At 30.3% G+C, this 72,089-nt stretch overlaps 3 protein-coding genes and 1 non-coding gene across 5 annotated transcripts; 3 read left to right on the forward strand and 1 right to left on the reverse strand.

Annotated features, from left to right (window-relative positions):
- Positions 1–604: 604 nt before the first annotated feature.
- Positions 605–4,520, forward strand: LOC108454100 (guanylate kinase 2-like). The gene is made up of 11 exons (XM_017752424.2): positions 605–942; positions 1,430–1,463; positions 1,648–1,743; positions 1,876–1,952; positions 2,043–2,172; positions 2,348–2,710; positions 3,185–3,306; positions 3,385–3,520; positions 3,608–3,653; positions 3,731–3,836; positions 3,913–4,520. Exons 2-11 carry the CDS (start codon positions 1,461–1,463, stop codon positions 4,022–4,024), a joined length of 1,191 nt encoding a protein of 396 aa, XP_017607913.1. The 5' UTR covers positions 605–942; positions 1,430–1,460; the 3' UTR covers positions 4,025–4,520.
- A 13,893-nt stretch (positions 4,521–18,413) lies between these two features.
- On the reverse strand, positions 18,414–20,753 carry LOC108457328 (galactan beta-1,4-galactosyltransferase GALS1). 2 transcript variants are annotated; one of them, XR_001867081.2, is made up of 3 exons: positions 19,435–20,753; positions 18,735–19,307; positions 18,414–18,539 (listed from the first exon to the last, which is right to left on the reverse strand). XR_001867081.2 is itself a non-coding variant. In XM_017756332.2 (2 exons), the coding sequence occupies exons 1-2, from the start codon at positions 20,592–20,594 to the stop codon at positions 18,959–18,961; spliced, it is 1,509 nt and encodes a 502-aa protein (XP_017611821.1). In that variant the 5' UTR covers positions 20,595–20,753; the 3' UTR covers positions 18,605–18,958. The 2 variants fall into 2 exon arrangements, 1 of the variants encoding a protein (XP_017611821.1); XM_017756332.2 differs by lacking the exon at positions 18,414–18,539 and having other exon boundaries at positions 18,605–19,307.
- A 22,930-nt stretch (positions 20,754–43,683) lies between these two features.
- On the forward strand, positions 43,684–43,790 carry LOC128281130 (small nucleolar RNA R71). The gene has a single exon (XR_008271344.1). It is a non-coding gene; the product is annotated as a small nucleolar RNA R71 (small nucleolar RNA).
- A 13,436-nt stretch (positions 43,791–57,226) lies between these two features.
- Positions 57,227–59,078, forward strand: LOC108457093 (zinc finger CCCH domain-containing protein 30-like). Its single transcript, XM_053019532.1, has one exon. The coding sequence runs from the start codon at positions 57,267–57,269 to the stop codon at positions 58,653–58,655; it is 1,389 nt and encodes a 462-aa protein (XP_052875492.1). The 5' UTR covers positions 57,227–57,266; the 3' UTR covers positions 58,656–59,078.
- Positions 59,079–72,089: the final 13,011 nt, after the last annotated feature.

Here is a 72,089-nt window from a genome sequence, read left to right on the forward strand (position 1 = left end):
TTTATAAAATATTTTTCAAAATTTTATAAATATATATAAATTCAAAAATTAAAAATTATATAACAATTATTAATTTTTTAAAAAATATATAAAATGCCAAATTATATTTTTAAAAATATCAAAATGACAAGTTTGAGAACTTAAACAATTAAATTATCATACTATCTTTTTTTCTCTTATTTTGATTTCAACTCAAAATTAGTTATATTGTCAACAAGATTTCAATATGATCAATTTAAGTTATTTAATTTAATTTGAATAAATTTATTCAACTCACTGAATTTTATTTTACTCGGCTTGATTTTTTAAAACCGAATTAGGATAATGGATTGTATTTGATATAATAAAATGTGATTTTGGTAAACTGAATATAAATATTATTTTAGATGAAATATATTTAACACCAACCGATCTCAAATGTGTTATCATTAAAAAGAGAAAAAATAATGAATGTATTTGTTTTCCGTCACATTAATATGTTATTCAGTCTAAATTTTGTGGGATTTGAAGAAAAGAGATCTAAATTATATTTATTTTATTATAAAATTAAACTTATAAAAGTCCAAAAAAGCAAAAATACTAATTTTTTCTTAAAAAGGTGAAACTTCACAAGAAAATTAGAGCCAGGCAGTCCCCAGTCGGGTCTTCTTGTTTTCGTGAACTGGAATGCGACCAAAAAAGAAGGGCCAACTCTTTCTCTTTACAAATATAAAAAGAGAGACAATGCAACTCTCTCTTCACCCCAATCTCTTTCTGTAATCTTCTTTTTCAAGCCTAAGCTTGTTCTGATTTGACTCCCTCCTAACGCTGCCTTCTACAGATCACAGTACCTGAAGAAAACCCCTTTTTCCCCTCCTATTCTCTTCTACTATTTAACCCTCTTACAATTTCCATCTGCCTACCCAAGTTTCTTTAATTATTTCTTTTTTGCTCTTATCAAAGGTATGATCTTGTTGTCTATCCAATATGTTTCTTTCTCTCTCTCTCTCTTTTGTTTCCGAAAATTTTTAAAGCTTTTCATCACCAAGCTTTGATTTCTAACGTGTTTTCGTGGAAGTTTATTCTATTTGTTTTCATTTTATTTGGTTTTGGAGACATGGGTTGTTTCAAATTTGACATAAAAACCAACTGACACTTGATTTTGTAGCTTGTTTCTTTTTCCTGCCTTCTATGTTTTGCCATTGTAATGTTAGATTGAAATCTGGGTTTTGATTTTGGGCTTCTTATATTGTTGTTATGCATCTCAAAATTTGATTCTTTTGTTTCCTCCTCTTTTACTTCGTTCTTGTTTGACATGTAATTATATTACTTATATGTGATCCATGATATTTTTCTTTTAAATGCGTTTGGTTTACATTTGTGTCCTAGATCTGAGAAATATGTTTTCTTTTGATTTGATCATTTTTATCTTTCCATGTGTATTGATCAGGAGAATCTTGTATTGGGGGCATTGGTTCTCCATGGTGAGCCATTAATCATCAATTTGTTTCCATAATATAAATTCATTTATATGAAATTTGTTCTTCTCTTATCTGTTAAAAGAAGAATGGACTTTTGCTAACAATCTAATTGAGTTTTAGTTCAGCTGTAGCTAAAAAAGGTGTAGCTTTATTGTGATTTGATTTGGTTTTGGTTTATAATCATCAGGGTGAAGCCCCGGCATTCTGTTTTGACAATCTACAAAATGGATTTGGTTTAAAACCCAAAGGCTTGGAGACCTCTGCCGACGTTGGTGACAAAACGGTATGATAATTTAATGGCTAAATTTGGTGTTCTTCATAAAGTGTTTCACTTTTTTTCACTGTCTGTTATCTCTTAGCTAGCATGTTCAATCATCTTTTTTGATTGAGGATTGGCGTTTATTTCTCTTGGCAGTTTGTAATTGGTGGGGCAGACAATGATTCCACATCATATATTGGGGTTAAGATTTATGACAAATCTACAGGCAAATGGTTAGTTTTGGCTAGAAGAAACCACTTAGTTTGTTCTTCCAGGTTCCAGTTTAGAGTGGGAAGTTAAATTGTTTCTGGTATTATTTTCAGGGTGATCCCTACAGTTCTGGGAACAAAACCAAAGGCATCTAAAGGCCATTCGGCCATTCTTTTGAATGAAGATCGAATAATGATAATTATTAGGGGTTCCACCCCAGATGACTGCATTTGGTTTCTTGAGGTTGGTATTTTGAAAACTTAAGGATCTTTTGAGGGTTAATATAGGATGAACTTCACATACTCTGCAGTTAGAATAGTTAATTTCTTGCGGAATTAACTCGGTGATTCTGAATTGCATAAAAGGTATTTGTATATTTTGTTGCCTAAAAGTGTTCAATCTGTTCCAATATTTGTAGGTGGACACCAAGTATGTTAAGGAACAGAGAAAAATTTTGGGGACTGAAGTTGTTGCCTGGAGTAGGGGTGTGAGGGGTGATGCTGAGAAGCCGGTTGTTATCAGTGGTCCTTCTGGAGTTGGTAAGGGGACACTAATAAACATGTTGATGAAGGAGTTCCCATCTATGTTTGGGTTCTCTGTCAGCCACACAACCCGTGCACCAAGGGGCAACGAGAAGAATGGAGTTCATTATCATTTTGCTGACCGGAGTGTAATGGAGAAAGATATAAAAGATGGGAAATTTCTTGAGTTTGCTTCTGTTCATGGGAATCTCTATGGAACTAGTATTGAAGCTGTTGAGGCAGTAGCAGACTCTGGGAAGGTAAAACAGTCTTTCTTACTGTTCTATTAATAATAGTTGAATTCCTAATGTTGATTTGAAAGTTGCACTTGGGGAACCAAACTGTGAAATGGAACGCTTAAGCATGCAATATCATCAGTTCAGGATGTTAGGTTATTTTCTTACGGTAACAAAGCACTTAAGCATGTCAGATCTCATGAAATTATAGTTATACTTATGTCAACCCTTCCTTTAACAATTTATGAATTATGTATAATCTCCTTGCATATTGTTACGAGGGGAGTACCAATGGTATATAATGTCTCTTGTATATACGTTAGTTAACTTGATAGCCTTTAGATAATATCATGTTCGTATTGGACAAGATGGTGCGACATTGAATTTTGGATTTCTGGTTGTTGTATTTCAGAAAGTGTATCAAGGGTTCTTGTTGGTATAGCATTCTTTACTTGAAAATTACCTTTCTGCTCAAATTAATTTTTCCCCCCTATATAGAGGTGCATTCTTGACATTGATGTTCAAGGAGCGAGGTCAGTGAGGGCAAGTTCTCTTGATGCCATTTTCATTTTTATCTGTCCGCCCACAATGAGAGAGCTTGAAGAGCGGCTCCGTGCAAGGTGAATCAGTACTGTCCATTTGATATTTATCACTATACCATAATCCTAGTCTTGTAATAACTAGAATGCTGTAAATAGGGGGACTGAGACAGAGGAGCAAATCCTAAAACGACTACGGAATGCGGAAGCAGAAATTGAGCAAGGGAAATCTTCTGGCATCTTTGATCATATATTATACAACGATAATCTCGAGGAGTGCTATGAGAATCTTAAGGTGACTTCTTTTTCCCTTGAACTGTATCATATGCATCTTAACTTCTTTTGATAAATATCCTTATCCAATGAATTCAATATGATATAGGAGCTCCTAGGGCTGAATGGAAGTGCACCAACTAATCATAAGCCATGTAAGAAGATTATTTTCTCCATTGCTTTATTTATTTTTATTGTAAACAGAAAGTAATTGAGTTGAAATGTCATCCAGCACCCAAAGGGATTGATCTGCCTTTGAACCATTCTGTGTCAAAAATTGATAACAAGATCCTCATAAATTGTGAGACTCTGGAACTCGAGAAAGCGTCAAAGAACTTGTAAGTTTATACTTGCTCTTTCCCTTTTTCTTAAAGCAGGAGAATGAGTTGAAGAAAGCATTTGTGGTTTATTCAGGATTGCATTGGATGTGTCGTCGCTAAAAGGTGGGGCACCCGGTCGGACAAGAGGACTAAATGTCTATGCCCTTGATTCATTTTCAGATGGCTTAAATGAGAAACTGAGCTAACGACTGCAACGAACCCTTAACATGGTTTTGTTGTATTTGACAAAAGGGGAACTATGATAAGAAAGCTTTATTCTTTGCTTGTTTAAGAACCAGGATGTAGTATTTGAACAATTAGCAATTCCTACATGGGGCAATGAGAGAGAATTCATGATTTGTGCGGCAATGGATAGTGCTGAGCCAAGTAGTAAGTGAATATATATTTGATTGGAAGACATGGGTTTGTCTGTCTGTGTCAATCCAAGAAAAAGAAGCATCACAAGTTGACTGTTGAATGGATCAAAGGTTAGAATAGAATGAAACAGATGATAACGAAATTTGATCAATAAATTTGTTTTATCCAAATAATGAATAGATTCCGATTGAAGGGAAAAATAGCTGACAGATGTGTTCGTGGTACACAAAGAATTTGATCAGATTAGGAGTCTTGAATGAGAATTTGTAAAAACTAAAGTAGATATTTGATTTTATCTTAATTTGGTTGCTACTTCAACTTAAACCTTCTTTTTTCCCTGCCTTTTGAACTATGAAGCTCGTCGAGTTGAAATTAGAATAAAATGTGTCTGTGACAACTGACAAAGGATCACATGGATCTCTGTGTGTCAGTCATACCACCACCCTACCATTTAATATTTCTTTTTTCCAGAATCATAGATGCAGTAATAGAAATATTCTTACCTTTTTTCTTTTTTTATTTAATTATAAGCATCTCATTCGTAACCACAGATGTTATAAATATAAAAATTTATTTTCATTTATATTTGAAATATTTTAATTTAATAATTTATAGCATAAAAATATCTAAGACTTTAAAATTTAAATAACTTAATTTAATTACCTGTAAATTATAAACATTGATATTATTTATATGTTAATAAAATCAAATCAGGAGAAAATAAATAATTTTTATATATGTATATAAAATACACAAATATATATATATATATATCTTGAAGTAATTATATATTATTTTCTAAAATATTTATTTTATCAAAAAAATTTAATAGGAAGATTTGCTTAAAAACTAATTTTATTTGTAAAGTTTCAAATATAAAGTAAATAATGAAAATGTAACTAAAACCAAAATCTCCATAAAAATCTGCATCGTGTCACGTTTATGGCTTCAAAAACATCATTTGTCATGTACTGGATTTGATGTTAACATTTTAAAATATTTTTATGATAAATTATGTGTTTTTTTTAATTTTAAACGAGTTGCCATATATATATTAATCAGGAAAATTTATTTTGCGTACTTTTCTGACTATATTATTTATGATTTTTTAATTATTTAATAAAATGTTAATAATTTTTATTATATTGATATATAATTAAGGTAATTTTTATTTTTATTTTTAACCTTAAATTCTAACTTTAAACAGTTTAAGTTCGAAATTGAATTCATAATTTAGATTAAAAATAAAAATTATTAAAATTATGTGTTAATAATATAAAATAATTATTAAAATATCATCAAATAATTAAAAAAAAGTCCATAATATTCCATAACATAATTTCTAATTAAACAAGTTGAATTAGATGGGGCTGAAGTAAGATATCAAAGTTTTGTGATATTATCCAAATTCAGTTTAATTTTCGATCAACCCAAACCAAAATAGAGATAAGATGTTGGGGACCCACCCATATATATATATATACACTAAAAGCCAAATTTCTTTGTGGCCTATTTTATTTTCTAGTGTAGTAGTTGAGAATGAGATCCTTGCTTTATTTACTACTTGTATTTTTGCTCCCTTAAAATCACTGTATGAGTCGAGCAAGGCTCATCAAATTTCTTCACCTGGTTTCAACACACTCTCACTGGGTATTTTAAGAGGCTTTTTCTTCTTCTTCAAGACGATTTGAGAGAAAACCAAAAGCCTTTTTCATCGCTTCGACACTATGCCAATCATATTTGCTGTAAAAGAAAACCCAAGGAAATTTGGATTAAAATATTTATTATATATACATAATTTAATAAAGGGATAATATAATTTTTTGCCCCTAAACTTAACAACTAGGTTCACTTTGGTATTTATATTTTTTTGTCCATTTTAACTCCTAAACTTGAAAAATATAAAAATTTAATGTTATGGTACATTGAGATTTTGTCACTTCATTACTTGAATATATATATATATATATATATATATAAATTTTAGGAGATAATGTGATACAATCTTATAGTGTCACATTCAGTGTTTTAATAATTGGATCGATGGTTGAATAAATCAAACCATCGATTCTCTATTCAATTAGTTTGATAAATTCGACCACTGGACCATTAATGATTAAATAAATAATTAAAATTCATAAATATATTTAAAAAAATTATTAAATCAGTTCAACCTGTTTAACTGTCATTTTTTGTCCTAATTTTCAATTTTTACCAATTTCAAGCAATTTCAGAGTCGATCAATCCAACTTATTGTTTAGACCGTTATATCGATCAATTCTTGGTCCATTCGATCTCATTCTGTTCTAGTAATGTTGATCGCATCATCAAATCTTGATAGAATTCAAATACAGAGACAAATGAATCTAGTTGCCTAGTTCAAGGACCAAAGTCGATCGAAAAAAATACAGGCACCAAAGTGCATCTAGTTGCTAAGTTCAATGCTCGATCCAGCTTTTAAACCCTTTTTTTTTATTTAAACTTATATTTTAGGCCTCATATTTATGTTCAAATCCTACCAAATTTCAAATAAACTTTCGAGTTTGGACAAATAATCGATTCTTAAACAAATCTAATATATATGTATTACTATAAATATTTTTTCTCAAATGTAAATCTCTTTTCTTCTTTCTTAAAATATTTACTAGAGTGAATCCAATAATTAATCTTGCATTCGTATCAATATCAAGTGTAAATCTTTTAAGTAATAGACTGGAATTAATTGTACATAGCTTACAAACTAAAATCAAAATCGTTTCTTAATGCCATGTCGAAATATTGAATTTATTTCAGCACTTTGTTTAAACTAATTGCTTATTAGTTATTGAATTCATTTTAGGTCATTCTACAATTTTTTAGATTTTTTTTGAGAATATTGTATTTTTTTTATGAAAGATGTGGATTTGAATTGATAGAGAAAGATTTCGGCTCCCATTTGAGTTTAGATCGTTTTGTGATACATTGAACTCAGCACCAATAAGCACAGAAGTCGTACTATCTTAAAATGTCTGAATCATTCCTCTCTCCTATAAGTTCTCTAAGTTGCAAAGATAATATATCTTTTTAAAACTCTCTCAAACATTTATAATCCCTAAATCATTTCAAATACTTCCAATGTAACAACCTCTAACCCTTATCCGTCGTCGGAACAGAGTTATGGAGCATTACCTGACTTTTCAGAACGATTTCAATATTAAACAATTCAATAAAGATACACATCATAAATTAATCATACTGTCCCTTTTATAGGCCTTCGGGACCCTAAATACGAATTAAAAACAAGTCGGGACTAATTCGGGTTCTTTGAGATTTTTTCGCGAAATATCAAAATTTTTCCTAAGTGCAGGGCACACACGCCCGTGTGGCCAAGGGACACGCCCGTGTGACCCTATGACATGCCCATGCTTTAGGCTGTGTCCTAACCCGTGTAACTCTCTGACTACATCACACGGCCAAGACATACGCCCGTGTGCTAAGCCGTGTTCCTTACATAGTTGAGACACATGCCCAAGTCTCTGCCCTTATTGTAGTACCTGAGTATTCTGTTTTGAAATTTTAAATTGCAGGGACACACGGCCAAACCACATGCCTAAGTGATAGTTGTGTGTCTCACACAGTCTGGTCACATGCCCGTGTGTCAGGCCAGATGGACTCAAAATGAGCCTTGCACATCAAGTTTACCAACCCTGCAAACTTAAACAACAAACCATTCAAAAATCAATTATTCAACCAATCCAAAACACATTCAAATATGCCTAAAACATGTCAAAACTATCAATCTAAGGACCTAACTAATATACTCTCATAAGTGTTTACAAATATTGTCCAAATAATTCATTTAACTTCATTCAAATCAAATCTAATTTCATACCAAAATATACTATTTTGTAACCTTAACATATCATATAAACTTATATATATGTAACCAATAGTGTCCTGTAACATATTTTACATTCACCATTTCAAAATAACCTGTAATAGCTCAAATTTCAGCAATGTCAGAAATAGTGGTTCAAGACCACCAAATCCGAAAAAATGAAATCGTAGATTATATTATTTAATATTTATGAGCCAAATGTAGCTTTTAAAAGATTTTTGGAATAGCAAATTGTGTTTTATAAAGATTTATTTGGTCAAGAAATTAAGAAAAAGAAGTATCAAGATCCCGGTGTTATAAATCGAGCAATAAATATTTTTATAAATATTTACAGGGTGTCAATAAGGTAGTATTAAAATTTCGTTAGAAAATTTTGAACGTTTGGGTGATTAATTAAATAAAAAGAACTAAATTGAAAATTGTGTAAAAGTTGCTAGAAGGATTAACTAGCTCAATTGTCAAATGAGAAAGGACCTAAAGTGTAAATAAGCCAAAAGGAGATACTTTGGCAGCAAAAGCACAGAAAGATCAGAAAAATTGAGGAAATAAGGACAAAATGGGAAAATAACAAAATTTACTAAATAAAAAGGGGACTAGAATGGAATATCTAGAATTCTTTTCATTTTCATTAGCTGGAAAACAGCCATGTAAGAGGGTTCAAGCTGGTTTTCATACTCTAGATTCATGTAAGTTTAATTCTTGCTTTCTCCTTGAAATTTCTAAGATTTTGAACTTTTACAATTGGGTCCAACTTACTATGTCATTAGTTTTTTATTCTATGGCTAATTTTTAAAGTTTTTATGGATGAGTGTTGGAATCATATGATGAATAAATATAGAATTGAAGCTTTAATTTTGATGTATGATGATTTTATCAAGTAAAATTGATGGAAATTGATTTTAGGACCTAATTATGAAAGAGTTCAGAATTAAGGTCTAGTGTTAAAGTTCTGATTTTCAGAGGTTATGAAGTAGTTTAAAATGATAGACTAAAGTATTAATTGAGAAAAATTAGCTCAATTGAGGGGTTAATTGAGCAAGGACTGAATTGTATGAACTGTGAAATTTGGGGTAAAATGAAAATCAACATTTTGCATTAAAACTGTTTTGGACAGAAGCAGTAGTCTAACTTTGAAAAATCACCAAAAATTTTAGAAATCGAATTAGAGGATGAAAAAAATATGAAATTAAAGCTTATTGAGTCTAGTTTCTTATAGAAGAAATGATGTAAGTAATGGAATTGTAAATCATGAGATATAATACATTTTATGAGAGAATGTCAGAATGATTTTGGGTTCCCATGTTCTGAATTTGGAAAATCATCAAAAATTGAAGAAAAATAATTAGGGGCTCAAATTTATATTTTTAAAATCATGAATGAGTCTATTTTCAATATAAATAAACGAGAATACTATTCGAATTCCATACAAGGAGATAATTAATTTTTAGTGAAGAAGGGTCGGAACTGTCAGACAGCAGAACAGTGGTGACTTTAAAGAATAAACTGTACTTATTAGTTAAACCAAAAATTCTGAAAATTTTATGGTAAGAAGATACGTAAGTATATTTCAGGGAAAATTAGCGGATCTTAATTCAGAGTTTTGTAGCTCAAGATAAATATAATTTAGTGATTATGACACAGATGGACAGCTTGAATATTCATATAAGTAAATAGTAAAAATTATAGATAATGTTACTTACAAGCGTATTATATACATTAAGGATGTGGAATGAAGAGGAGGAGGAAAATATGTGAGTGACTTATGCATAAATTGATCATATGCTCGATTATATTTGGTAAATGTTAAACTTTGTTAAAATGAAAAATGTTATAAAATCTTGTTTGAATTAAATGTTATATATGTTAAAGAATAATTTCAATATTTGATATTACCTAATAAATGAATATATGATATTGCTTAGTAAATGTCTAGCCAAATATAAAAATATATATATATATATATATATATATGTTATAAGTGGAATATGTGTGAAAGAATGTGGTAAGTATTTTCATGGTTATTATTGAGCTCATTCACATGAACCTGTCATTTGAAATTGTGATAGACAGGAAGAAATAGTGAATGGCATGCTTATGTATGGTTATACGTATTTATCTGAAACACAAGAAAATGATGGTTATATATTTGATATATGGAGACATGAGACTATGATATATGAACATAAAATATATTTTATAATTGCATTCGTTCATAATTATAGAATTGTGCAACTCAAGTGTACTATTTGTATAAAGATGGTATTTCAAATGATTTAATGAGTAAAGCTCCACTGTGAGATGGTCTGAAATCAAGATAAATTGTTATGAAAGCGTATTTAAAATACATAGATATGATTGTTATAAGTTATGTGAATAAATGATGTGTAAAAGTATATGCATATGAGAAATTTAATGAAAGTTGAGCCCATACATGTTTCTTGATATTTATATGAATTATATGACTAACAATGTGATAAAAATAGGTATTAGGGCTCATGATCAATTCGAATAATTATGCTTTGCATAATTATGTTGACTATAGAGAAGCGGTAAGTTAATTACCAAGTTATACGAAGTTATTAAATATTACATGTTTACTTTGTTTTACTTTTTCCCCTAATTAATAATGATTCGATAAGCTTCGGTAATGCCTCGTACCCTGTTCTGATGACAGATACGGGTAGGGGGTGTTACATAACCAATATAAAACGTCCTAGGTACATGCCATTACCAAAAAGAAATTTACTTCACCACTTTGAGTTCAGGATCGGCTTTTAATGCTAATTTGAGAAAATTCGACTTTAACCTAACCTGCACACAGAAACAAACCGTACACTGAGTATAAAACTCAGTGGTATTTCTATAATCCGAAACTTCAAAGAAAATAATATTATAAAGCATCCACTTTTAACCATATGTAAACATTAATCAATCAATAATTCAATTCATCCATTTAACCTTCATTTCTCATCAATAGCTAATTCAAATAGATTTTCTCACTTTGATTCACTTAACATTTAGCAATAGCAATACTCTTTACATGAACCCTTGGTTCATGCATTTCATTTGCATAATTTAATTCAATGTCAAATTTCTAATTCACATTCAATATCAATCTTACTGCCAATTCATTTATTTACCCCTGTTAACACAACTCAGACTCGGACAAATATACGGATCCAATCAAAACACACCAGTATGGCTCCCAATGCCTCATCGAATAATTCGAAGTAATAGATTGACACCCAATGTCTCATCAGCTGCGCCTAAATAAATTAGTACCCATTACCTTATCGAATTTATCCGAAGTAATAATATGACACCCAGTGTCTCATCAACTCGTGGTTGAAGTATTCCTGAACACTTCCAATCCTATGGCATGCCAACTATGTCCGACTCAGCCCGATACAGTTAAGAGGGTTTTCAAATCACTTTTCAATTTCCAATGAATACACATTTCAAATAATCACACATATATTCATAATTCAATTCAATTTGTAATACCCTGAAAATTTTTAGAGTAAGATATTATCCTTGATATAGTAATAAGGAAATAAAGTGACAAAAAGGAAAATTTTGAGTTATGTCAAAATTGAGAAGTGTATTATGATATATTAATTCAAGAAATGACTAAATTGTAAAAGTGAGAAAATCTTTGTTGCACAAGAGTAAATACTCAAAATTTAAGGGGTTAAAGTGTAAATATGAAAAATTTGAAGGACCAATAGTGTAAATATTTTAAGAGTGAAATGATCTAGAAACTAAAGAAAATGGATGAATTAGAACCTAATTGAATAGGTGAAGAACTATGAGGGACTAAATTGTAATTTTACCAAATTAAATGATGACTCAAGGATGGAATTTTAAAAGATAATGAAGGGCAAAATGGTCAATTGGAATAGAGAGAAATCTAGAAAACAATGATGATGTTGGAGATATTTTAGATTAAATAAATAAATAAATATTAATATTTTAATTTAATTTTTAAATGATATTTTATTATTATTTTATTTAGTATATATAAGGAAAAAAAGATGAAGAATCATCATCTTTTTTCCATGCACCCAACATATGGAGAGAAAAGGAAGAAAGAAACTTTTTTTTCTTTACAATTTGGTCCTTCTACCAAAAATTCACCATTTTCACCCAAAAATCAAAAGAATTTCCATAGCTACCAAGAGAGAAAAATGTTAAGGAGGCTATGGGAGGTTAAAATATCAAGTTGGATTCAAGAAATGAAAGCTGAAGGAGAGAGAAAATCAAGATGAAGGCTGAAATCAATAGAACAAGGTAAGAACATCATGATTTCAATATATTTTTAAGTTTGATATTATTGAAAAAGCATGGGATTGATGTTAATGTAGAGTTTCCTTACATATGATCCTATGTTCTTGATATGTTAGTGAAGAGAAAATAAGAGAAAGTGATGAAAAATAGTGTAGAGAAAGAAAATAAGGGTGTTATAAATATGGTAATTAATATCTTGCACTAAAACAGTTTTGGACAACAGCAGTGGTCTAACTTTGAAAAATCATAAAAAATTTTGGAAATTGAATTAGAAGTTTAATAAAATATGAAATTAAATTTTATTGAGTCTAGTTTTTCATAGAAGAAATGGTGTAAGTAATGAAATTGTAAATTGTGAGATATAACAAATTTAGTTAGATAAGGTCAGAATGATTTTGGGTTCCTCTGTTTTGACTTTTGAAAATCATAAAAAATTGAAGAAAAATAATTAGGCTCTTAAAGTTTATGTTTAAAATTATGAATGATTCCATTTTCAATAGAACAAACGATAATATCATACTAATCCTGTATAATGAGATAATTAATTTTTAGTAAAGAAGAGTCGGAACTGTCAGATAGCAGAATAAGGGTGACTTTAAAGAATAAAATGTACTTATTGGCTAAACAAAAAATTCTGAAAATTTTATAAAAAGAATATATATGAGTCTAGTTTCAGTTAAAATTAGCGGATCTTAATTTGGAGTTCTATAGCTCTAGATATAAATAATTTAGTGATTATGACGCAGATAGACAGCTTGAATATTCATAAAAGTAAATAATAAAAATTATAGATAATGTTACTTACAAGTGTGTATATACATTAAGGATGTGGAATGGAGAGGAGGAGAAGGAAAAATATGTATGAATATTCATCTAGCATGGCTAATTTGCATATTTTAGGCTCAGGGACTAAATTGAATAAAAGTAAAACTTTATGGGCAATTTTGTAAAAATGTCAGAAATGACCAAATTGCATTAAATGGATTATTTTATTAGTTAAATTGTAAAATTGAATGAAATTATTAATTTAGTTCAAGATCGGGGGAAAACATGTTTTAGGGATTAAATTGAAAAGAGTTGAAATTATGAAAAATTCTGATATTTTATAGAATTCATGGACTGTTATCAATATGTATGAGAATAATAGCTGGAAATAAGGATTAAATTGCAAGAATTTTATTTTCCTGACCCTAAGGATGAAATCGTGATTAATTAAAAGTTTAGGGGCAAAATGGTAATTTTGCCTAGAGCATTAATTCAATGCATTAGAATATGAAATGAATGAAAATGATGATCAAATTTATTTATAAAGATCCGAACGACTCAAATACGAGACTTGATCGTGGAAAAGAAAAGATATCGGATTAATGAAATTGTAAACACAAACAAGCAATGAGGTAAGTTTGTATAACTTGAATTGTATTTTTAAATACTTGAAATATGTGGTTATGTGATGAAAATATGATTTGAATGTTCAATTCATGATAATTGATGAAATATTGATAATACTCGATATAAATTGAAAATAAATCCCAGTTGAATGGAATGGAATTCGATGGATCATTGGAAAAGGAATTGACGGTAAAAATGATCTAGCCCGGACGGGTGATCTTATTCTGATATAGCCCTCCCGAAGAATACGTGTAAAATGGATTTAGCCTGGACAGGTAATCCGAATTAGGGTTTGAATTTAGCCTGGACTGGTAATTCAGATCCAAGCTCATTAGTGTAATTGTCGTTGCAGGGGATTTAGCCTGGACTAGTAATCCCGACAATACTCTATGAGTTTATATTACAGGGGATTTAGCCTGGACTGGTAATCCTGCTGTAAGGATGAGGTTCGCGGGAGTGTGCTTTCTGAAATGAAATGTGTAAGACCATGGTTGAAAGATACCATGGCAACGTGACATGAAATGAACAAGACCATGGTTGAAAGATACCATGGCAACATGATATGAAATGTGTAAGACCATGTTTGAAAGATACCATGGCAACATGATATGAAATGTGTAAGACCATGGTTGAAAGACACCATGGCAACATGATATGAAATGTGTAAGACCATGATTGAAAGATACCCTGGCAACAGGATATAAAATGTGTAAGACCATGGTTGAAAGACACCATGGCAACATGATATGAAATGTGTAAGACCATGGTTGAAAGATACCATGGCAACATGATATAAAATGTGTAAGACCATGGTTGAAAGATACCATGGCAACATGACGGGAATGAGTAAGACCATGGTTGAAAGATACCATGGCAATGTAACATGAAATGAACAAGACCATGGTTGAAAGATACCATGGCAACCTGATAGAAAATGAGTAAGACCATAGTTGAAAGACACTAGGGCATCATGCCGAAGATAAATAAGACCGTGGATGGGAGATGCTATGACATCAGTTGAACAATTGATATTCAGGTAATATGTATCAGATGATGAATGGTTATATGAAATGGTTTTGTGAAATGTTTATAAGAATTGGTCATATGGAAATATATGTACAAAATAGTTGAATGAAATAATTAAGAAGATAGATAAATGAAATAAGTATAGGTACATGTAATTTAATTTATGTTAATTTTAATATGAGCTATTACCGAAATAAATATACATAACATATATGGAAATCATGGCGCGTGAAATAATGATATAACGAAATGAATGATATGCTTATGAAGAAACAGTAAGAGAATAATATGTCTCGTGACATGTACATATATGATTATCTTGAAATGTTGATACAAGGAAATTATGTAAGTAAAAACAATTATTAAACTCAAGTGTGACACGTCGAGAAATTAAGTATATCAATGATGAATTTATATGAAATATGTACTAGTATACTAACAATGTTGTTGTTTGATGCTTATACAAGTGCCAAGCTGTTGATTGAATGGTAATATATTTATTTATATGATGCATTGAATCGGTAAGTATTTAATTTTTTTTTAGGTGATTTGCAAATTCTAGTAATGCTCCGAAATCCTGTTTCGACGACGGATACGGGTTAGGGGTATTACACAATTCAATTCGATACCAATACTCACCTCAATTCCACTTACCATATATATATAATAATAAATGCAACAATTAATAATTAGCTTTGGATTATAAAAATACAAACCCGAATTCTCAAGCTACTCTTTGTTAATCTTGTCTTTTTCTTTCTTAGCCGAGGTCTCTGGCTCAATGTTAGCTACGGAATTAAAACAATTAAAAATCATCAATACAACACAATTTCACATTGAATATTTTAATTTATACACAACTTTTGCCTAAATTCTAATTTAGTCCCTAAACCGAGACTAGCTTTATTTTCCCTAAACTAATTCCATATTTTCATTCAATTCCCACTTTAGACTAATTTCAACTTTCAAATTTCACCATAAACCCTAATTTCAAAAATCTCTCAATTTAGTGCTTATTGCTCAAAACTTATAATTTATTTTAAAATTCAATCCATTTTTCACTTCTAACTTGAAATTCTATTAATTTAACCCCTAACACTTCAATTTTTTCAACATGAGCAACATCTAAAAATTCACTAACTTCTAAAATTTCAACATAAATCAAGTAGTACTTTCTTTTAGGACTCTAAAAACATCAAAATTACAAGAAAAGAGATTAAATTGACTTATCAATTTGAGTTTAAACCTTAAAACCCTAATTTTTCTTTCCTTTTTCTTTCCCTTTTTCCTTCTCTGTTTCGTCCTTCTCCTTCTTTCTTTTTCTATTTCATTTGTTTTATTTTTTATTTTATGTTATTATATTATTATATTATATTATAATAATTACTTAAATAATAAGTATATATAATAATTATAAATATATGTATATTATTTATACACATCGAAGTTATTTTTGCCACGAAATTATTTTTACCACATATGTCAATTTATAGTTTAATTGCTTATTTAGTCCCTTCACTTTTCTTTTAATCTATAATTAAACTTTCACTCTTTATTCAATTTCATCTTTTCACCTAATTAACCTTAATTCAAGCTAATTCATCTAGCCAAAACTTAATTAACCACACAACTAACTTCGTAAATATTTTTAATAAATATTTACGAATTCATTTTACGAAAACGGTGACCCAAAAATACACTTTTCGATAACCATAAATTTCGGGTGGTTACATCCAAAATTTCTACTAGTGTTTTTTTTCTTGCCATAATTCAAAACATAATTTTATGAAAGTTGTCATTATTTTTTTACCAATATTATGTTTTTATTGTGTTTAATATTTGTATTTAATGAATTTATAATTCTTTTTAATAGCCAACATTTGTTGAATATGTGATTATTGTTTTGATTGTCATGGTAGTAAATTAGCGTTAATTTTATTAGATTCTTTGTCATTAAAGATTGTTGGAATCGTAAGAATTATTATATTATTATTGTTACATTTGTTGAATTTGTTCTATGTACAGTACAAGAAATTTGTGTTATTGTTTTTGGTTGTAATTATAGCAAGTTAGTGTTAATTTTGTTGTATTCTTTATTATTACAAATTGTTTAAATCATTAAAATTATAATATCATTCTTGTTGTTACATGGGTTGAATATATTCTACGTATGATTTAAGTGCGTGCTTTTGTTGTTTTTGTTATTGTGGTAAGCTAAAGTTAATTTTGTTTTATTATTTGTTATTAAGAATTGTTGAAATTGTTAGAATCCTTTTTAATATTTTTTATTTAATATTTGACAACGTGAATTGCGAAGTATCGAGTCTAGTGTTTTTAATGTATTATATTTTTAATTTTGTTTGATTTTTTCCTATTAAGAATCGATAAAATTGTTAGAAATGTTTAGTAACGTCTCCGATACTGTTGCCGCCACCAATACTGTAGCCGCCACCAATGGAGGGTAGCTTAACTTTTTCTTTTTTTTTTGTTGAGAAAACCGTCATCATCTTCAGCTCAAGTTTTTGTGCTCGACTTTCCTTACCATTTTTAGAAAGTTACTCCCTAATAAGCTCTGAAAGTTACTTAATTGAATGTTTCATTAATGAATAAAGGAGTTTGGGGAATTTTATTATGGTTTTGCTTCTTTTATAGTGTATATCAGTGTATTAGGGTTTGTTGGTTGATAAACCCTAAAAAAATGAAGCCTTTTCCTGTTTAAGCCTTGAAGAAAAATTGATAGTAATTTGCAAAATTATATTTGGGTTCAAATTTTACGAAAGAATTACGGTGTATTTGGATGACAATTTTTAAATTTATTGAGTTTTTAAAATGTTAGTATTTTACAATTTATCAATATAAAATAATAGAATTTATAATTATTTTGTTTGGATAAATAATTATTTTAAAAAATTAAGATATTAGAATTTTAAAAATTAAAAATAATTATATTTAAAATAAATAATCTAAAAAGTATTCAATATAGATATTATATTTGCAAAAATTATCAATAGTTTTAATAAAATAAAATATAAAATATATAGATTATAAATAAATGAAAATAAAATTTGAAGTTCAAGTTTTTATCTTATAGTGGGATCATGTATATTAAATCAAATAAAATTACGAGAAATTTTAAAAAGAATTTGAATTACTTACAAATTTTAATTTTTTTTTTGTATATTTACTCAAACAAATAAATTTATTTTTAGAATTTTAAAAATATTGATACAAATTAAATTTATTCTACAAATTCCTCACCCCACCCAAGTACACCTTTAGGGATTGTGCAAATTTTCCATACAAGGGGATTTGTCATTTCCTTCTACGTCGATTGTTGTTTTACATTGTTTTCCATTTTTAGCCTTTTAATTATGTGGATATTAAGTGTAAAAGATGTTGACGTGACAAATTTAGTCAATCCATTAATGAGATAACAATTAGGTGACTATTTTAAACAAATATTCCAACGGTAACGAATAAATTAACAAAAAAAAAAAAAATTTACCCAATAGTTCTAACTCATAATAGAAGTAGAAACTTTTGAGTTGAAATTGTTGTGGTTGCTATTAAATTACGTCATGGCTTTTATAGAAGTGAAATGATGAAATGTAAGATGAGCATAGGGTAAAAGATGATTTAACAACTGAATTCACAGTATATAAAAATGGAAAGAGATATAGCAATGGGAAAAAAAACATCACAATTAATGTTCTAATCCCCATCACAATTCGCATTCTCAGAATGGTGGGTGCACCTTTTACCTGGAAAAGAAACAATAATGGAACCATGTCCTTAAACAATTAGACAACCAGGCCATCTTCGGATGTTTTCTATTATAAAACTGGTATGAATCTATAAAGCAATAACTTAAATATGTAAGAGAAATAATTTTACAAGTATTCCCACTACAGATATAGAACCAAAAACAAAATGGTACAAGTAAAACACACACTTACCACTAGAGACAAAATCAAAACGATATCGGGGGCCCCTTTCCAGCTTGTTCCATGAGTTTCTCGCCACAGCTAGCAATGGGTGGGGGCCATCTTTAGCATGAATGAGGAATAAATTTTGAGCAAACCCAAATGTAAAAATCAGCACATATGCCATGAATGCTCAACCATTAACGCATTAAACTGATACATGTGGTAGCTGCTGGAGTGGAATGTGGGGTGTGGGGTCATAGAGAACCGAGGTCTCCAATGGTTTTATGCTCGAATTCCTTGATGGTGTTGGCCAGTTTCTTCATGTTATCATCGTAGACATAGGGTAGCTTATTGAACCAAGTGACATTGTTTTTGGCAGAGGGAGGGAGGTACTCTCTGCATAGCTCTTGGTGTACGGTAATGGTGTTGTGATAGTGATAATAACGAATCTTTGTTTCTGTTTTATGTAATGTTTTCCCAATAACATTCTCCGACATATGCACTCCCGTTGCGAATGCATTCTTTGCCTGAATTGCATATTTCCTGTCACGCCGAATTCCCGTTCTTGATTCTCTAAACAGAAGCTTCTCGAATCCCCATTGCCTGCCAAGATGAACAACGTATGTCATTTTCATAATCTTTCTGCAACTTGCCATTAAAGACCCAACTTGGCTCTTTCATCTCTAATTTTCTAGAGAAAATAAACAGATGGGGTGAGTGATGAGATCACCTGGAATATTGTTGAGAGGAATCATTTAGGCAGAGCAGGCTGGACATTGGATTCTGCTCAATAGTAAACTGTGTATAAGCGGAGAATTCATTTAACACCGACTCCAAAGTGTTTCCATCAGGTAAATAGATATACTCGTCCACATCGAAGTAGAAAGTCCAATTGGCAGCGTGTCGATAGCGATGCAAACAATCATTCACCACCAAAAACTGGTTATAATAATACCCATCGAACTGCGCCTGGTCCCGAATGTCTTGAATCGTAGCCCTTCCGGCACGCACCCAAGGTTCGAGAGCCGCTCTGACCTCCGGGGAGACCCCGCCCGCATCATGAAACACGAAATGCGAGCTTGCCCCAAAGAACCAGGCGTGGTAAGCCATCCATTCTCTCATCCTGTCAGCGCTGAGGTTCCCGTACAGAGACGACCCACAGTACAAATATTCGTACTGAAATGGTGGCCGGTACTTGGCGGCATTGTAAGATCCAGGGGTCTCCTCCAACGCTGTGAACCTCTCGTACTTCCTTGGGGACTCACCGTAGTAGGCATTGATCATCAGCTTACCACCAAGGTTGTCTTGGTTTGGGTTGAATGGGAAAGTGCAATTCACCACCACCACGGTGTAAACACGCCCATACCCCCAATCCGGAAGCATTTTGTAGGCCTTGGCTCTGAAAGATGACCCATTATTTGAGATCCATTCACATTTGTACCAGGGGCGGCCGAAAACGTGAATAGGTTTGGAAGCCAATCCCACCACCGCGAATGTTGTAGGACCGCCCCTGTAAGCACCCATCTGCACAAACAAAGCAGCAGCGTTACCGTAAGCCTCGAAGACCCGCTTGTTGGGGTCCCTGGGTTTAACTTTAGGATCCGAGTAGTACTTCTTTTCACCTGCGGGGGTGGCTGTATAAGGGAGTGATGCATTGGTGGAGAATAAGCTAGTGGAGGCGGCAGCGACGACTGAGGCGAGAGGAGCAGCTGAACAGGGACGGGTAGTAGAGAGGTTTTGGTAGTAAGGAGGGAAGTTCCAGAGAAGCATAACTAAAGTAAGAGCAAGCAATGTAACAACAAAGGGTTTAGTTTCAAAGCAAAGGAATAGCTTCTTGCCAACGGTGGTGGCGGTGAAAGGGGCGGTGGAGGGCACTGCTTCTTTCCTCATATCGGTGTCGGTTGTGGTAGTGATGATTTTGATTAATTCCCGGAAGAAGAAGAAACGTAAGGATTAAATCAAATGGGGATGGGGGTCACTCAGCCTTCATACTCATACCGACAGTTTTCCTTTTTAGACCTCGGGTTGGACCCCCTTCCTCTTCCTAAACCATTAATTATTATTATTTATATAAATGAGATGGAAAAGCTACTGCATTGTTTAGGCCTTGATCTCTAATAATTTACCAAAATGACACTGTCTTCTAATTACCCTTGTTTTTACAACGGCTATTTACCACCCTACAACCATCATTATTCATCCATCCATCCATCCAATTATTATTATCTGCATATTTTTAGGTAGGTAATAATCCCTTTTTTAACCTAATTATTACCTCTACTCATAGGTTAAAACATAACTCCGTCTTTTAACATGAAAACAAATAATATTCCAGTTACTTAATTTCGGTTACTCTTAATTTAAATAATCAAAAGAATAACATTAAAAAAGGTATTTCTAACACAATGTATTCAAAATAATAATACTTCATTCTCTAAATTTTTTATTGCACTTGGATTTCTTCCAAATACATAACTCTTACAAATATATCATAATTATTTACTTAATTACGAGGGATTAAGTTACGCAAGCCTAAACTTTATGATCAAATCAATGAACATAAAGGAAGCCATGTGCGGAGTGTGCCAACACAATTAAGGCAATCATAAGTTACCTCTAATGCACCCATTTTCTTTTGCTTACAACCACAAACTGCATAAGCTTAAATTATAACTAGATGAAAAGATTCTAGACATTTTTTGTGGTTTTGGAAAGGGGACATCCGTCGACTTTCATCTTTCAAGACTATTCGTTTGGTTTTGTGGAAGACTCCACCTTGGTCTGTCATTAAAATTAATGTCGATGGTGCGGCTCAATCTAGTATTGGGAATTTTGCTATGGGCGGTATCACAAGAGACGGGAATTCTCAATACAAATAGGACAAGGTATAACGTTGAAGGCTGAGGTTCATGCTATCATGTTAACATTGGATTTGGCAGTGGAGAAAGGTTGACAAAATGTTAGTTGAATCAAATTCCCTTTTAGCTGTCAAGAAAGTCGCTGGTGCTCTTTTGCATGATCCTTTTGCTCCTACCATTATGAAGTGTAAGCAACTGATACCATTATGAAACGTCATCCACATTTTTTGAGAGGCAAACTGCTGTGCTGATTTCCTTACTGCTTGGGCGCTAAGACATGGGTTTGTAATGGAAAACATTAAGGTCCCTCCTCCTACTCTCATAAGATTAATCGAGGATGATATTATTGGAATAGCAAGATTAAGAGCCTATCGCCTGTAGGCAGTTAGTCGCTTGTTTTCTCAACAAAAATATTTGAATAATGAATTTATCTATAAAAAATAAAAAAAAGAGATTTTAATTGAAACAATAAAATTAAGATATTAAACATAATGTTTAATATGTAATTTGTTTGTTAAACTTTTCCAAAAATAAATGAAAACAAAAGTAGGAGCGCAGAAGCAACAGGGTTTCCAAAAGCATTTGGAAGCTATATTTGTTAAATTTTAGAAATGTGGAAAAATATTAATGAAAACTTTGTCGATATTAATAAAATAAAAATTAAAAACAAGAAACTCTTTTTGAGCAATAATTGAAATTTAAATACTAGGAAAAATAATACACCGGTCTGTCACAATCTACTTTCAGCCCGAATAAAACCATATATATTTCACTACTCAATCAATTATAGTAAGTTATTCAATTAAAAAATTATAATTTAAGAGGAAGTATAAAAATTGGGAGTAAATTTATTATATTAATTAAAAAATCATTTCATTAATTATTAGTGATTTAATGATCAAGTGACGAGAAAAATAATTTAAAACATATTAGTGATCAAATTATAGACTTTTTAATTAAATGATCAAATTAAAAATTTATATATAATTGGGTGACTATTGATACAATTTATGCTATAAAATAACACTAATAAACAAGCATCTTATTAAAAATTCATTAATGCATAAATTAAAATATGAAATTAACGGTCTAGATTTGATTGAATGGTATTAATACATTAACAGAATGGTATTAATTTTTATAAGTTATGTGCTAAGTGTTAGAATAATAGTTAAGGTTGATAGTCAACGGTTAAGGTTGTTAGCTAGTAGTTAATTAGTTAACTAGCAGTTATAGCTTACATGCGTGCACTCTATATATGTATGAACATCAATCTCTTGTAAGTAGTGAAATTCAGTATAATGAATTCTTAACATAGTATCAAAGGTTCCTCTCTTCCTAGGAACTGCATCTTAATTTTTTGTGTGTCTCATAACTCCTTCCAGTCTGTCTGCTGAGCAGTCTGATACATCGATAGCGTCCAATTTTCCCGATGGAGTTGACAATCATTTCTTTCCTACCAAGAAGATCAGTGTACTTTTTGATGATAACAACTACATGCTGTGGTGCCAACAGGTTCTTTTAGTGATTAAAACATATAAACTTCAGCATTTCATTGATCCTCGTACTGTTCCTCCTTCTCAGATAATCCTGAGTTCGATCGGTTTGAGCAGCAAGACAGTGCGCTTGTGTCTTGGTTACTATCATCAGTAAGTCCTACTGTTCTTCCCCATCTTATGGGCCTAAATACGAGTGCTCAGATTTGGAATGCACTTGTTAGTGTGCATGCAGCAAAACCACCTCCCAGTTGATGTTTTATAGACGAGCGTTACATTCACAGCACAAAGCTGATCCCTCCATGCGAGATTTCTTGATGAAAGTCAAGGGTTACTATGATCGTCTTGCTGGCTGCAGAGAGGTCATTAGTGAGCAAGAACATGTGACTACTATCCTTAATGGTTTGTTTGCTGAAGATGACTCTATAGTTACAATAATTACTGTAAGTCAGGTTCCTTATAGTGTCCAAGGTGTAACCACAATGCTTCTTGATGCTGAAGCTCGCCAGCAACTCACAACACTGGAAACTCCTAGCTCGGAAAATATGGTTTCTCATTCCCCTGAGGTGTCTGACAACAACAATGTGTTTGTGTCGGCTTATAGATCCACCTCAAACACTCGTAGCCAAGGACGCGGTCGTTTTTCGGGCTCTCGTGTTCAATGTCAGTTGTGCTGGAAATTCAGTCACTTGGTTGATCAATGCTATTACCGATTTGACACCTCCTACAAAAGTTCAAACTACATGCCTCCTCCCTCTCCTCAAGCAAATGTTTGCATGTTTGACAGTGGGACTCCTATCCCATCTTGGGTACCGCCTCCTATGGATATTGCACCTCATAACTCACACCAATGATGGTTTTCTCCACCAGTCAACGTTTCTAGCTGGACTAATCCTTTTGCTGCTGGTCTAGTGCAACATGTCAGTCCATCTATGTCAGTACCATCACACCCTCAGGCTCTTCTTGCTACACCTAAAATAGTGGCTGATAATGCCTGGTACCCTGACTCCGGTGCAACTCATCATCTCACAAACTCTCCTACTGCTCTAGGTGAAAGTGGCTCCTATACTAGCCCAGGTAAAGTATATATTGGCAATGGTTTGGCACTCACTGTCCGGTCTACTGGTCAGTCTTCTTTTCATAGTCAATCATGAGAATTATTCATAAGATCCTTATTGTTTGTGCCTGGAATAGCCAAGAACCTTTTGTCAGTTTCAAAGTTTGCAAAAGACAATAAGGTGATGTTTGAGTTTTTTGCTACACAGTGTCAGGTTCGAGATCTTCAAACCAGGGAGGTTCTACTTCGGGGTTCTGTCCATGATGACTTGTATAAACTTTCTCTACTTGGCTTGTCCAAGACTGCTGTCCCTTCTGCCTCAACTCAATGTTTTGTTGCAACTGCTACTGTGCCTCTGCGTCTATGGCACTTTAGATTAGGACACCCTTGTAATGTTACACTTAAAAAAGCATTGCATCATTGTAATATACATTTTACTTCAAATAAAGACTCTCTCGGTTGTGTTGCTTGTCACTTAGGGAAAGAATACAAGTTGCCATTTCCTAAGTCATCGACTGAGTATTCTAAGCCACTTCAGCTAGTAGTTACAAATGTCTAGGGTCCAGCTCTAGTTTCTTCTAACAGCTTCCGTTATTATATTGCGTTCACCGATGCATGCTCCAGATACACTTAGATCTATTTTTTGCATACAAAATCAGAGGCGCTTAATGTCTTTCCAATGTTTCATAAGCAGGCTGAAAGAACTTTTGGTTGTCAGCTTCTTGCCTTGCAAACCGATAGGGGTGGTGAATTTCAGGCATTGAAAGGGTATTTAGCTCAGCATGGCATTCGTCAGTGTGTTACTTGTCCGTATAGCTCTGAGCAAAATGGTTTAGTTGAGCTAAAGCATAGACAAATTGTAGAGGCAGTTCTCTCCATTCTAGCACATGCCTCTATGCCCCTATCCTACTAGAATGATGCTTTCAGCAATGCGGTATACTTGATAAACAAGTTGCCTTCTTCTCTTTTAGGTGATATAACACCTTATGAAAAGCTATTTCAGGTCAAACCAAATTATTCTTTTCTCCAAGTCTTTGGTTGTCTTTGCTTTCCCAGTCTAAGGTCATTCAACACACAAAAGCTTCAGTTTTGCTCAATACAGTGCATTTTCCTAGAATATTCACCCTTACATTTTAGATATCGATGTCAAGATAAAAATGGTAAAACGTATATTTCTCGTCATGTAACTTTCCATAAGTCAGTATTTCCTTTTTAAAACATCCATTCCAAGGCTGGTTCTCCTATAATATCACCACAATCTAGTGCCAAACTCCTTGTCCTAGCTCCTACCCACCTACCTACTCCCATCTCACCTCCTAATGACATACCTGGTTCTTCAATCAGTGCCTCATGTGGTAACCCCCTGGTCAACTCCCTCAATGCTGATTAGTCTCTATGTAGGTCAGCTTCCCCTAATATATCTACCAACAATCCATCAAATTTGTCATCAAGTATACCTATCAACAGTTTATCACATCCATCACCTCATCTCTCAGCTCCAATCAACTTTCATGCTATGATCACATGTAGTAAAATTGGTATTTTCAAACCTAAAGCTTACCTAATCAAAGTAGCCAGTTTGTCAAGTGATATTCCTGCTGATATTCATGAAGCCATGAAGAATGCAAGTTGGATAGCAGTCGTGCACAGTGAGCTTCTAGCTTTGCTTCAAAATAACACATGGACTTTTTGCCTTCTACCTACTAATCGAAGAACTGTTGGTTGCAAATTGCTGTTCAAAGTTAAAAGGAAGGCTGATGTGCTAAGTACACGTTCATCTATAATTAATTAATTTCATTGATATCATAAATTAATAAAATAGCTAAGAATACATGACTAATTAAATTTATATAACTTTAAATTAAAAATAGAAACATTAATTAATAGTTAAAGAACTTTATTAATTACAAATCTTAATAATATTGGTTGGTTTTGCTCGTCGAAAGATCGGCCACCAAAAAAGTGCTTTTTAAGGAAACGGATAAAGAAGAAGGCGTTGATATGATCGTGGATCGTATTTAATGATTTGAGTTTTCGTGACCCCTCTTTCACATGGCATAGAGGAGGGGTCCACGAATGACGGGACAAGGCTATTGGTAATAGTACATGGCTTACAATGTTTCCTCATAGTTTGGTGATCCATCTCCCGTGAATCAAGTCTAATCATAGGCCTGTATCTTTCTTCTAAGACCTGAGACTGGCTTGCTTAAGGGAAGACCGTTTAGATATTTAGCTAGACGGGTTGAACATCCATTTTAGGAGGATCGGACCCCTGCCATCTCCTTGACTTTGCCATTGCTATCATATACTAAAATTTTAAATAAAACATTAATCATTAAATTCATGATTTGAACTTTAAAATTACATTTCAGACTAAAATTATAATGAATAATACTTTTAAGTGTTAATGTGAATAAATTAATATAACTGAAAGGGAAATCATGAATTAAACTTAATTATAATGAATAATACTCCTAAGTATTAAAGTGAATAAATTAATATACTTGAAAGGAAAATCATAAATTAAACGTAGTGTAAATTTTGATAGATTGTATTAATTTAAAATATGAGTTTCCTTCCTTTGGCAATTACTTTTTGAACCCAAAAAAGTAAATGTTAGTTTGATAGTGTAAGTAATTTGTGTCCGTGATGATCAAGGTAGGTGGGTGGTCAGTTATAGCCTTATAGGTAGAACATTGGACAGTGTGGCATTGGGCGATGTATGAAGGCCTGAAGGTACGTCGGTGGCGGATGAAGCCTGCAATGGATGCCTCAAAAACACTGCAAATATAAAGGAAGGAGACACTGAACAAGGCAAGTCGTGCATATCTACAGACAGTCCAATGAGTTGGTATTGGTTGGGTTTACATGGAGAGTTACGTACAGCAGGAATCACAACCTGTTGCTGATAGCCTGACTCTACTCTTAACTTGTTTTTAGTTTCCATGTTTAACCAAAAAAAGGAAAAAAGGTTGTGTCGGTGGGTAGAAGTGGTAAAGAGGGTGGATGAGGTTAATCATGGAAATCAAAGATTCTCAATGTCCTTATCAATGAAAAATCGCTGCGGTTGCCAAAATATTTTGGTTCATTGGTTGGCTGGCTATATTAAACAGACATATCTCTTATCAGTGGGGACACTTTGGATTTTTTATTTCTTTGTTTTGGGTGGCTTATAAATTCCAACTTCATAAAGGTTTTTACTACCTAACAATAATTCAATTAGCCCACTCTGAGTTTTGCAATTTTAGGGTCTTGGGACCTGGGATGGGACTGTCGGTACAACCATTTTTGTGTATTATTTACTGAATATGGTTTAAAGCAAATATATATATTTTAGATGTTCCAATTGAAAGCAAATGACAACAGATTGATTAATGCATTAGTTTAGTTACGATATTAAACATCTAAACAATATTTAAGAAGTGGGAAAAATAAAAAATATTTCCGGAAACTCAGGAGGCACTACGTTCAATGTTTTTGAAATAATTAATGTTTTTCCTGCAAGATTCCTTTTTTGTTTTGATTAGACAGAAATCTACAGATTGGGGGGTTTGGGGATTCTTAATCTGTTCCTTGTTTGTTAAATTAGGGGTTTGAGAGTTTCGGAGATCCTCGCCTTGGCCATGTGGCGCAACCTCAACTCTCCAATGTTTTGCAAAATTGACGCTTCTGTCTTACTCCTAGCCCTCCCAAATTTCCTCTACACTTTCTTTCTGCCACTTTAGGTCTCCTTCACATTTAACAAAAGACTAACAGATTATAACTTTAGACACTTTATCCCTTCCCAAAACTCTTTCAAACGAATTTGTTTTCCATTTATTTTTGTTAGTATCTTGGGTTAATTTGGCTTTTGCCATTTTTCAAGCTCCTTGGTTACTCCAAATGTTGAATGATCTTCATTATGGTATTAACCAAATTTCTAATCTTCCATGATGCCATAAATCCATCTGCTGAAACATGAACTGGTTGCGAGTGTGTGTAATGGCGATTTATGCATAAATCAAAGATAATATGTCCTTGTTTAAGTCGTTTGCTGATATAATTTTTTCATATTCAAGATGTTCAAATTTCTCCTTGGAACAGATTCATTGCTCCAGATCATGTCTAGAAGGATTGAACTAGTAAATAAACATATAAAATTTTCATGATTGTGAAAAAAGAGAAAAACATGATGACTTCTTTATGATTAGATTAAGAACAATTTTCTTTCATTTTATTTCTTCCGAACATAAAGTAATATATAAGAGAAAAAGTAAAAGATACAAAGAGAATCTCAGCAAAGTTTGAAACACAGGAAAAAGGAATTATTTTTTATGCAATCGATGTGTCAAGATTTTCATTTTTTTTTTTTGGTAAACATCAAAGCTTTAGAAAGAATGATTTTTTTTTTATTTTCTATAATTAATGTGTTAATAAATAATTGGAAAGTTCCACAAACCCCAATGTATTGGTGTGGGGTGGTGTGGGCTTTCCCATGTTTTGCAAAGTTGGGCTTGCCCATGCTTTCCACAAACCCCAATGTACTTGCTAACTTGTCTAACAAATTATTTGCCACCCTATGATTTGGGCTTTGTTTGTTTCCTGCTTTTTTTCATTTTGCTCAAAGATTTCCCCAAACAAATTGGAGTGTAGGGCGAGAACTAGGAAATTTTAAATAGATTTATTAAATTTTCATAGGACCAGAATGCAATTGTTGTATTTAATGAAAGGTTAAAACCTTAAATTTAATATTTAATTTTTGAGGCGCCTAGAAATCAATTCTCGAGAATGAAAAAAACAATATGCTCAAATAAAATATAATAATTAGCGATGATATAATGTGTCATGTCAATATGCCATTATACTATTAACGACAATTAATAATTTGATGATAAAATATTACATATTGATAATATTAATGATAATTCGTAACAAATTAAAATTTAATAACCAAAATATAATTTAGATTAATATAACTCTCGTTGAAAGTAATCAACTAATTATATTATTTGAGAGATAAATTTAAGAAAAATTATTCGATTCATCGAAATATTTAGATTATACAAATAAAACTAATAGGACAAACACATAGCATATCCAATAACGTGGATTAAAAATATTTAAATAATTGTTTAAAAACAAATTAAAATTACACTGTTTCTGTTCATCTGAGGATGACATTATACTATTTTTTTAGGGTAAACAAACCCATTTTATTAACTCAAAACATAGATAAAATCATTCATTTCAAGATCATAAGTCCAAGCAGGATAACTATAATCGAAAACCAAGAATAGACCACAGAGGTGGCCCAATCGGGCTTATCAACACCGAACTTGTAGAAAGCTTGTTTGCCAATCGAATATGGCTCCGTAAGCATCACCTCCAACGATGATATTCAACTAGCCGCTGTCACTATGTGGCTATGACACAAAACAAGTGATAAACCATAAGACCCTAAAAAAATCCAAGAGAATCTTGTTATTTTCCAAGCTCCAATCTAAAATCCTTTACCTTCTGGCAATTCGGCCTAATTTGTCCCGATAACAAAATATATCTTCTATTGATGAAATTAAAAGTGTAAACAAGGTATTAGTGTTCATAATCTACTTGAGTTTCACTTAAAGAAATTCGAACATAATTTAGTAATTAGAGAGTCGAGCTTGAACTATCAAGTCAAATTTGAACTTCGTAATAGTCAGCTTGCAAGCCTTATTGAACTTTTCATTTTTAATATTTTTATATTATTAAATTACGTTATTGCCTTTAATACATTATGAACCCTAAGCTCAATTATTGAGCCTAGCTCAAACTTGAATAAATACGAGCTTAATTGAGTTTGAATTTGAGTTTTAATACAAAAATTGATAAATTAGCTTAATTGATGTTGGGATCGACCCGATTAAGCAACAAGTAAAAAAAATAGTGGAATAAATTGAAAAATTGAGCACACAAATTTAAAGTGGAAAAACTCCTCCAAAGAGGATAAAAAAACCACAAGCAAAGATAATTTTACTATAATGGCAAAAGAACGAATAGTACAAAAGATGAAAATAAAAACTAAACCCCAAAAACCCGAAAACAAAGAACCCTCAAAACGTAAACATAAAATTCTCTAAATGTGTTATGAGTTATAATCTTTAATGTGTGTATTTTATAAGGTTGTAAAAGAGCCTATTTATAGGCTACATTCATTGGTCAAATAATAATAAAATAATCTAGACTAATCAGAGTTTGATTGAAACAAATAAACAGAGTTTAACTGAAAGTTTATTTCTCAAATTTGATTGAAATAGGAGTCATACTCAACAAATCACCACTTTAACTCATATTTCCACAACGCCAACTTTGCCAAAGCTCTCCACGAGCTTATCTTGAACTATACAAGGAATTAACTGAATCGAATCTGTGCTTAGAAACTGGAAGACTTCTAGCCTTCGAGTTGTACACTGCCAAATCTAAATTAACCTAGGTCTGATTTTCACGAATACAGTGCTCTAACTTTTCAAAACTTGCATCCAAAAGAGAACCTCTCTTCAACGAAACGGTCATACCTTTTTCCCTCTTATGACCAAGTTGTCTTAGCTCCAAACGAGTTGACTTCGACTCCGTAATAGATGAGGGATGTTCAATTTCACCGGTCACTGTAGAACCTTCCAGAATATAAAGACTGACGGTTCTTTTACCTTTTAACAAAACGAGAGCTCCATGAGATACTTTAATACCGCTCAACTCGATGTTGATTTTACATCCTTTCTAGTCTAAAAATTCTTTCATAAATCAGGTACACACCTGACATCTGAGAGTGTCCTAATCGTCTCATTATGTATCTTAATTTTGATAGTACCAATATCAATTACCTTACAAGATGAATTGTTTTCTATGCGCACAACTCCACCTTCAACCGAACTGTATGTGGAGAACCATTCTCTATTGGGACACATGTGGAAAGAACATCTCGAATCTAGGATCCACTCGGACATGAGCTTGGAGTTATCACTCGTTGACACTAACAAGAAATCATCACTACTTTCATCGACCAAATTAGCACCAGCTACATCTTCCTCGTTACTCTTATCAACTCTTTTATTTCGCAGTTTATAACAATCTGCTTTGACGTGACCTAACTTTTTACAATAGCGACACCTTTTGTCTCGTTTCTTTAATGCTACCAAAATGGAAGCTTGCTTATCTGTGTAATACCCCGAAAATTTCTATAGTAAGATATTATCCTTGATATAGAAAAATAAGGAAATAAGTGATAAAAAGGGAAGTTTTGAGTTATGACAACATTGGGTAGTAAATTATGAAATCTTGATTCAGGAAAGGACTAAATTGTAAAAGTGTGAAAAGTTTTGTTGTACAAGAGTAAATACTCAAAACTTGAGGGTTTAAAGTGTAAATATAAAAAAGTTTAAGGACCAATAGTGCAAATATTTTAAGGGTGGAATGATCTAGAAACTAAGGAAAATGGATGAATTAGGACCAAATTGAATAAGTGAAGAATTATGAGGGACTAAATTATAATTTTACCAAATTAAATGATGACTCAAGGATGGAATTTTAAAAGATCATCAAGGGTAATATGGTCAATTAGAAGGAGAGAGAAATCTAGAGATAGTGATGATGTTGGAGATATTTTAGATAAATTAAATAAATATTGGTTTATTAATACTTTAAATTGATTTTTTAAATGATATTTTATTATTATTTTATTTAATATATATATAGGTAAGGAAAGAAAGAGGAGGATGGACATTTTTTCCATGCACTAACGTGAGAGAAAGAGAGAAAGAAAGAAAATTTTACTTTCTTTATAATTTGGTCCTTTTATCAAAAATTCACCATTTTCATCCAAAAATAAAAAAAAATTCCATAGCTACTAAGAGAGAAAAATGTTAAGGAGACTATGGGAAGTTAGAATATCAAGTTGGATTCAAGAAATGGAAGCTGAAGGAGAGAGAAAATCAAGATGAAGATTGAAATCAATAGAACAAGATAAGAACATCATGATTTCAATATATTTTTAAGTTTGATATTATTGAAAAAGCATGAGATTAATGTTAATTTAGAGTTTCCTTACATATTTTCCTATGTTCTTGATATGTTAGTGAAGAGAAAATAAGAGAAAGTAATGAGAAATAGTGTAGAAAAAGAAAATAAGGGTGTTATAAATATGGTAATGAATATCTTGCACTAAAATAGTTTTGGACAGCAGTAGTAGTCTAAATTTGAAAAATCACCAAATATTGTATAAATCGAATTATAGGATGAATAAAATATTAAATTAAAGCTTATTGAGTCTAGTTTCTTATAGAAGAAATTATGTAAGCAATGGAATTTTAAATCATGAGATATAATAAATTTTGTGAGACAAGGTCAGAATGATTTCGGGTTCCCCTGTTTTGACTTTGTAAAATCATAAAAAATTGGAGAAAAATAATTATAGGCTTAAATTTATATGTTTAGAATCTTGAATGAGTCTATTTTCAAGAGAAATAAATAGGAACATCATTCGAATTCTGTACGAGGATATAATTAATTTTTAGTAAAGAAGGGTCAGAACTGTCAGACAGCAGGACAAGGGTAACTTTAAAGAATAAAATGTACTTATTGGCTAAACCAAATATTCTGAAAATTTTATGGTAATAAGATATATGAATCTATTTTCAGATAAAATTAGCAGATCTTAATTTTGAGTTCTATAGCTCTATATATAAATGATTTATTGACTATGATATAGATGGACAGCTTGAATATTCATAAAAGTAAATAATAAAAATTTTAGATAATGTTACTTACAAGTGTGTTATATACATTAAGGATGTGGAATAGAGAGGAGAGGGAGGAAAACATATATGAATATTCAGCTAGTATGGTTAATTTGCATGTTTTAGGCTCAAGGACTAAATTGAATAAAGGTAAAACTTTAGGGGGCAATTTTGTAAAAATGTAAAAATGACCAAATTGAAGGGAATGAATTGTTTTATTATCTAAATTAATAAATTGAATAAAATTATTAATTTAAGATCGGGTGAAAATTGGAAAAATGATAAATTACCAAAATGCCCCTAAATTTTAGTATTTCTGCAATTTAGTCAGGTAGGTTCGTATAACTTGAATGAGCATATAAATATGTCGATTTAAATATTATATTGTATTTTATATGATGTTTGAATTGAATATATGAAGTGTATGGATGTTGAAATGAAAGAAATAATACATGTTCTGAAACTATTGAAAGGGATAAAATCTGTTTGAATATTGGGTTCCGGATGGATATAGGTGATTTCCCAAATGAAAGAGTTTATGCATGTGTTGCAGAAATAGATAACCCAGACGGTTAATCTGACAAAAGCTTTCTCAAGAATATAAAGTGGATAGGATTCGTTCCTGATTCACTATAATACCTCAAAGTGGATAGGATTTGTTCCTGATTCACTATGGTAATTTAAAGTGAATAGGATTTATTCCTGATTCACTATGGTAACTTAAGGCGGATAGCTTTTGACCTAAAAAGGTAATCCTGATTCGCTACAGTTACATGATATATGATTCATTATGGTAACCTAAGGTGGATAGGATTTGACCTGAAAAGGTAATCCTGATTCACTATAGTTACATGAGATGTGACTCGAGAGAGTGCTTGATGATTAAACGTCCTAAGTGTTATTTCTGAATATGAATTGATGGAATATGGAAATGTACGCTTTGAGCGTACTGTTGAAAAATCCATCAGAACTCCAATGACTCAACGGATGGAATATTTGATATGATATGAGAATTATAATATAAAAAGGATGTTACATGAAACATGAATATGAATGCTAAACGATATAAATTAATTGAAGTTATTTTAAAAGTCTCGGTAATGCCTTATATCCCATACCGGTTTCGAGTACGGGTATGGGGTGTTACAATCTGCCTTGCTATCCAAACCAAATTCATTGTCGAGTTTATCTCTACTCAACAAATGACCCTTCATATCTTCGAACGAGAGTTTGTCTCTGCCATAAATCAGAGTCTCCCTAAAAGACTTGTATGAAGAGGGTAAAGAGCACAATAATAGCATAGCCTGATCTTTATCGTTAATATGAATTCAACGTTCTTTAAATCATTTAAAAGAGTAATAAATTGACTGATGTGATTTCTAAGAAGCTCAAATTCGTTCATGCGAAACGTAAATAGACGTTGTTTCAACACTAAACGGTTAGTTAGAGACTTAGTCACATAAAGAGTTTCTAACCTTTTCCACAAGACGGATGAGGTTTCCCCTGTCAATACCTCCTGCAATACCGTATTCACGAGGTACAAATAGATTGCAGACAATGCCTTTTCATCAAGCTTTTCTCATTTTGTTTGATTTAGATTCTCAGGCTTTTTCCCGGTTACAACATTTTTTAAGCCGGTTTGAACTAGAACTGTTATCATCCGAACTTTCCACAGATTGAAATTTGTCTCACTATCAAACTTCTCAATTTCAAACCTTGTTGCTGTCATCTCTGTATAGGCTGATCTGTGAAAATTGAACTAGCTTTGATACCACTTGTTGCTAGGATCAACCCGATTAAGCAACAAGTAAAAAAATAGCGGAATAAATTAAGAAATTGAACACACAATTTTAACGTGGAAATACCCCTCCAAAGAGGATAAAAAAACCACGGGCAAAGATAATTTTACTATAATGGCAAAAGAACGAATAGTACAAAAGACGGAGATAAAAACTAAACACTGAAAACCTGAAAACTCGAAAACAAAAAACCCTCAAAATGTAAACACAAAATTCTTTAAATGTGTTATGAGTTCTAATCTCTAATGGGTGTATTTTTTAATGTTGTAAAAGAGCCTATTTATAGGCTAAATTCATAAGTCAAATAATAATAAAATAATCTAAACTAATCAGAGTTTGATTGAAACAAATAAACAGAATTTAACTGAAAGATTATTTCTCAAATTTGACTGAAATAGGAGTCATACTCAACAATTGAATTTGGGCTTGAGTAGCTAAACTATATCTCAAGTCAAGCTTAAGCTTAAAATAGATGTTTGATTGAGCTCGAGACGAGTATCAAGCTCCGAATTAGCTCGAGATTGAGATCGTTAGTATTCAAACTCAGTTTGGCTTGATTGCATCCTTAGGTCAATTTCTTTTATCGGTCTTTGTATAATTGTATTATGTGTAAGTTATAGATTTAGTCCTTATACTTTAATTTGGTTAATTTTAACTCTTTTATTTTTTAAAGTTTGAGATTTCAGTCAAGACCTAAACAGTAGCAATTAAAGTCATTAGGTCAAAATTTAATTCCATCTTTTTTCAGTCCACACTGAACAACACCCAAGAACTGTAAGATATAAGATAAATGTTTCCGACTTCTAACTATTGAGACTTGAATTTTCTAGGTGCAAATACTCGAGATTAGATCAATCTCATGTCCCTCGATAGACCCATTTTTATTGTCTTCAGTCAATTTTGGAGATGACAACTCAAATGAGTTGAATCGATCTTCCAAATTGGTCCCATTCGAACTAACTTCTAATGAAGCCAAACATTCATCATCTTCATTGTAATTTGGTGGATTAGATAATAAAATACGTTTCAGTGGTTCGCTTAGAGAATTAAGTTCCAATTCTATAGGAACCAATGAATCTACCTTGGAAATAATAAAACAGTCTTTAACCTCGTTAGAAAATCTTATGGCCTTGAGTACATTAAAGGTCACATATTCATCTTGAACTCGCATGGTGAGTTCACCTTTCTGCACATCGGTCACCTTTGTACATATCGATTAACGTCTTATCAATTGCCAAGAAAGGCCTTCCTATAGAATGATAGTGACTTCTTTATCTGTTTCAAAAACCAAAACAATAAAATCAGCTAGAAATATAAATTTATCTACACGTACCAACACATCTTTGATCTTCTCGTCAAAATATGCTAATGACTTGTCTGCTAGTTAGAGTGTAATAGTAGTTGGTTTGGCCTTACTAATAGCCAATCGTTTGAACACATAGGCATCAAGTTGATACTCGCTCCCAAATCACATAGACTCATACTATAGGAAGAATTTCCAATATTACAAGGTATGGTAAAGCTCCCTGGATCTTTCATGTTTGGGGGAAGCTTGTAACACCCCCTAACCCATACCTATGAACAGTACCCACACACTAGTGTGGTCTAAGGGACGCCCGTGTTGACATACCGTGTGCCTCACACGGCCTGGACACGTCTGTGTCCTATACCTGTGTGGCTCTCTGACTTATTGCTCATGAACAAATTAGTTTCACAATGCCAAGTCACAAGCCCGTGTACTTATCCCGTATAGATTTATTTTCAATTCGAATCTAATGCAGTTTTCACATGGCCAGAGCACATGCCCGTGTAATTTGGCCATGTACTTCACACGGCTGAGACACACCTAGGCAGTCTGTTTTACAACATTAAGGTGCAAGGGATTCACTACCTAACAACATGCCCATGTGCAAGCCGTGTGTCTCACACGGTCTGGTCACACGCCCGTATGCCAGGCCGTGTGAACTCAAAATGAGCCTTATAACTCAAATTTACTCACCCTGTAAATCTTAAACCACAAATAACTAAATTTCTAAACTTTTAACTTATTCAAATAACAATTAAACACGTTTAGAATATATTCAATCGACCAATTTGAACATCCAACCAATGTACCCTCACTGGTACCACAATTTATGTCAGCAAAGCATGGCAAGCATACTATAATCAAACTTGTTTATAATCATACTCAAAATATGCATATTTCATACTAAGCTTTTACATAATATAACCAACCTTTTTCGTTTATAACAATATTTACAATAACATTCCAAAATGACTACTTTTAACATCCTAGATACATGACATTTACCAAAAAGAAGAGTACTTCACCACTTTGAGCTCGGAATTGACTTGGATGCTGAGTCGTTAGTCATTTTTACACCTAACCTGCGCACGGAAGCAAACCGTACGCTGAGTATGCACTTAGTGGTATTTCTATAAACCAATACTTAAATCAAACATTAACTCATATACATTTGAACTATAGAATTTCCAAATTTCGTAAATCATAGTAATTCAATCATTTACTTCAATTTCATAATAACAACAATCTTTATAGTTAATCTCAGTAAAATATACAATTCCAGTTTTATTCAGAATCAGTCGGTTTCATATAAATATTCAGTATAGTAATTTACCCCTATTAACATAACTCGAACCTATACGGATACACGGATCCAACCAACACACCAGTACAGCACATAGTGCCTCATCGGCCAAGCCGAAGTAAATAGTAACAGTACAATAAGGTCCTCAGTTCCTCATCGGAATTATTCGAAATAGTAACAGTAATACGACACTTATAGTGTCTCGTTGATTCAAGGTCGAATATCCCTGACCACTTCCAATCCATGGCATGCCAACTATATCCGACTTCGCCCGACAGTTAATAGGGTTTTTAAATTATTTTCAATACCGTTCAAATAGCAGTCAATATACACTTCGATTCAATATTCACAATTCAATTTGATTCAATGCAATAATAGCAATACTTACCTCTAATTCACTTATCATACATACTAAATAATAAATGCAACAATTAATTATTAAATTCAATTTATAGAAATATAAACCGCAAATTTTGAATTATTCTTCGTTCACCTTCCCTTTTCATTTCTTTGTCGATGTCTCTGGTACTACGTTAGCTACGGAAAACAAACAATTAAAAAAAATTATCAATTCACCATCTCACATTACACATTTCAATTTCTATTTAACTTTTACCTAAATTCCATTTTTGTCCCTAAACCAAAACTAACTCTTTCTCTTCAAAACAAGTCTTATATTTTCATTCAATTCACACTTAAAACAAATTTCAACTCTCAATTATCACCATAAAACATGAATTTTAAAATTTTTTCAATTTAGTCCCTACTATTCCAAAACTTATAACTTCTTTTACAATTCAATCATATTCCCACTTCTAACTTAAACTTCTATCAATATAACTCCTAATTCTTCCATTTGTTCAACATGATCATCATTACAAAATTCACTAACTCTCTAAATTTCAACATAACCCAAGTAATATTTGTCTCTAGGACTCCAAAAACATCCAAATTACAAATAAAGAAACTAAATTAACTTACCACTTAAGCTTCAAACCCTAAAACCTCAAATTTCCCCTTTTCTTTTCTTTCTCATTGCTTTCTCCAATTTTCGTTTCTTCAATGTTCTTTCTTTTTCTTTTTATTTTAACTAATGTAATAAATATAATATAATAATAGTATAATAATAATATAGAATATTATTTACTTAAATTATAAGTAAAATATAATTATTACTAATATATGTTCCATAGCTATTCCACATGTAATTTACTATTACCACACACTTGTCACTTAAGGTACAATTGCTAATTTAGTCCCTTCACTTTTCTATAATCTATAATTAAACCTTTATTCTGTTTGCGATCTAGTCCTTTCTTCAAATTACTCTTAATTCAAACTAATTCACTAAATCAAATCCTAAGTAATCACTTAACTAACGTTCGTAAATATTTCTAATAATTATTTACAAATCTAATTTACAAGAACAGTAACCCAGAATTCAATTTTCGATACCCATAACTGTCAGTTCATTACAAAGTTTGTTTTGAAAAAATGCACTACACTAATTTGTTAATGCCACTGTCTCAAATTCCCTAAATATTTTCTTCTTAGAGAGGATATCCTTCATGAATTTGACATAGTTCGACATTTGCTCTAGAGATTCCACCAATGCGTTATTGATATGATGTTGTTTGAGTACATCCAAGAACTTTTTGAATTAGACTTCTTGCTTTTGTTGTTAGAGTCTTTGAAGATATAATGAGGTGGTGGAATCTTAGCTTTAATTGAAAAACTTTTCTATAGCAATTTCTTTGCATCTGATACGAATGTTAAATTGTCATAACTAATTGGTTGCAGGTTTATCTCATTAGGGATCGTAGAATATGTCTTTTTGTAAAACGAGAGTTTTAAAACTCGGTTGAACTTCATCTTTGTTTTGAGAAACAAAGAGCTTATCTTCAACATTAACAACTTTGGACTCCAACATCCTTCCACTCCTCAAGGTGACAACTTTGCAATGTTTTTTTCTTGAACTTATCAGATTTTCAGTGTTGCTCAACAAAGCACCTTGGGGTTTACTTCAAAGTTCGTTAGTTAGCTGACCCATCTGATTCTCTAAATTCTTTAATGTTGTTGTTTGGCTTTGGACCAATGCATCATTCTTTGTCATGTATGCCTTTAGCAAATTTTCAAGATTACTTGAAGACTTAGGTGGCAGAGTTTTCTAAACTTGCTGAGAAAATCCTGGTGGATGATTTGGACGGGATTGCATATAAAGGTTGCTAAGATCGGCCCCTTGATTACTCCATTAGAAATTTTGATGATTGTAGTAATTTGGTTGCAGTCCTAGCCCACTTCTATTTTGATTTTGATTACCCATGCAATAAATAGTGTAATACCCCGAAAATTTTTACAGTAAAATATTATCCGTGATATAGTAAAATAAGGAAATAAAGTGACAAAAAGGGAATTTTTGAGTTATGTCAATATTAGGAAGTATATTATGATATATTAATTCAAGAAAGGACTAAATTGCAAAGATGAGAGAAGTCTTGTTGCACAAGAGTAAATACTCAAAATTTAAGGGGTTGAAGTGTAAATATAAAAAAGTTGAAGGACTAATGGTGTAAATATTTTAAGGGTGGAATGATCTAGAAACCAAGAAAAATTGATGAATTAGGACCAAATTGAATAGGTGAAAAAATTATGAGGGACTAAATCGCAATTTTATCAAATTAAGTGATGACTCAAGGATGGAATTCTAAAAGATCATGAAAGGAAAAAATGGTCAATTAGTAAGAGAGAGAATTCTAGAATGTAATGATTATGTTGATGATATTTTAAATTAATTAATTAGATAAATATTATTTTATTAATATTTTTATGAGATGTTTATTATTATATTATTATTATTATTTATTTAGTATAAAAGGAAGAAAAGATGAAGAATTAACCTCACATTTCCTTTCCCATGCAACCAACGCTAGAAGAGAAGGAAAAGAAAGAAATTCAGTTTTCTTGACAATTTAGTCCTTCCACCAAAAATTCACCATTTTCACCCAAAAATCAAAAGAATTTCCATAGCTACTAAGAGAGAAAAATGTTAAGGAGACCATGGGGAGTTAGAATATCAAGTTGGATTCAAGAAATAGAAGCTGGTGGAGAGAGAAAATCATGTTAAAGATTAGTATCAATAGAATAAGGTAAGTATATCAAGATTTCAATATGTTTTTAAGTTTGTTATTATTGACAAAGGATGGAAATAATGTTATAGTAGAGTTTTCTTACATAAAGTCCTATGTTCTTGATATGTTAGTGAAGAGAAAATAAGAGAAAGTGATGAGAAATGGTGTAGAAAAAGAAAATAAGGGTGTTATAACATGGTAATTAATATCTTGTACTAAAACAGTTTTGGACAGCAGCAGTAGTCTAACTTTGAAAAATCATCAAAATTGTAGAAATATAATTATAGGATGAATAAAATATGAAATTAAATCTCATTAAGTCTAGTTTCTTATAGAAGAAATTATGTAAGCAATGGAATTGTAAATCATGAGATATGATAAATTTTGTGAGACAAGGTCAGAATGATTTCGGTTCCCTATTCTGATTTTATAAAATCATAAAAATTTGATAGAAATAATTATGGGCTTAAATTTATATTTTATAATCCTGAATGAGTATATTCTCAATAGAAACAAATAGGAACATCATTCAATTCTGTACGAGGAGATAATTAATTTTAGTGAAGAAGGGCCAGAGCTCAGGACAATGAATAGGGGTAACTTTAAAGAATAAAGCTGTACTTATTGGCTAAACCAAAATTCTAAAAATTTTATGGTAAAAAGATATATGAGTATAGTTTCATGAAAAATTAGAGTATCTTAATTTGTAGTTATATAGCTCCAGATATAAATAATTTAGTGACTATGACGTAGATAGACAATTTGGAATATTCATAAAAGTAAATAATAAAATTATGGATAATGTTACTTACAAGTGTGTTATCTACATTAAGGATGTGGAATAGAGAGGAGGAGGAGGAAAAATATGTATGAATATTCATCTAGCATGGCTAATTTTTATATTTTAGGCTCAGGGACTAAATTGAATAAAAGTAAAACTTTATGGGTAATTTTGTAAAAATTTCAGAAATGACCAAATTGCATGAAATGGATTATTTTATTATTTAAATTACAAAATTGAATGAAATTATTAATTTAGTTCAAGATCGGGGAAAATATGTTTTAGGGATTAAATTGAAAAGTGTTGAAATCATGGAAAATTCTGATATTTTATAGAATTCATGAACTTTTATCAATAAATATGAGAATAATAGCTGGAAATAAGGATTAAATTGCAAGAATTTTATTTTCCCTGACCCTAAGGATGAAATCGTCATTAATTAAAAGTTTAGGGGCAAAATGGTAATTTTTCCTAGAACATTAATTAAATGCATTAGAATATAAAATGAATGAAAATGATGATCAAATTTATTTATAAGGATCCGGACGACTCAAATATGAGACTTGATCGTAGAAAAAAAAAAGATATCGGATTAAGAAAATTATAAACACAAACAAGCAATGAGGTAAGTTCGTGTAACTTAAATTATATTATTAAATGCTTGAAATGTATGTTATTAATGTGAAAATAATTTGAATGTTCATTGTATGAAAATTGATGGAACATTGATATATTTGATAAAAAAGGGGAAGAAATCCCGGTTGAATAAAAGAAAATTTCAATGGATCTCTGAAAAGGAATTGACGGTAAAAAGGATCTAGCCTGGACGGGTGATCCTATCCTGATATAGCCCTCCCGAAGAATACGTGTAAATGGATTTAGCCCGGACGGGTAATCCAAATTAAGGTCTGAATTTAGCCTGGACTGGTAATTCAGATCCAAGCTCATTAGAGTAATCATCGTTGCAGGGGATTTAGCCTGGACTGGTAATCCCGACAATACTCTATGAGTTTATATTACGAGGATTTAGCTGGTGGTAATCCCACTTGTAAGGATGAGGTTCAGGGAGTGTGCTCTCGATATGAAATGTGTAAGACCATGGTTGAAAGATACCATGGCAACCTGATATGAAATGTGTAAGACCATGGTTGAAAGATACCATGGAAACATGACGGGAAATGAATAAGACCATGGTTGAAAGATACCATGGCAGTGTGACATGAAATGAATAAGACCATGGTTGAAAGATACCATGGCAACATGGCAGAAAATGAGTAAGACCATAGTTGAAATGCACAATGGCATCATGTCAAAGATAAATAAGACCGTGGATGGGAGACGCGATGCCATCTATTGAACAATTGATATTTAGGTAATATGTATCAGATGACGAATGGTTATATGAAATAGTTGTGTGAAATGTTTACAAGAACTGGTCATATGGAAATATATGTACAAAATAGTTGTATGAAATAATTATGAAGATAGATAAACAAAATAAGAATAAGTACATGGAATATAATTTATGTTAAGTTTGATATAAACTTTACCGGAATAAATATACATAAAATATATGGAAATGATGGTGCATGAAATATTGATATAATGAAATGATTGATATATACTTATGAAGAAAGCGGTAAGAGAATGATATGTTTCATGACATGTACATATATGATTATCTTTGATATGTTAATACAAGGAAATTATGTAAGTAAAGACAATTATTAAACTCAAGTGTAACATGTCAAGAAAATAAGTATATAAATGTTGAATTTATATGAAATATATGCAAGTATACTAACAATGATGTTGTTTGACGCTTAGACAAGTGTCAAGCTATTGATTGAATGGTAACATGTTTAATTATAAGAAGTATTGAAATGGTAAGTACTTAGATGAAAATAAAATTTAAGATTTTGCGAATTTTTTTTTATGATCCCGATTTAATTCTAGTTGGTTTTTAATGTATGTTTGGGGCTTCGAGGGCCCAATAGAGAGACGTTATGATTATTTTCAAAATATGAATAATAAATGACTCAGAATTATCTAAAAATATTCAGTAAACTCCGGTAATGCCTCGTACCTATTCCGGCAATGGATACGGGTAGGGGGTGTTACAAATAGGCTCTGCATTTAATGGAAAATTTTTGAACATATGACTATCTCCACAATAAACACAAGAGATATTCTTAAACTGGTTTGGTTACTAACCTGTCATGTTAGTATTAAAATCGTTAGTAGTAAATGTTCTTAAGCATGGAGGACACAAGATACCTTAGCTGCCAATAAAGTAAGAAGATCAACTTCATGTACACCTGCCACTCTTCTTCCCATGGTTGTTCAATTAGTTGGCCACTAATAGTTGTTGCTAGAAATTTTTTCAATAATTTCGTAAGATTCATTGTAGAACTTCAAAAAAAGGGCTTCGTTTGCAAAAGTATCTACCACCATGTGCATTGAGACAATTGTAAAAAGTCTTCAATTGAATGCAATGCAGAATACCATAGTGAAGGTATTTTTATAATAATTTCTTGCATAACTCCCAAGCCTCATACAATGATTCATCATCAAGTTGTTAGAATGTGGTGATTTCATTCCGAAGTTTAGCATTCTTATTATGTGAGAAGTATTTCATCAAGAATCACTCAACCAATTCTTGCGATGTGGATATGGAGTTAGGCGATAAGGAATTCAACTATGCTGGTGCTCTATCTCTCAACGAGTATGGGAACAACTTTTGTAACAGCCCGGTTTAGACCCTAGTCAGAATAGTGATTTCGGGACAATAAATTTGAGTAGTAAAAAATTATTTTAATATTATTTTTTATGCTTACAGTATGTGGTTAAGCATGTGTGAAAGTTTCGTATAAAAATTTAATCGTTTGTGTGCTTAATTTGATAAAAGGACCTAATCGCATAAAATGTAAAAGTGGCCTTCTATTTATTAAAGTGCTATTTGTTATGTCTTTATAATTGAGAGGTCTTTATGTTGTTATTTGACCATTGAGCATATGAGTGGACATTAATGGCCTTAATATAACGGTTTATTAATGTTTTAATGTAATGGTAAAATGGTAAAATGAATATTAATGTTAATTAAAATAAAACTAAAAGCATGAAATTAGCCATTTTGTTCATGCTATTGCCGAAAATCAAAATAAAGAAAGCCAAGTTGTGGTTTTAGGGTTCGACTATTGATTTTTGTGATTAAGGCATGTGTTTTGATCCGTTTTTGATAATTTCTACCTTTTTGTAATCAATGCTTAATAATCTATCAAGCCCATGTCTAAATTTCTAAATTTTTTGATGATTTTGAGTCGAGCTATTGATGAAATTATGAGTTTTATGAAGTTTGATGTTAGTAAATGAAAGATATGCATCGGGTTAACATGTTTTGCCTTTGAATTTTTGATGAATTTGAGTAAAATGGGCTAAATTGTGAAATTGGAAAATTGAAGGACTAAAATGTGAAATAAGTGAAATATGTGGACTTATATGAACTCTATGAAAATTCGTCCTAACATGTGTAAAAAAGGATTTTGTGTATTTTGTGATTCTGTGAATTAGGGACTAAATTGTCAAAATGTGAAAATGTGAGGGCTAATTTGTAAAATGCCCTAAATATGTATATATGGATTGAATTGAATGATTTGTTGAATAAAAGGGTTAATTTTGAATACATATAGATCAAGAAAAGATGAATCCAGATTTAGATCGAGGGAAATCGAAGATTATCGAGTAAACGATCCGAATCGTTAAATCCGATTACGAGGTAAGTTTGTACATGATAAATGATGTTATAGTTATGTTTTAATGCTTTGATAATGCATAAATTGTATAGATATTTGATTACGGTTTGAGCATGATGATAATCGACTATGTTCGGCACTAAGTGTGCGGTTCGAAATAGCTTCGGCTACAAATGGCATTAAGTGTGCGAGTTGGAATAGCCTCGGCTATATGAGGCACTAAGTGTGTGATACGAGATAGCTTCGGTTTATTAAAATGGCACTAAGTGTGCGAGATTGTTACGGCTTCGGCAAATCACTGATGCACTAAGTGTGCGAATTTTTAGAGCTTTGAAAGATTTTCGAATGAATTAATGTGATGAACGGAGAGGTATGAATGAAATAGATAAATATGGGAAAGTACAGGTACGTATGATACCTATGTGGTAGTTGATACTATGTGTATGAAGTTGATAAATTTGTATATACTGTGACAACCCGAATTAGGGCCTAATCGGAATAGTGGTTTCGTGACCACAAATCCGAGATAGAAATAATTGTTTTATAAATATTTTGGGGTTTATGATATGATTGCATGATTGTGTGAAAATTTCGTGATGAAATTCTATGCCTAAAGTGTTAAAATTGAAAGTAGGGACTAAATCGAATAAGTTGCAAAATTTGCATACTAGAAATTTTAGTATGAAATTGTTTTGAAATATTTATTAGGAGGTCTTAAATAGCAATTCTACCAATTTTAAGTTCATGGACAAATTTAGGACATGGAAGGAATTTTTGGAAAGTTTAGTAGTAAGGGTATTTTAGTCATTTTGATATTAAATGAAATAAAATGGGAAAAATAACACAAAATAGTCATCTTCCCATTTAGTTGCTGCGAAACTTCACTCTCTCCATAGCTAGGATTCTTCAACTTTCAAGCTCCATAGTAAGTGATTCTAAGCCCGTTTTAATGTTCTTTACGTTTTGGAATCCGGAAGCTCGATTAAGCTTATGCTAGTAATAATTTAACCTAGGGTTCATATTTGGAAAAATACCCATAGGTGAAATTTGTGTATTTTGATGTTTTATGATAGAATATGAGGTTTTAAATTGTGTTAAATAATTTGTGCTACTCGGTTTTAAGTGAAAACGAGTAAAAGCAAGATAATCGGTAAAAATACCTAATGTTCATAACTATATGATAGAGTGGAATTTGATGTTGTTGTAGAAGAGAAAATGTTCAGCATATCATAAAACATAAGAATAAGGGCTGAAATTAAATTCCGAGCCTAGGGGCAAAATTGTAATTTTGTAAAAGTTAGGGGCAAAATGTAATTTTTCTACAATGTGATTTTGGATTGAAATAAATAGTATGAGTATTAAATGAGCTAAATGTGTTATTATAGATCAAGAAAGGCTGGAACCGACCTCGAGCGGGGAAAGAAAAAGTTTTGGACTAAATTGCAAAATTTCCATATTTTGTACCAAGGTAAGTTGTATGTAAATATTACAATAATTTCATGTACATTCTTATATTTCAGCCTATTATATAAATATACTAGCTGATGTTAAAATATAAATTGACTATGGGAAGAATGGAAATAAATACTGAGAGAGAGAGATCCGGTTGAACATTCGAGAGATCGAATGAAATAGAGGGCGTAGCTAGGTCACATGTATGATGCTGAGTGCACATCATGTGTACAAGAAAGCTACGAGACACCCTGTAGTAGCTAGGTCACATGCGTGATACGAGATGTATCCCATGTAGACAAGAGAGCTACGTGAAAGATAAATGTAGCTAGGTCGCATGCGTGATTTCAAGTGAAGGACACCATGTAGACAAGAGAGCTACGTGAAAGATAAATGTAGCTAGGTCGCATGCGTGATTCCAAGTGAAGGACACCATGTAGACAAGAGAGCTACTGAGACAAATCGGCTAGGTCGCATGAGTGGTACTAAGTGTTCCCCATGTGTACAAGAGAGCCGAATTAAATGAAGTATGATGGTGGGGTGTGTCTTTGAAACCGTTAAATATCGAGGATTGATCCGAATTGTTCAACGGGATGGTTTTGTGGTGACATTGTGGTTTGGACCTACACTTATAGTGAATGAAATGTGGTGAAAATGAATTGTGGCATATACATATATACGATAAAATGAGGTTAGCATAAAGAATGTGTGAAAGAGTGAAATTAGTATTAAAACTGTTTTTAGAGGGCAGTAGTGACGTGATTTTGAAAAATCACCAAAAATAGGAGGAATATAATTAGAGGTTGAATGAGATGTGAAATTAAAGCTTAATGAGTCTACTTTCATATAAAAGAAGCAGGGCAAGCAAAGGAATTCTATATTTTGAGATATTTACAATTGTAACTGACTTGCTCAGGATGAATACGTGATCCCCTGTTTCCACTTTGAAAAATCATTAAAAATTGTACAAAGCAAACTAAGAAATATAGTTTACATGCCTAAATTCCTTATTGAGACTAGTTTTAAATACAACAGACTTCAGGGTTGTTTGAGTTATGTACTGAGAGAAATTCAATTCGTAGTGGACAGAGGTCAGGCCAGTCGAGCTGTGTAACAGGGAAACTTTAACTAATAAACTGTACTATTCTGCTGAACCAAAATTATAAAAAAATTTAGCAAGAAGCTTTATGAGTCTAGATTCAGGGAAATTTTACGGATATGAATTTTGAGTTTTGTAACTCGAGTTATGATTTATTTAGTGAATATGACACAGCAGAGACAGCTTAATCGAAGTGGAATAAGTAGTGAAGTTAAAGTAGACATACTTGAATTGTTGTGTAAACATGTTAGATTCTTAAATTAGTATTTACATACTACTTACTAAGCTATAAGCTTACTTCGTTTTCTCTCTTTGTCTTATAGTGTTCTCCACTTACTCAGAGTCAAGGATCGTGAAGATCTACCCGCACTATCATACTTTGGGGTATTTGAACTAAATGTTTTGAATTATGGCATGTATAGTAGGCAAAAATTATTTTGTTATGTGTCATATTTGTATAGGTTTAAAATATTAGTTCTGATGCTCGACCGATTACTTTGTACAAGCCATAAAAGTTGGCTAATATTGTTCAAGATATATGTTATACGATGCATTATCAAATGGGATGACATATTTCTATCTTGGTATATGTTATGTTCGGTAATACCTTGTATCTGTTAAATGATGACAGTAACGGGTAAGGGTGTTACATTTAGTGGTATCGAGCTATGGTTTAGTCGGTTCTCGGACTAATAAAGTGTGTGTAAAAGTCTAGCTATACATGCCATAAAAATATTGTGATAGTGTGGTGACTCGATTATTCTAAACGTGTTTTGTTTTAATATAGTAATGGATCCTGAAGGAACTGCGGTGATGATCTTTGCTTAGTAATGCGGCTCCCCACAAGGGACCGCGCTGTGGAAAGTAGACTGAGACATTGGGACAAGGAGATGAGGCTCGGGACGCCTTTCTCCAAATGATGAACAATTGGTATCTTGAATTTATTCGAGCAAATCCAAATGCTCAACCTCCTCCACCCCTCCTATACCTCGGACGATTCTGAGGCTGCTCAAGGTATAAATTTGGTAAGAATGAACAAGCCTCCGGTTGACAAGATTCGAAAACAAGGGTCAAGAGTTTAGAGCAAAGGTTGATGATGATCCCGAGAAAGCGGAATTCGGCTTGAAAATTCTACCCGTGTATTTGATGAGCTCTCATGTACACCGAGGAATGCTTAAAGTGTCTTTGTATCACTTTTGAGAGATTGACCTACCACCGGTGGAAGACTTTAGTTGCAGTGGTGCCAAAAGAAAAAGTTACTTGGGATTTCTTCCGGAAGAATTTAGAAAGAAATACATAAGTCAGCGATTTATTGATCAAAAGCGGAAGGAGTTCCTTGAATTGAAGCAAGGAAAATGTCATCGCAGAGTATGAACGCGAATTTGTAAGACTTAGCAAGTATGCCTGAGAATGTGTGTCCACCGAGGCCATTATGTGTAGAAGATTTGAAGATGGGCTGAATGAGGACATTAAAGTGTTTGTAGGGATTTTGGTGTTGAAAGAATTTGTAGTATTGGTTGATCGAGCTCTTAAAGCGAAGAATTGAACAAAGAAAGAAGAAAAGTCGCTATTGAGGCTCGAGATGTCGAAAAAGACAGATAAGTAAGCCATTTCAATCTCAACCAAAGAGGTCCAAAGAGACAAACCCTCGAATGACAGTTTCAATTGGGGATTTACAGAGATCGTGGTAGAGCATATTCGGGTCTAAAGCTCAAGCTACTTGGTGGCAAGTGTGGGTAATGTGCGACCTAGAAAGCCGAGTGTCAACAATGTGGCGAGCAACATTATGGTGAGTGTTGGGGGAAAGCGAGCTTGTTTGGTCGGTTCTCATGAGCATTTTATTAGAGACTGTCGGAGAAGGTTAAAGAAGAAAGATTTGAGTGTTAGATGAATACCACCGCTAGTAGAGGTAGACCACCGAGAAATACTGGAGGTGGGACTAGTAGTAGAACTGTGATGAAAGATTTAACGGCAAGATCGAAGCTAGAGCACTGCTAGAGCTTATGCTATACGTGCTCGAGAAGATGCATCATCTCCGATGTCATTCTTGGTACATTTTCTCTTTATGATACTATTGTTATTGCATTGATTGATCCCGCTCCACCCATTCCTATATTTGCATGAATTTAGTATCCAATAAAAGTTGCTGTTGAATTTTGAGTTTACGATTAAAGTGTCGAACCCTTAGGCCAATATGTGCTAGTTGACAAGGTTTGCAAGAATTGCCCATTAATGATTCAAGGTCACTGTTTTCCTACCAACTTGATCTTGTTACCATTTGGTGAGTTTGACGTTATCTTGGGAATGGACTGGTTAACATTGTATGATGCTAAGGTAGATTGTAAACAAAAGACACTAGACTTAAAATGTGAAAATGGAGAAATTCGTGGGTTGAAACAGACGAATCAAATAAATTGCCTATGGTGATTTCGCATATGTCCGCATGTAAATACATGAGAAAAGGGTGTGAAGCTTATCCGCTTATGTAATGAATGTTGAGATGTCTCAATGAAATTTAAATCAATACCTATAGTCTGTGAGTTTCGGATGTATTTCGGAGGAATTGCCAGGTTGCCTCCAAACAGAGAGATAGATTTTGCCATTGATTTGTTGCTGGCATCGCACCGATCTCGATTGCTCCATATAGAATGGCTCATGAATTAAAAGAATTGAAGGCTCAGTTGCAGGAGTTAACAGACAAGGGATTTGTGAGACCGAGTTTCTCTCCCTGGGGTGCTCCTGTATTATTCGTAAAGAAGAAGGATGGTTCAATGAGACTTTGCATTGATTACCGTCAGCTTAATAAGGTGACTATAAAGAACAAGTACCCATTGCCGAGGATTGATGATTTATTCGATCGGTTAAAGGGGCCACAGTGTTTTCAAAGATTGATTTGAGGTCCGGTTACTATCAATGAGAGTTAAGGAGTCGAGATGCGAAAACCGCCTTTAGGACAAGGTATGGACATTATGAGTTTCGGTGATGCCTTTTGGCTTAACAAATGCTCCAGCCATATTTATGGACTTAATGAATCGGATTTTCCGGCCATATTTGGATAAGTTTGTAGTAGTGTTTATAGATGACATTTTAATTTATTCTCGAGATGAGTTTGAACATGCCGAACACTTGAGAACTATATTGCAGATCTTGAGAGAAAAGAAACTGTTTGCCAAGTTTAGTAAAGTGAGTTCGACTTCGTGAAGTCGATTTTTGGGGCATATAGTCTCGGTGATGGTATTCGGTGGATCCAAGCAAGATTTCTACGATCGTTGATTGAAACCGCCAAGAATGTATCTCGAGGTTAGAAGCTTTTAGGCTTGGCCGGGTATTATAGGCGTTTTGTTGAAGGATTTTCAATAATTGCCTCTCCTATGACTAAATTGTTGCGAGAAGAATGTTAAGTTTGAATGGGTGATAAATGTCAACAGAGTTTTGAAAAGTTGAAAGCACGATTGATGAAGCACCAATTTCAAGATCTGTTCGAGTCGAAAGGAGTTCGTAATTTATAGTGATGCATCATTGATGTGCCTTGGATGTGTGTTGATGCAAGAGGGCAAATTAGTAGCTTATGCTTGAGGCGTTAAAACCGCATGAGAAGAACTATCCTACACATGATTTGGAACCGGCATTGTTGTTTTTGCCTTGAAGATTTGGCGACATTATTTATACGGTGAAAAATGCGAATTTTACCGATCACAAAAGTTTGAAGTACTTGATGAATCAAAAGGACCTAAATTTGCGACAATGAAGATGGCTTGAATTATTAAAGGATTATGATCTAGTGATTGATTATCATCCGGAAAAGCAAATGTAGTTCTTGACGCCTTGAGCGAAAATTTCTTTTCACTTTGAGAGCCATGAACACGGGTTAGCATTGTCCGATGACGGGTCAATTTTAGCAGAGATGAGAGCTAAACCGTTATTTCTCCAGTTGATTTGTGATGCTCAAAAGAATGATAGTGAGTTGCGGATCAAGAGAACTCAATGCGAATCGAGTTATGACTCGATTTTCGAGTTGGACGGATGACTGTTTGATGTTTCGAGATGAATATGTGTGAAAAATGATAAATTGATTCGAAAATATTACATGAGGCGCACAATGGTGTTTATCAATTCACCCCGGTAGCACAAAAATGTATAATGATTTAAAGAAGTTGTATTGGTGGCGGTATGAAAAGGACATTTCGAATTTGTAACTAAGTGTTTGATCATCAACAAGTAAAAGTGAACATCAACCAACTAAAATTTTCTTCTAATTATTATCATATATAATTTAATTTATCCTTTCTTTAATTCCATTTCCAAAGGTAAATCTTTTAAAGTAAATAATTTTTATATGGAAACCTATTGGAAAATTATTATTTAAATTTGAAATAAAATATCACATTAAAGGTTTCATTGAATTTACGAATCCCATGTTTCAACTAGATTTGGATGTTTGGTACTTCAGTTTTGAATATTTTTAAGGGAGTTGGTTTCTTGGTAGATAAAGGGGTTTTGCTTGGTTTGGGGGTAAATTTCAAATGTCATTTAAATTGGTAGGTAACCTTTAAGTCGCCCAAGGGTAAATATTATGTTAAATTCCTTATTATTTTTATTTAAATGTATTATAAATAACCTTATATAAAAAATATACACTAATAAATCAGTTAATTATATTTCTAATTTACTTTATTGTTATTTGAATTAATTAAATTAAAATTTCAAGGTTTTTCTATTTCCTTTCTAAAGGAAATTTTGGCTAACAAAGAAAGTTGTAAATATTTTTTCTTTATTTTTTGTTTATTTTTAATTCCAAAATATTTTATAATATTTGGACTTATAAAATTAAATTTTAAATTTTATTTTTATTGATTTACATTTTAATTTAAAATTATTTAAACATAATTTTAATAAAATATTAATTATTTTTTAATATATCTATTTAAATTTCATTTGGTTTATTTGATAATTATTATTTAAAATTATTAAAATATCTTTAAACTTTATCTTAAAAACATTCTAATTTGAAAAATTTTATATTATTATTATTTTCATTCTAAAATTTATTTCAAATTTATATTTTATTATATTAATCAATAAAATCAATTTAAATTTAATTATTCTTAAATTATAGTTAAATTTAAAACATTTTAATCTTCCAAATTTCCAAATTTAACCAAATTTCCCAACTTATAAAAAGAATAAAGCAAATATTGGTTAATTAATTAATTTTTTTATTTTTCTATTAATTTTGTTTTAGTTGTTATTTAATTCATTATTCTTTTATTCCAAATTCATTTAAAAATTATTATTTTATTTCATATTAATTAATCATTCCAATACATGGACTCCAATTCAATTTATGAACTTAAGTTTCTTCAGAATGTATGTTAGTTAATATAATTCAAACCTCTAAATTTTAATTTATCCGACAATTTCAATAAATTTAAATTTAAAATTATTCTATTATTTTATTATATAACACTTGGTGCATAATAATCCATTAATTATTAATTATATATTTGGAGTTAAACTTAAATTTTAATTTAATCTTTGAATTGGAATTAATTTACTAATTAAGTATATAATTATTTTATATATCAAATTCATTAATTATAAATTATTCCTTATTTATTTATAATCTTTGAATAATTAAAATTTAATTTAAATTAATTTTTAAAAATTTAACCCTTTTAAAATTTATTAACTTAAAATCAATAAATTTAATTAAATCATAATATTATTTTAATATTAATAACAATTTTAAATAAATATATCATTATATAATTAATTTTTGTTATTTTGAATTAATTTTCCAATATTTTAAATATATAATTAGCATAAAATTGAAATAAAATTTGGTACAATAATTTTAAAGTAATTTAAAAAATTTATAATTTTATGTTTAATTAAATATATTTTAATTTATTTTTCATTTGGTTAAATATTTAATTTAATTTTAAACATTTAAACATTTAGGGGTATTTTCAAATCAAATCATTAAATTTAATATTTCAAACTAATTATTAATTGCAAAATTAATTTAAAATTTTCATAAAATTCAATTAATAAATCTAATTTATTATATATAATTTAACAATATTTTATTACTATTATATTTTAAATTATTATATATTTCAAAATAATATTAATGTTTTAAATATTAATTCTAATAAAAAATTATTTAATTAATTATTATATATTAAAACATAATTATAATAATCATTAAAAATTTTAATTCAATTTATTCAAATTATTTAAATTTAATCTAAAACATTTTACTTTAATAATAATTTCATTATTATATATTTAAATTTTATATTTTATTTAATATTATAATTTAAATAAATAAATTTTTTTAATTTAATAGTATTAACCTATTTAATTTTATTAATTTTACTAAAATTAAAAACTTATTGCTACAAATAACCCATAAAAATTATTAAAAATTTCAATTAAATCCATATTTTAATTATTTAATATTATTACTATTAATATTAATATTTAATTAAATATTATAAATTAATTTAATTTCAATAAATTATTTAAACCCTTTTTTAAACATTTCTAAATTATATTTAAATTCAATTAACACATATTTCAAAACTATTATTATTCTTATTCCAATTTTCATTTTAATCATAATTTTTTATTCTTCCATTCAATAATAATCTTTTATTTTTCTTCTTTCATTTTAAATAATTATATCTATCATTATTATTAATATAACTTTCAAATTATTCATTATTTCCTATTCAATTCATAATTTATTCATATTTTAATTTAATTTCACTTTATTTAAATTTTACATTTAATATTCAATCAAAATACTATTTTCATTTCAATTTTCCAATTTCAATATTTTAATAAACCAACTTAAAATTTAATTTGAATTAGTTAACATCATATTAAATTAATTACTAATTTCTTTTTTTCTTAATTAATTAATTCAAATTTTTATTTCTAAAATTATAATTAAACTACTTCAAATAAACCAAAATTAATATTATAATCTCATTTTCAATTGTAACTTATTCCCAATTTATCTATTAAATTTATTATTTTCTAATTCAATTATATTTCATTCAATTTCAATCAATATTATTTAATAATAATTCAATAATCCTTATTTCTTATTATATCAAATTTATCCTTTCAAATAACATTACTTTATATTTTACATTTAAATTCAATCTATCCAATTTTAAATTCTAATTATTAAATAATATATCATTAAATTTTCAATTATACCTCATTTATTAAATTATCACTTTAATTCAATTGAATTAATTTTAAATTTTAAACTTACAACTTTTTTTATTAATCTAATCTAAATTTTTAAACTTAATAAATTAAAACCTAATTTATATCATTTTTTTTCCCTCCAAACCTTTTTTACTCTCTTTTTTCACCTTTTTTTTAAATTTAAACCTAATTTAATAATATTTTTTTATAATTATTTTCCCTTAACTAATATAATTTAACTTATTACTATTAAATTTATCAATTCAAATTAACTTTTTTACTCTTTTTAATTTGTTTTCCAAATTTAAATTAATTTTAAACATAAATTTTAAATCAATTATTATAACTTTTATTAAAATTCTTTTAAACAATTATTAAATTCAAATTCATTACATTAATTCTACTAATATATTTTTTTCAATTTTCTTTTTACCTTTTTTCAAACTTTAATAAATTTTAAAAATATTATTTAATTTAAATAATTAAATATATTTTCAAATTCTATTATTTTTTATCTTTCCCAAATTTTTCAATTAAATTTATAATTTATAAATTTATATTTTTAATAAATTATTATAATATTATAATAATTTTTATTTAATTATTTAATTAAAATTAATAATTTATAATTTTAATCATCTTATTATATAATTAACAATAATATTTTCTAAAACAATTTAATTAAATATTTATTAAATTATATCTTTTTAAATTAAATTTTTATTAAATTTATTTTAATTAATTACAATTAATATTTTTAATTATTTAAATTGTATTTATTTCTAATTAAAATAAATTAATAAAAATAAATATTACTAAATAAATTTATTCATTGATCCATTTTTTATTTTAGTAAATTTTATTAATTAATTTAATAAAATATTTAAAATACTCTAATTTTAACTTTGCCCTAAAGAATTTAATTAATCCCTTTTAAATTTCTAATAATTATTCGAATCATTTCACTAAAAGTCAAATATATTTGAAATTATTTAATTTGGAATAATAATTTATTAAATTTCAAAATATTAAATTATCAACATATTTGGAAATTATTTTTCCATTTAAATTTGAATAAAGTTATAAACTTAAATTACAATTAGTATAAATAAATTTAAAATTTAATAATTTCAAGTGTTTGAATTTAATTCAAAATTAATTAAATAGAATTTGAAATTTAATATAGTTTATAAATAAAGGAAAAAATGAAGTTCAATAATAATTTTAATTAAAAAATTATGATAAATGAAAATCTTTATAAAATAAATTTAAAAACTAAATTATAAAGTATTAAATTGATGAAAGAGATACCAATATTTTAATATTTAAAAATCAAATAAAGAGAATAATAAAATGAATCATTAGTAAAGTGAAATTTAAAGATTAAAATTTAAATAGAAATATTTAAAAGCAATTGTATAAATTTTAAAAGAAATATTAATATTTTGAAATTTAATTAAATAAATAAATTATAAAATTAAAATTTATATTTGAAATAAATTAAATTGAAAAATACAATTTTTAAATAAATTAATATAAAAATGATTTAAAAAATTATATAAAAATTTAAAGAAATTTCAAATGGAAAATTAAATAAGAATTCATTAGATTTTGAATAGAAAGAATAATATATTTGAAGGAGAAGTAAATAATTTTTTATATTGATTTGCCATTAATTTTTTAAAAAATTTTATATATGAATTATAAAAATTTATGACTAAATTTTTAAAGTTTTAAATTTTAATAAAATTTAAGAAATTTATTAAAATTTCAAGATTTGAAATTATTATATAATAATTTTTTGAAATATTAAAATTTGATTTCATTAATGTTTATTTATTTTTTTGTTAAACCAAATATCAATATTATTTTCCTAAAATAATTTCAAAATTTTAATCCCTAAAAATTTAATATTTTAAAATGTTAATAAATCTTGAAAATGTTAATTAATAATTATTGATTTTCATGAATTAAATTAAAATTTGTTATTGGATTTTGTTAAGTTTTAAACCAAATGTTTCATTATAATTTTTAATTTTTAAAGGTTTTATGTTAATAATTTTAATGGACTATTATTCCAATGAATTAAAGGGTTATGGGATTATTTATTAAGAAGATAAGTAATAATTTGATTCATTTAATTTAATTTTATTAAGTAAATTTATTATAAATTCTTATGATAATAATAATTTGAGAAAACCTTTAAATATCCCTATTATAAAAAATAAAATATAATTATTTTATTTATTTTTTTATTTTTAAATTTTTAAAACAAAATTAATTTAAAAATAAAATAAATTAATTTTTTAAATAAATAATAATTTTTAAAACAATTAAAATTTTTAAATACATAAGATTTTATAACTATTTATTTAAAAGTGGATAAGGATTATAGAAGCCCAATAGTTTTGGTCTAAAATTTATGTCTAATTAGATCAACTCAATAAGCCCAAATATAAAGCTGCTCATTTCCTCTATTTAAAATTAAATTAAATGAATATATTATTATCTTCCAGATATCAAGAACAGCATCTATTCAACTGATGAGTTCCGAATGTATTCGTTTAAGGTGCGCCCTTGTTCTCGCGCCTACTCCCATGATTGGACTGAGTGTCCATTTGTTCATCCAGGTGAGAATGCTCGAAGAAGGGATCCTAGGAAGTTCCATTACAGTTGTGTTCCTTGTCCCGATTTCCGCAAGGGGGCATGTAGACGTGGAGATATGTGTGAATATGCACATGGTGTTTTTGAATGCTGGCTACACCCTGCTCAATACCGAACCCGGCTGTGCAAGGACGGTACTAGTTGTGCAAGGAGAGTGTGTTTCTTTGCTCATACTGCTGAGGAACTCCGGCCTCTATATGTCTCCACTGGTTCTGCTGTTCTATCTCCTCGTTCAAGTACTTCTGGTGCTACAGCTATGGATTTTGCTGCAGCCTTGAGTCTGTTACCCGGATCGCCTTCTTCTGTATCCGTAATGTCTCCGTCACCTTTCACACCTCCCATGTCTCCATCTGCTAATGGCATGTCTCATTGTAATGTTGCCTGGCCACAGCCCAATGTTCCGGCCCTGCATCTTCCTGGAAGCAATCTTCAATCTAGTCGCCTCAGATCTTCTCTTAATGCAAGAGACATTCCAACTGAAGACTTCAACTTGCTGCCGGATTTTGATGTGCAGCAACAACAGCTGATAAATGAGTTATCTAGCCTCTCTCAGCCCTCTATGAGTTCTAATTCTTTAAATCGATCTGGTCGATTGAAGACTCTGACTCCATCGAATCTTGATGATCTATTTTCTGCTGAGAACTCATCTCTGCAGTACTCCGATCAAGCATTGGCTGCGGCAGTTTACTCTCCCACCCATAAGTCTGCTGTTTTAAATCAATTCCAGCAGCAGCAAAGCATGTTATCACCTATAAACACAAATTTTTCTCCTAAAAATATTGAACATCCTTTGTTGCAGGCTTCTCTATCTGGTAGGATGTCTCCACGAAACGTAGAACCTATCTCGCCAATGAGCTCTCGGGTTTCAATGTTAGTTCAACGCGAGAAGCAGCAACAGTTCCGCAGCCTAAGCTCTAGGGAGCTGGGTTCTGGCTCCTCTGCCACCGTTGGCTCCCCGGTAAATTCTTGGTGGGGATCCTCCAATGGGAAACCGGACTGGGCGGTCGATGCAGATGGCTCAGGCAAGCTTCGCAGGTCATCTTCATTTGAGCTTGGCAATGGAGACGAGCCCGATTTATCATGGGTTCAATCCCTTGTAAAAGAATCTCCCACTGAGGTCAAAGAGAAAACAGGTGTGCCTGTTTCAGGTGTAACAGTTAATGCTTCTACAGGTCTAGGTTCAAGCATGAACTCTCGAATTGATCCGGTCGATACTGCAGTGTTGGGAGCATGGATCGAGCAAATGAAGCTTGATGAGCTCGTGGCTCAGCAAAACTGAAAACCAGTTTCACTGAACCCTGAGGTAGAGATAACATAAAAAGGTTTTGGTATATAACATTTGTATTCTTTTTTTTGGGATTTTGTTGGTGATGAATGTAGAAGGGAAGCTAAACAGTAACAGCAAGTGGTGAAGGAAAGGGGGGAAAACATTCATTTTTCACCATTTATTATTACAAAGAAACAGTTAAGGAAAAAACAAAGAAGGGTTGAGGATAACCTTTGGCTATTTGTTGAAAGAAATGATGCCCAAACTTGGGGTGTTTTTTACATGCAATATTTTCTGAGATTTCTGATCCTTTGATGATGACGGTGATGATGATGATGTAACATTCAACTATAGTTTATTGCTTAATTTCTATTGCAATATCTTCATTGTTACATATTACTTTCAGCAACCAGTATTAAACGTGACGTAGTTAAATCTTGTGTTTCGTGTGTTGCTGTTTCAATGGCATCAAAAATGGCATCAAATCAAAATCTTGAGGCGTCGATATTAGTAACTTTTAGCCCACCAAGAAAACTCGTTGGAGCAAGTATATTGTCATATCTTACTTTGATATTAGTACTTTTTACCTTCTCTACGGTGCGCCATCAGCTGTCTGTCTTGTAAAGTTATATGGGTGATGATCTTTTTGTCGTAAAGATTAGATTTAATGCGTACAAAAATACTCATTAAAAATGGTATTCTACAATTTAATTGTTTTAAAAATATTTTAAAAATAGAAAAACAGAGGAAAAAGATAGTAGTACGGTTGAAAATTCTCTATAATATAGATACAATATAAATAATTACTAAATTTGTTAAAACTTAGACTAAACTACATTAGTAGTCACTTAATTATATTTTTTTAAAATTATCCAACTATAAAAGTTACAAATTTGTCACTCAACTATTCAATTGTTTTTTTATTCACCCAACTATTTTAGATTTTTGGATGCTTTTATTTTTATGTTAGTAAGATGGTGGCAAAAAAAAAATCGAATAATTGGGCTACATTTTGTAACATTTCATAATTGGGTGACTAAAATAGAAAAATAATAATTAAATGACTACTAACATAATTTTACGATAAAACATATTAAATGTATTGTGCTAATCTTATTGAATTTATTATATTATTTTGGTGCTTTATTAAAAATGTGATATTGGTAAACTAATTAGATTTAAGAAAAAGTTGAGTGGAGATTGCTGTCCCTCCCACCTTTGGGTGCCATTAGTTACAAATTTGTTTATTGATAATCTTCACTAAGCATGCAAAAAGTCTATCTTAAAAGAGATGAAAGTAATAAGTAAAAATGAAAAAAATATATAATGGAGAAGGCAATTTGCAATCAAATTAATTAGTGGCCATAATGATCTTCCAATGGGAATATGACCACCAACTAAATAGTTTAGGTTCTGATAGTGAATTTTTTTTTTTTTTTTTTTTAATATTGGAGGAGAATCATAACAGGCTGTTATTTGGTTGTTTAAAAGGATTGATTTGGACGCTCAAAGATTAAAATCAACAAAGATAAAAATAAAAATAAAAATTCTTTTAAAAAATTGCAATTTGATTTCCTTCCTATCAAATTAATAACTAACTATATAAAAAAGTTGTAAGAGAATTGCCGAAAGTTGATGATACCATGCCACCTTAAAGTATTCTCTTGTTATTTTCTTTCTTTATTCTCCCACTTAATCAAATAATACTTACATTTTTATTATTTTTTTAATAATTTTATCTCTTCTATCTTCATTCCGTCCATCATGTTAACTTTTTGATCGTTTAGGTAAAAAAAATCCCATATGTTTATTCTGTAATTTCTTGTGAAATTCTTAGTTTGGCCCTTGTATGATAGTGAAATTCTCACTTTGGCCCTCCATGTGTTCACATTTGATTGACTTAAATAGTTACATGAGAACTTTTTTAACAAAAAATAGCTTATGGGCTAAAATGATGGACGAAATGAAAGTAAAAGGGGTTAAATGGCTGAAAAAATAGTAAAATGGTCAAATTGAGAATTTTACTATAATACAGGGGCCTAAATAGGTCTTAAACCAAACAAAAACTAACCCAATGGTTTTGAATTTCAGATAGGACTAAAATTTCAAATTAGGGCATAATATTTCAGGAGTTACTTATATTGCCAAATATTTCAAAATGGTCATGTAAAGGTCAAACCTTTATGAAAGTGTTAAGGGCTATTCACACACTTCACCCCTAACGTCTTTAAAATAGAACACATGATAGTTGAATTAAATATTACTTAAAAAGAAAGAGAAAAACTGAAAACATAAATTGAAACATGATATACAACATTTAAAAATCCCTTATCTGAGCACTTTTGAAAAGGTTTGGTCTTATTTGTCTATTTTAAAAGGTTTAGCCTCATTTGAACATTTTTGAAAAATGCTTAATCCCAATGTGACTATTTTGAAACCTTTGGCCCTTATGTGAGCAACTAATAAAAAGTTGAACCCAATTTGAGTTTATAGCTTTACAAATAGGCACAAAATTAATGAAGAGTGTGTTTGATAAGATATTGAGAATTTTTGTTCTATTAAAATGAAATTTCTAAATATTTTAATATGTTTGATAATCATATGAATTTTTCACTTAATAAAAATTTTAGGAATAGAATATGCAAGTGGATTTGCTTATCACTTATTTTATTTTTAAAAACATATATTTGAAATATATTTTTAAATACAAATTTCAAATTATTATTTTAAACTTTATTCAAAATTATTTAAAATAATATAAAATATTATATTAAGATGATTAAAATTACTATAGTAATAATCAAACAATATGATCCTATTTACTGCTTAATTTTACTAATAAACGAAATAGTTTTATAAATAAATTTGCTATTTAGAAATATGTCCCTTTCACTGTAACACGTTTTTCTTTCATCAATTTGCCACGTTCAGAAAGCGGTCGGCTATTAACTTAGTTCAAGGTGAGGATGAATAGGCAGCATGCGCAATGAATTATTTCTACCAAACTTTTTCAGACGCAAGGGAGGGGGGATACGAGTCACTTACTATCTGGAGTTCACACATGAATGGCAGCCATGAATGAGGAGTTAGGAGCAGCATATAGAGAGGAAGAAGTCTTTGCGGCGTTGAAGGGCATGCATACAACGAAAGCATCAGGTTTCCATGGTTTCCCAGCTTTCCTTTTTTAAAGATATTGGCATATTTGGGTACATGATGTGTGTGGTTATTGTTAGTTTTTGAACCGAGAGGTTGAATTGGTTAAGATTAATAAAACGAATATTGTGTTTATTCCTAAAATTTTGAATCCCAAGAATATGAGTCAGTTTCATCCCGTTAGTCTTTATAATGTGCTATACAAAATCATATCGAAGGTGATTATAAATAAATTGCAGAAGGTGTTAAATGTTTGTATTGATGAAGCGCAAAATATTTTTGTTCCGGAAAATGTTGCCTATGACAATATTCTAATTGCCCATGAAATGTTTCACTCATTCAAGAAAAAAGCACCAACTTAATCATATGGATGTTTTGCTTTGAAATTGGACATAAGCAAAACATATGACACATTGGAGTGGGGTCTTTTGGAGAGATGATGGTTCGGTTGGGTTTTAATGAGCCTCTGGTCGATCTTATCTTACATTGTGTAAAATCAGTTACTTATTAGTTATTTTTAATGGTTCGAGGGGAGAGAAATTTTGTAACACCCCTTACCTAAGAAACTCGAGTAATGAATGTTACATTTGGCATTGAACATGATTTACAATATCAAATACTTATAATTTGAACATTTATCAAGGTCACATTACACTTTTTAGAACATAATTAGACTAACAATAAAGTTAATTCTATTTCAAACTCATTTCAAGTGTCTTTTGGCCCAACTAAAAAAAAGTCAATTCTAGGTCTATATGTCTCGAGACAAAGGCTTGAATGTCTCAAAACAATGTCATGCTATTCTAGAACTTTATCTTCAAAGTTGTCTTGTCTCAAGACCAAGACATGACACTGATATTATAACTTTTTAGCTTCAAAGTTATTGTGTCTTAAGACCTGGGAGGGATAGGGGACCTGAAAATTCTATTTTCAAACACCTCCAGGCTATACCAAAACTGTCCACGATCATTCCACACAAAAATCAAAGCTCATAAACTATGTAATGTCTCATATTTATCGTTCAAAACACATTAAACTCAAATATAAGAATAACTAGACACTTTCTTTCTTACTTCATTAATCCATCTATGTACATGTCATACTCTATACCGTGAAATTTATTTCATACCCCATTTTCCCCAAGCCTTGATGATATAATGCGATGTGTTGACGTCGCCACTTCGAATGAGAACTTTAGTTTGATCTTTCACTATGCGTTGAAAAGTAATGCATTAAGCTCTTGAAAGCTTAGTAAGTACCATTGAGTTCAGATCTTATCATTTCTTTGATTTTTATTTACCATAAACATTATTACTATTATAATTCATGAATATATCTTAATAATCAATAGGTTATTTCATATTTACAAAATTCACTAATTTTATCATTTCACGAATTAACATGAATGAAACTTTTATCATAAATCTCTTACCACGACTTATTAGCTATGCTAGACTTGTTTGAACAAGATGGATACAAGAAACATAACATGATACACAGTACAAAAATGTTGGAAACACGGCACCAAAGTGCATAACAGAACATGAGGCATCGAAGTGCAATATCATGAATAACATGAGAGCACTCAGGTTCCTGTGGCATACCAACTATATCCACAAAGTTCAAAGCTTGTAACACCCTTAACCCATATCCGTCGCCGGAACGGGGATTACCGAGCATTACCAGAGTTTACAGATCAAATACAGACATTTCATATCACTTCACATTCATATACATGAAACCAATCATATTGTCCCTTATATGAGCTCTTGAGGCCCATAATACACGTTAGAATCAAGTCGGGACTAAACTAGGAACTCAGAAAATTTTTCGCAAAATATCAAAATTTTTCCAAGGTGCAAGGGACACACACCCATGTGGTTAGACTGTATGGCTCACACGGTCAAGAAATACGCCCGTGTCTTAGGCTATGTGGGCATTCGAAATAGGGGTGTTACAACGCTAGTCCACATGGGCACTTGAATATAACTGAATTTACAATAATTAATCATGAATAATTTGTTCCATGATTTCATTAAAATTTCAGGTTTCTTTCATTCTAGTTTATTATTTAATATTACACGAATATATAATTTCGAATATTAAAATTTTCAAGAATATTTTTTTTATACTTTCGTTCCATGACTAACTACGATATTTATTCATACTAGTATTTATTTCACAATTTAGCTACACTTTTTTACTTTTTCAATTTACTCCTCATTTTTCCACGATTTAAAGAACAATTGTAATTTCATTTACAATAATCACAAAACTTTATTTAGTAAATTCTAAATTCACAATACACCTTATATTTCGTGTTCTCTACATCATTTTCATTTATCAAATAATATGTAAAACTTTCACGTACTTTTCAATTTAGTCATTTTTATCACAATTTCAATATTAACTATCATATAGCACTTTAATCTATTAATTCATCATAATATCTTATTTCACATGTATAATTTATATGCTTGTCGCTTTTCTTATTTAAATACATTTCACAAAGGTCACGAGTTAGTCCTTAAAATCATAAACAGAGAAAACAATTTGGTTAAAAGCTGAAAAACATAAATGATTCGCTTATGTGAAAACACATATACGAATTTAATCTAAGATTTATTGCTATAAATATCACAAACCAATTGGTTCATGAATAGAAGGTGCAAACTTGGAAATGGCCTCATGTGTGCATCAACACCCATACAGACTCGATGTTTTCATGGTTGAGGCTATGGCCAGTGTTAGTGCATTGAGTTTTTCAGAGGAGTTGGGTTTTCTTCATGTAGAGATTGAGGGGGATTCTTTAACTGCTATCAAGAAATTCCGAACATCGGGGGTGGATTGCTCAACAATCAGTGCATTTGTCAAATATGGGAAAGATATTGGGAATCAATCCTTACATTGTAAGTTCTTGCATGTTCCAAGAGAGGCAAATAAAACTTGCTCGTAAAGGTCCCAAATTAGACGGGTCGGTTTACTGGATGGAAGAGACGACGACGGCTGTGATGGATGTTGTAAATGTTGATAGACGTAGGTATCAGCCTTGGTAAGTTGGATAGGTGTTGCGATTGAAGTTTCACTCGCAATCGGCATGGTTGTTAGCTAAGAAATCTGGTTGCATGTTGTTTCTTTGCCTATTTTCCTCTCTGTTTTGGTGTTCTAACAGTGGAAATAGGTTTTGGCTAAGCTGGGAGCAAAGGATAGCCTTGGTAGGGATAGCTGGGGGTTTTTTGTTTCTCTTCTTTTGGTTTTGGTGGATGGTTGTCCAGCCCAAAGGTTTTGTTTTCATTTATGTTCCCAAGTTACTTTTCCCACTTCTTTTTAATGAATCAGTTGGCACTCTTCTAAAAAAAAAAAAAAAGTCTCTTTCTTAAGAATAATTATCATTTTCTTAATTAGATTCCCTTTGGCATTAGTTCATTTTATAAAAATTAAATGTTAGGTATAAAATAACTTACACATATAATGGAAAATAGATAAACACCACCCTAGCTAATAATCATTTAACTCAAATATACAATCTCAATTTAGAGGGATTCTGTTGTAATTTTGAATTTATTCCTTGCAAAATTATAATTAAAATTATTAAATATATCTTTGACAAGGGTAATCAAGGGTGACTGCTCCATTAACAATCATTCGTGAATTTTTTATGGTATCATATTTACTGACTAAGGTTTAAACACAATTTATTTCCCTTCTCACCATGGCCTCATCTTCCTCCTGCTTTATAATGTCTTTCCCTTCAGTTCACAATCAAATAATAATCAAGCTCGCTTACTCTAATTATCTTCTTTGGAAAACTTAAATTATTCCAATCATTTGCAGGCAACAAACAATTTATCACATTGACTCCAAGCCTCTTCCACCTAATGAATTTAACAATTCTCCCAACTCTAATACACAACATAGTATATTAAAGGCCAAATCGTGTTAAGTTAAATCTTTGATTGTTTTTTTGTATATATTCTCTATTAAGTTATTGGTGCCTTTGCTGTTGCTTGGTCTTGACTACAAGTCACTTATGCTTCGAGTTTTAGAGTTCAAATTCACACTCTAAAGAAATAGTCTTTAATACTTTATCTTGGGACAATGAATCCATCGCCACTTACATGGGTTGTGCCAAGAAATTGGTTGATTAGCTTATTGCACTTGATGTTTCCATCTCCGAAGATGATCTTATTGATCATATTGTGGGTGGTCTTCACCTATATTACAAACCCATCACACTTAATACTGAATCAAGGTTAACTTATATTTCCTTTGACGATTTATTTGGCTTACTCCATGAAGAAATGTGGTTAAAAATTTCAAATGACTCTTAATCTTCCTATCATTGTTCACTGTAGTACTCGCCAAAGCACTACTGGTGGCACACGAGGTAAAGGCCGTGGAAATACATGTGGGGGCTATTAATCTAATTTTGGTTGTGGATGTTAACCTTCCAAACTCATTTGTTGTAATTTTGAGGGTTGAGACACATCTCCAAAAAAAATGTACGAGTCTCAAATCTAACAGCTATATTGATTAAGATTTTTTATTGACGATCAATTACACTTCATTTTTCATTGCACTCACTAAACTATGGATCATCGATACTTGAGTAACACATCACTTGAATGTAATTTTTTTATTAATTATACTCATTTGAAAATGATGTTACGTGCTTGAATACATTTGAACCCATAATTTTTAAGAGATTTTAACATTAATGGTGCCAACTGAACAAATTTATCGTTATAAAATGTAAGTTGTGAAAGAAAATGTAGATATTATTTTATATATTTATACATTCTTTGTCATATAATGTATATCCATCTACGTATATAATTGATTGTATGAGTTTGGGAATCTCTAGTAAAATGAATATATAAAATATGTAGCCATTTTATATAAGGAATGCCAGTTTCATTCTTACATTAGCAAAAGGGACATAGGCCAAAAATATATGCAAAAGTTGGCCCCATACTCAATTATGAAAAGAAGGGAAAGAAAGAAAAGATTGGTGACTCGCATATTTAGGTTTTTATTTGTATTATAACCCTTTGTAAGTAATGTAGATTCAGTTTGATATGTTGATTCTTTTTGTGCCCAAAATATTTGGATGGAGCCCAACTATTTATTTATTTGTCTAAATAACAGATAATTAAATCTATTTCAAGAGGGAAAGGGAAGGCTTCCTAATTCCCAAATTCAGATAGAAGCATTTTAGGTTGGTAGCATATTCAAGGAACTGATATTTTTAGTAAAAGATTGAAAATAGCACTCTAACCTTACTCAACTAATTTTTGTTTGCATCTACCTTTGGCATTTGCCATTTTCCAATAAATTCTCTTTTGATATATATAGCTTAATATTTGTTAGACCTAAAATTTGTGTCTTTTTTATTACATAATCATAATTTAATGTACTTTATATTTATATAGATTTTAAAAGAGATTAATACTTTATTTTGATAGTTTTATATGGCTTTTGCGATGGGATATATATATATATATATATATATATATATATATATATATATATATATATGTTATGTTTATACTCGTTTATGGGTCGGGTTATTTATTCAGACTCAAGATCTACTTGAAAATTAAGAAGGGTTGAGTAAAAATGTTAGATTCGAAAAATTAGTTTGGGCAAAAAATTAGGTCTGTTTAAAATGTGGGTCGAGCTTGAACTTTTAAGGCTCAAGTCCGCCCAACTCATTTTAAGTTTATAATACTTTATATTATATTATTTTTTATATATTATATAATTCATAACACATTAAAATAAAATAAAATATATGCTAATTTAGAAAAGATAAATTCAAGCCTAACTTAACCCGCCCATATTTTATTTTTTGAATTAATTTTACTTAAAAATATTTTTTAAAATATAATACACTAAACGCACTAAGAAATGCTAAAATAAAAGTTTTGTAACACGTTACAAATATATTAAAAAGTATTTATATAAAAAAAAACACTATCACAAATATAATAAATGTTTTATTGGATTAAATATAATTTTAAAATTTTATATTTTAGGTTAGGTTATTTAGTTGGGTAAGTTTAATGATTTTAAACTTTAATTTTAATTTAATAATATGTATTTTAAATAGCTTTTCTTCATTTTAATTTATATATCTTCTTACTACATCAATATCTATTTCATGCATTTCTAATAACCATTTCATAAATCATTATTTCATAAATTTCATTTCTATATTTCAATTCAAAACTTATTCTCAAGAAAATATTTATTTCTATTCATAATCAATCAATAACAATCAATTGTTCAAGACTTTAATATAATCATTCAGTAATCATCAGTTATTCAAGAACATTAATCTTTCAATAATTATTTAAACCAACATTTTTCAATAAAAATAATTATAATTAATTCATATTATTATATTCAATTAACTCATACACTATTTCATTATTTCCTATTCATTCTATTTTTACTTCTTATTTCCATATCTCAATTTCAATTCATAATTTCACTTTCTCATACTTTCAATAGTTCAATCGATCAAATTCATTCGATTTTCTCATTTCATTTATTCAACTAATTTCAATATCGATGACTCGATATTTAACAATTTCATGAACCTTAAGTTCATGCTTCAAATCTCATGTCTCAATTCAATTCATAATTCAACTCATAATTTTTTTCTCATATTTTTAATAGTACGATTAATCAAATTTATTTAATTTTCTCATTTCAGTTATTCATCCTATTAACAAACTTGGACCTTGGCGGATACACGAATCCAACCAACACACCAGTATTGACTCAAGGTCAAAGCATCCCTGAACACTTTCAATCCTATGACATGCTAACTATATCAGACTCAGTCTAACTAGTTAATAGGGTATTCAAATCATTTTTCTATTTCAAATTCACTTTCAATTCAATCACAATTCAATTCAAATTCACTTTTTTACTTTCTAATCAATATACAATTCAATACCAACACATATTTCAGATAAGCACATATAATTATACTTTGATTCAATTCAATCCACTTTTCAATCAATACACAATTCACATATTCACCATATTCATAATTTAATCTACTTTTATTCAATTCATATTTTCGATTCATTTTCCAATCAAGTTCAAATCACTAATCACTTTTCAATTAATATACATTTCAAATAATCACATATTTTCTTTATTCAATTCATTTTGATTCAATTCAAATCACTTTTAATTTCTAATTTGTTCACATTTAATTTCAATAGCTATAAACACCTTTAAATCAATTTCATTCAAATCAATATCATTATTTCAATTACTTTCCTAAATTTATCTACCATGCATTTTAATTAAAATATAACAATTAATAATAAATAGATTTGAATTATAGTAATACAAACCAGATCTATTCGATTACTCCTCGACAACTTTTTCTTTTCCTTTCGGTGCCGATGCTTAAGGTTCTTTGCTAGCTACGAAAATTAAAATAATTATACTACTAATTACAACACTAATTATAATAAATAATTGAATTTCTAATCAATTGCTACCTTATTCCCAATTTAATCCTAACTAATTTTACTTACTTTTCTAATTCAATTCACACTCTATTTCTATTCAAATTTCATCCATATTCAAATTTAACTATTTATTTTTCAGCATATTTTCTTAATTTCGAATTTTCCTCAATTTAGTCCCTACAACATAAAACTTATAGCTTACTTCACAATTTAATCCCTTTATCAATTCTAACTTAAAATTCTTTCAATTAAATCCCTAGTTCCATAATTTGTCCAACATTAACCCTACTTGAAAACCTATGAACTCTCAAAATATCAACTTAATTTCATCAAAACCTTGTTTTAAAGCTTTTAAAACATCAAATTTGAGTAAAAATAACATAATTGACTTACCAATTTAAACTTCAAACTTCAAATCCCTAGTTTTTCATTTTTCTTTTCTTTTTTTCTTTCCTTTCCCTGTTTCGAATGCTCTCTGTTCTTTCTCCTTTCTTTTCTTTTGTTTTATTCTTTTATACTTTATATATATATACTTTATTTTATTTATTTACTTAACATATATTATAATATATTTATTCTAAATATCTATTAAGTATTTAATCATATATATACAAATATACACCATCAATTCCATACAATTGTCATCATTTATTTTATTTTTCACACTACAATCTTATAATTTAGTTATTTAATTAACAATAATATAATTTAATCTAATTATCTATTACTTTAATATTAAGTAAATAAATTATTTTATAACAAGTGTACGTATATCTATTTATTACAAATGTACCAATATTTTTATTACAATTTTCATTATTCAATTTGTTTATTATACAAAATCTCATAATTTAATTATTTATCTAATAAATATATTTTAATTTACTAATGATAAATAATAAATAATAAATATCTTATGCTTAACTAATAAGCAAATTAAATCTATAATTTACAATTGTATGCTTATTTTTAATTACACATGTATATCATTAGTATCACACCTTTGGCTTCATTTTAATTTATTTAATAATAATAATACAGTTATAATAATACTACTACTAATAATAATTAAATCTACTTGCCGCCTCAACCATTGAGAAATGGTTTATTTGTCATTGTGATCCCCCTTTCTTTTTATTAATCTATAATTAAACTTTTACCCTTAATTCAATTTAATCATTTTTCCTAATTACTCTTAATTAGGCTAAATTCACCTAATTAGAACCTAATTAGGCACACCACTAGTTTCATAAAAGTTTCTAATAATTATTTACGAACTCATTTCACTAAAACGGAGGCCCGATATTGCACTTTTTTGATGCCCGTTAATTTTGGGTCATTATATAATTTTACGCATCATGACAATAAGTTGTAATAAATACTTCTTATTACAATTAGCTTTTAGTCAAGAGTTAAATTCTAAATCATTTTAGAATTTCTGAATGTGCGATATATGTTCAAGTTGCTCTACCACATGCACAAAATGAGTATTCAAATAAATTTGGGAATGTATATTAATTATGAGTCTCATTCTATTATTATATGTTTCAAATGAATTGGAGATTCAATCATGACATGATTTGTGATCACATTTGATAGTTTTCCCAACATTAGGAGGAGAAAAATAATAGTTGGATAAATAAATTACTTGGAATGAACTATCATTATTTATATCTTCGTAGAAAGTGATTTGAACCAGAAATTCAAAAACATAATTCATTTTATTAAAAGCTAACTACTAAATGCATTTACTGATATGATGAGAATAAGTAGTATATACCAACTAATGTTTTGATTTAAATTGAAGTCTCAATAGGACAACTTGTTAGAATAAAATGAAAATAATGCATACCTGAAGCATGGTAGATCCATTCGATCCAAAGATGAAAATTTTCGTAAAAGAAGATAATAAATATAAATAGTCATATTGTGGAGACGGGTGTTCCTAAAGAGACCCAATATATAACTAATTATTAAAACTCTAGAAGAGATTCAAATACTTGAATCTGAAGATGAAATAGTGAAAATAAAGTGATTTCGATAAGTTATGTTAATATGATAAAATATTGAAATGTGAAAATAGCAAGTTATCAACAACAATTTTGCATGCAATATTATTATTGAAATAATGAAAAAAAAATGAGAATCTTAAATAAAATTATAAAAAAATATAAACATAGAGTAATTGGCCAAAGTGGAAAGATACAATTCAAGTAGAATTAAATTTCTGAAGTTTTTGAACCAATAGTCTAGACATCTGCCAATGAGTAGTTTTGCGGAAAAAAAGAAGAAGAAAAATGAAGTTTTTCACTAAGTCTTGACATTGTACGAGAAGGTATAATATTCTTTTATGATGGATGCAATAACCTTTAGATATCTTATTAGTATGACAGTTCATAAAAGATTTGACAAGCACCTTATGATTGTTGTTACAATCTTTATATAAATCACTATATAGTAGAAATTTATATTAAAATTTTTGAAGGATTTAGAATGCTATAAGCATACAAAATTCCTAGAATATTGTTCAGAACAATTGTGTAAATATTTATATAATTTGTTTTGAACATATGTATTATTATAGAATTGTCATTACCATAGTTCTATTATGTTTGTTGTTGAAAACTCCTAAAATGATCAAAATATATTTTCCCAAAAAATTTCCTCACTCATGACTTTCACAAAAATTGGTGATATAAATCTTAGCAAATATGTTCAAATGATCATTTGGAAAGCTAGCATTCAAGATTTGAATACGTAGAATATGATATATTATGTGATGTTGTCATGAGATGGA

The sequence above is a fragment of the Gossypium arboreum genome, chromosome 9 (genome assembly GCF_025698485.1).
Source record: "Gossypium arboreum isolate Shixiya-1 chromosome 9, ASM2569848v2, whole genome shotgun sequence".
Taxonomy (NCBI): Eukaryota; Viridiplantae; Streptophyta; class Magnoliopsida; order Malvales; family Malvaceae; genus Gossypium; species Gossypium arboreum.

Bases quoted from the DNA above. Each gene is read 5' to 3' on its own strand.
- LOC108457328 (XM_017756332.2), bottom strand. From the start codon at position 20,594: ATGAGGAAAGAAGCAGTGCCCTCCACCGCCCCTTTCACCGCCACCACC. The intron at 19,308-19,434 runs GTGATCTCATCA...TCATCTTGGCAG, and splicing joins TCCTCTCAACAATATTCCAG to GCAATGGGGATTCGAGAAGC.
- LOC108457093 (XM_053019532.1), top strand. From the start codon at position 57,267: ATGTATTCGTTTAAGGTGCGCCCTTGTTCTCGCGCCTACTCCCATGAT.
- LOC108454100 (XM_017752424.2), top strand. The intron at 1,744-1,875 runs GTATGATAATTT...TTCTCTTGGCAG, and splicing joins CCGACGTTGGTGACAAAACG to TTTGTAATTGGTGGGGCAGA. The intron at 3,521-3,607 runs GTGACTTCTTTT...AATATGATATAG, and splicing joins AGTGCTATGAGAATCTTAAG to GAGCTCCTAGGGCTGAATGG.